This window comes from Dipodomys merriami, unplaced genomic scaffold (genome assembly GCF_024711535.1).
Source record: "Dipodomys merriami isolate MVZ:Mamm:240054 unplaced genomic scaffold, mDipMer1.0.p SCAF_50, whole genome shotgun sequence".
Lineage (NCBI taxonomy): Eukaryota > Metazoa > Chordata > Mammalia > Rodentia > Heteromyidae > Dipodomys > Dipodomys merriami.
In genome coordinates this window covers 530,127-588,986 of record NW_027206069.1, presented here as the reverse complement: position 1 = coordinate 588,986, position 58,860 = coordinate 530,127, and the positions used below count along the sequence as shown (strand labels likewise).

Below are 58,860 nucleotides of genomic sequence, written 5' to 3'. Positions count from 1 at the left end.
CTCCCCGCAAGGCCCGAGGCGGGCCCGCGAGGCCTGGCTCGGGCAGGCGGGCTGCGGGGGGCCTGGGTTAGCGGGAGCACGGCCGGCTCCGTGGGCACCCGCGGCCCGGGCCCGAGGAACCCCGGCCACACTGGGGCAGGAGAGGGAAGGGCGCTGCACCGCGTCCAGCGTACCCCGATTTGAGAACCAGGAAGAAACCAGCCGAGGAACGTCACCAAGGGGCCGAACACACGGCGAGTCTAGACCCCGCTGCCCTGGGGCCCCGCCCCCTCCCTAGCCCCGACCTATCCCGAGCCGCGCACCGTACGAGCCCCGCCGCCAACCTGGCCTTCAGCCTATCAGGCACCAGGCAAAAGCCCCGCCCCTTCGCGGAGTTTCCCGACCCCGGACCATCCCTAGGCATTTCCCGCGCCGTAGAGTCCCACCCCCAGCTTGGACCCAAGCCTATCTCGTGCCGCGCCTGGAATTTTGCCCGCCTCCTACCTCCACCCAGCCAATCCCGCGCCGCGCTCCTCCCTCGCCCCGCCCGCCCTCTCCCTGTGGTTGGCGCGCGACTGTGACGTCACGCCCACCGAGGCGCGCGGCCGTCCGCGTCCAGCAGCCCCGCGGCCCCGCGGCCATGCCCAAGCGGGGCTGCCCGTTCACGGACGCCGCCCCGCTGCAGCTCAAGGTCCGCGTGGGCCAGAAGGAACTGAGCCGCGGCGTGTGCGCCGAGCGCTTCTCGCGCGAGGTCTTCGGTGAGTGCGGGCGGCCGCTGGGCGGGGACCCCCTTCGGGCCGAGCCGAAGCCTGACCCCCGGCCCCGGCCGGGACCGAGGCCTTGCTCCGCGCGTGCGCCGCCCTGGCCGGGCGGGGCCGGGTCCTGCAGGCCGGGGGGCCGCGGGGCGTCGGGCCTCACTCGGGACGGCCGCCCCGGGGAGGTGCAGAGCCGCTCCGCGTGACCGTTGGCAGTGGCGCGGGGCACAGCCACCCCGCGGACACGGGGATATTGGTTTGAGGCCAGCCTCAGCCAGAAAGCTGAGTGAGCCCCCTCCCGACCAGAAACGGTTGTTGAGTGTGCTGGCCCAGGCCTGACTTCCCAGCTCCCCGAAAACCGCGAGCAGAAGAATTGAGGTGCTGGTTGGCCTGGGCAAAAATCAAGACCCTGTTTGAAAATGAAAAGGATGGGAGTATGGCTCAAGCAGTAAAGGGCCCAGGAAGCCCAGGCCCTGGGTTCAAACCCCAGTGCCGCCAAGATGGAAGTTAGGAGGAAGGAGGAGAAAGAATTCATCCAGCTCTATCCTCTCTCTTGAGCATCCTTGTTGTAGAACACTTGCAGGGAAGGGGTGCAGGGCTCCAAGATTCCCTGGTTAGTGTACACACACACACCCCGAGCCAGCCAGGTCTCCCCTAGGACAAGATCAGCCTCGACATGCCATTCTCCCTGTGGCTCCCACTAGGGAAAGCCACTAACGTGGAATTTTACACAGCTGCTGCTACCACCAATGTCAGAGCACCCCAGCATCTGAGCGGGTCCCTAAGCCTCTCCTTGTAGGCTGACTGGAAGCTACTGCCCTTGATGCCCCAGCCACAGAAGTGTGTGTGTGTGCACACGTGCACGTGCACGTGCGTGCGTGCTCTTGAATAATCGTGTATGAGATCATGGGGCCTCCCTCCTCAGGCTCTCTTGGATGGATCGTGTCTGAGGTCACAGGCTCCCTCCTCAGGTTCTCTGAGGCTCTGTGTGTCTGAGGGTCACAGGCTTCTTCCATGAGCCTGCTCTGGCCTCTTGGGTGAGCCAAGTGCACATCCACTGGTCTGAGGCCAAAGGTGTAGCCCTGAGCCTCTGGCTGCTTCTAGGTCCTTGGCACCCCACACTTGAGAGGTAATGCCGTCATGGGGGGGCGGGGCTTCCTCTGCCAGCTTGCAGGAGGGATGAGCTGGGCAGAAGGGGAAGGGATCAGTGAGATGAGACCAGCCGTGGTGCTGAAAACGAAGGCTGATGGAAGGAGGCCATGTCCCACACGGTGGGGCTGCAGGCCCAGAGCCTCCTGGAGGAGGCGGCCAGCGAGCTGGGGGAGAAGGGTCCCCAAGAGCACACAGGATAAGGCAGAGGAGGCTCCGTGTGGCAGGAGCAGCACTGTGCCTGTGATGGCTGCGGCATGCACTCACCAATGGCCTCTCTCCCCAGAGAAGACCAAGCAGCTCCTTTTCCGCGGGGCCCAGGCCTGCAGGGGCCAGACATGGGGCGAAGGCTGTGCCATCGTCCACCTGCCAGAGTCGCCCCAGCCCGGCCCCACGGGGCCCCCTCGGCCTACAAGAGGACAGATGCTGATTGGACCTGACGGCAGGCTGATGAGGTGCTGTGCCCAGGCCTCCGACGCCGGTGAGTGGCGGCCGTAGCCCTGCCTGGCTGTGGGGCTGAGGGTGGGTGGTAGGGAGCAAGACAGGCTTCTGCCTGAGGGAGCAGAAGTTCTGCTGGAGGCCCGCCAGCTCTCATGGCATTACCGGTGTGGAGAGGTTCAAAGACTGTTGCCTGTTGGCTGGTCAAAAGTAGCCCCCTGCCGCACCCCTGCGTCTGGCCCTGAAGGAGCCTCGGAACCTCCTGGTTAGTCAGTGAGGCAGTGCCATGCAGGCTGCGCGGCACAACCCTGCACAACAGAGATGCGCAATGTGAACACTGCAGGTGACAGAGACGCGCAGTGTGAACACCATGACAGGAATGCGCAGTGTGAACACTGCATGTGACAGAGACACGGCGCAATGTGAACACCATGACAGGAATGCGCAGTGTGAACACTGCATGTGACAGAGACGCGCAGTGTGAACACCATGACAGGAATGCGCAGTGTGAACACTGCATGTGACAGAGACGCACAGTGTGAACACTGTGACAGGGATGCACAGTGTGAACACTACAGATGACAGACGCGCAGTGTAAACACCATGATAGGAATGCGCAGTGTGAACACTGCATGTGACAGAGACGCAGTGTGAACACCATGATAGGAATGTGCAGTGTGAACACTGCATGTGACAGAGACGCAGTGTGAACACCATGACAGGAATGTGCAGTGTGAACACCATGACAGGAATGCAGTGTGAACACTGCATGTGACAGGGATGCGCAGTGTGAACACTGACAGTGACACGCAGGGATGCACAGTGTGAACACTGCATGTGACGGATGCGCAGTGTGAACACTTGACAGGGACGTGCAGTTTGAACACTGCGCGTGACAGACATGCAGTATGAACACTGCATGTGACAGGATGCGCAGTGTGAACACTGACAGGGACGCGCAGTTTGAACATTGTAACAGGGACGCGCAGTTTGGACATTGTAACAGGGACGCGCAGTTTGAACATTGTAACAGGGATGTGCAGTTTGAACACTGCACGTGACGGACACGCAGTGTAAACACTGCATGTGACAGGGATGCGCAGTGTGAACACTGACAGGGACGCGCAGTTTGAACATTGTATGTGACAGATGCACAGTTTGAACACTGACAGACACAGTTTGAATACTGCATGACAGGGACGTGCATTTTGAACACTGGCAGGGATGCAGTTTGAACGTTGTATGTGAAAAGGTCATGCAGTTTTGTGTAACAGGGACATGGTTTGAATACTGTGTAACAGGAACACGCAGTTTGAACACTCACAGGGACACATTTTGAACACTGAGACAGGGACACAGTTTGAACACTGCGTGTGACAGGGACACTCAGTTTGAATACTGTGCATGACAGGGACACTCAGTTTGAACACTGTGTGATGAGGACACGTAGTGTGAACACAGTGTGTGATGAGGACACGGGGTTTGGACACGGCGTGTGACAAGGAACGTGGTTTGAACATGGTGTGTGACGAGGACACACAGTTTGAACAAGACGTGTGACAAGGACACACGGTTTGAACGCAGCATGTGACAAGGACACACAGTTTGAACACGGCGCATGATGAGGACACACGGTTTGAACACAGCATGTGACGACGAAACGTGGTTTGAACACGACGTGTGATGAGGACACGCAGTTTGAACAAGGCGTGTAACAAGGACACACGGTTTGAACACGGCGTGTGACAAGGACACGGTTTGAACACGGCGTGTGACAAGGACACGGTTTGAAACGGCGTGTGACGAGGACACACGGTTTGAACACGGCGTGTGATGAGGACACGCGGTTTGAACACGGCGTGTGATGAGGACACGCGGTTTGAACACTGATGAGGACGCGCGGTGTGAACACGGCGTGAGACGAGGACACGCGGTTTGAATGCTGCGTGGTCAGAGGAGAGCTGGTGGCTCTGGACACCAGCAGCAGCGCTGACCTGGAGTCCAGTCTGGTGCCACCAGGGCCCGTGTTGCTGGATCTCTGGTGCTGAGCTTGGCTGGTAGTTAAAAGCATTCTGGGGTACACGGGGCGGGGGGGGGGAAGGGTGGTCTCCCAGCCCCTGGGCTCTTGTCACCTTTTCCGGGCTGATGGCCTGTGTCTCCTTACAGACTTGTCCGGAACAGCACCCACCGCCTGTGCCTCGTGTGTGAGAGCCGTGGACGGGAAGGCCGTGTGCAGCCAGTGCGCGCGGGCCGTGTGCAGCCAGTGCGCGCGGGCCTGCTGGGGGTGTGGCGCTGTGGCCTGTGCCCTGTGCGGCCTCACAGAGTGAGTGGATCCCGCCGCCCTGTCCCGCTGGGGCGGACGCGCCGACAGACAGCACCTGACGGTGGCCAGCGCGCTCCTTTGCTCCCTGAGGATCCCACGCGCGCAGGCGCACACACACACACACACGCTACAGATCCCACTGCCACGGAGGACGGCTCCTGCCTGAGCACTCTGTGCCTCGGTCCTCTTCCGCCGGGCCAGCCCCTAGCCCCCGGTCCCCGGCCCCCAGCCCCCTCCTAGGAAAGCTGCTGCGCCTCTGCGTGGTGCCCACTGCGGGACCTGCGTGGGCTGGGAGTGCGGGGAGCCTCGGCGCCAGCGTGGGCGGGGCAGTCCCCACCCCCTGTGCGTGCAGAGCCCCCCCCCCCCCCCCGCTGTAAGGAAGACCCGGAGTCCCATGCGGAACCAGCACTGTCACCCCAAACAAGCTCAGGCCCAGCGGCTTCTAGAACCCTGTGACACTGAGGACACAGATCATTTGACACGGCCTTTCCCTGGGGAGGCCAGGAATGCCCTGGAATGGTCTCTGTCCCCATGGCGGGCGTGTGACACCACTGCCGGGTTTAGGCTTGAGTGCTGGATCAGGCACGCAGTGTGGCACCGTTTCCACGGTCCTGTACCTTCTCGGGGCGGGGGGAGGGGCGCCAGGACCTCACCCCCCCCACGCCCGGCCTCACCCTCCAAAGCCTCCTTCCTGCCTATCTACCTCCTCTGCTTCCTGCCTGACACCACAGACCACACCAAGACACCACCTGGGCCGCCAGCCCCGCGGTGGCGTGCTTGGCCGCCCGGGCCCAGCCCAGCAGTTAGCACCAGCCAGGAATGAGGCGGCTCTCCGCTGCTTACACCAGCCTGGCGCTGTGAACCAGGACAGCAGCGGAAAATCTAGGTTCCCTTGGCATGGCTCAGATTCTACTGAAGTGAGACTGAGGGCCCCCTGCGCAAGTGGCCCCCTGCCACCCACCCCCGCCGCGGGCAGCTGCTCTGTCGCAGGTCACGTGAGACACCTGGCCTGGGCCTGGCCTCCATTTCCAGCTGTGTCTGGTGTCCCAGCAGCTTCTCCTGGGCCCTTGGCCCACTGTGGTGCAGGGAGCTCCAGAGGCGCGCCTGGGCAGCGTCTGGGGAGAATTCTCTGTGAGATGGGCTGGGCTGTGGCCAGGCAGGAGCCAGAGATGGCTTCAGCAGCGGGACTGGCTTGCAGGCTGGGGCTGGAGGTGCGAGGTCCAAGCGCTGGCTCACCTGGGAGGGAGGCTGCCCTCCCCCGCCCCGCGGCACGCATGCGGGCAGCCCAGGCTCTTCTCCAGAGCAACCTCGTCCTCCCTGGGCATCGGCCTGTCCAGCAAGGCAGTGAGGTGGGCTGAGGGCCGGGCGCGACCCCGGCCGGCCCAGGACTACCCCCCGAGATGCCCTAGCAGGAGCCCGCGTCCTGGGGTGAGGACTCCAGCAGACCTGGGGAGGCACTGGTGGGCCCTAACGTAGTTTTCGTCTCTTCCCTGGGTGCAGCTCCAGCGACGTCTGCGAGGAGACGCTGTGCACCAGCTGTGCCATGTTTGATGTGTGAGGCGGCTGGGAAGGCAGCTCCACCAGAGGGCGCCCCGGCGCCTGCCCAAGAGGCCCGCGCGGCTTTTCCATGTGTTTTGTAGCTCTGAAGACAGAAGGGAGTAAACCTTCCTATTTGCACGGTCGAGCCCCGTCTGTTGACTGAGAGTCAGGGCTAGGGCTGGAGCGGAGCGCTGCCCTGGGAAGGCCTGCAGAGCTTCTGCCCGGCCTCTGCGTGCACGAGGAGAGGCAGGGCTCAGGCAGAGCAGGCGCCGCTCCTTCCCGACCAGCCCCAGAAAGCCCCTGGTAAGACAAGAGCGAAAATGTCTCCAGTAAAAACAAACTGCAGCCGGGCACAGTGACGCACGTCTGTCATCCTGGCTACGGGGAGGTAGCCCTCCACAGGACCTGGTGTGAAACCCCTTACCAACCAATGAAAAGCCAGGATAGTGGCACAGGCCTGCAGCTCAGCCCTGGTGGGAAGCAGAAATGGAAGAGCTGCAGCCCGAGCCATCCCAGACATAGGTAGAAAAATAAAACAAAGGACTGGAGGTGCATCCCAACGGTAGAGTGCCCGCCCGGCAAGCCAAGGCCCCAGGTTCAAACGAAGAAATGGGGAAGTATACCCTACTGTGGGAAGCAGCAGAAACAGCTCCAGAAGTGGCAGGTGGCTGAATATTCCAAGCAGACAAGGGCAGCAAAATGGCTGCTGTTCTTTTTTTAAATACAATTTTGATACTAAGGTTGTACAGAGGGTTACCATTCCTTAAGCCACGTGATGAGTGTCACCCCTTTCTTCACTTTCCCCCAGTTACCCTCTCATCCCTTCCCACAAATTAAATTCATTCTTTATGCTCAGAAAAAGACAGGAACTACCAGACAGCCACCAGTGCGGGTGGCTCACACCTGTGATCCTAGCGACTGGGGAAGCTGAGATCTGAGACTCCAGCCCAGACCAATCCTTAAGCCTCCCAGCTAACCAGCAAAACACTGCAGTGGAGGTATGCATGGCTTAAGTGGTAATACACCACCCATGAGAAAAGCCAAGGGACAGCCTAGAGTTCAAACCCTGGTGCCAACACACCCACGCAGGCAAGCGCTGGATTCTTGGGGAGCTCATACAGGGTCTCAGGTGGGAAGTGTACTGGGTGGGACTAAAGCAGGGGGCAGGCCGCGCAGGCGAGTGGGAGCAAGCATAGCTGGAAACGCTTAGCAAGCCTGGGCAGCAACAGGAAGGAGACGGGAACTTCAGTCAGGTTTCTCAAATGCTGCCGGAGGGGGACCAGGAGAGGGACGAGGACGTGAAGCCGCAGCGTGGTGGCTCGAGCCGGCAGGCAGCCAGTGTGGAAGACAGCCCAGAAAAGGCCAGGCCGGCCACGAGCTCTCAAACCAAGAGTTTTTGTGAGCTGGAGTTCATGGAACTCCTGGGGAACTGTCCCGGGCCTCCGCTTTGCCCTCCCTGCGGCCGCGGCCGCCTGCTGCCCGCGGGACTAAGAAGGCCCAGCTGGGCTGTGCCGCCTGCTCTCACACCAACCACCTGTTACTCCTTGGGAATCAGTGACGGCCGAAACTAATTTTTTTTAAGTTGGAAAAAGAGAAACTTGGGCACGGTGGCTCTACAGTCCCAACACTGCAGACAGTCAGGAGGGTCTTGAGTTCGAAGCCGCCCTGCTCTGCCCAGGGTGGCGGCGGGGACGCGTCGTGTCTCCTCCATGTGTCATGGGATGTGGCCCTCGTGGGGAGCGGGGTGGAGGGGGCGGGGCTCTGGGCTCCAGCACACACACAGCTGAGGCCACTGAAGGAAAGCCTGACAGCGTTTCAGGCCAAAGGAAAACGAAGCAGACTGGAATGAACCTGCAGAGACCCTGCCCGCTGCGAACGAGCCCACGCGGGAAGCGCAGGAACCATCTTCTACTAAGAACCTGTATACACAGCATGGTTCAGAAAGGGGACAGGGACTCGAATGGACCTTGATTCAGGAAGCCACACCACGACCTTGGGAAATGTGGACGAAACACCAATGGGCACGCATAGCACGCTGGCCGCCCAAGCAAAGCAGCGCAGGTACAGGGGGACTGGACCCCACCCCACCCATGCCCGTGGGACGGACAGTGGAGTGGCCACTGCACGGCAGGAGGTAGGTCCTTGGAGCACTGGGGGTGTCCGCAAAGGATAGTGGGGCTTGGTCAGTCACCCAAAGATTGAAGCACAACCACCACCCAGGCGCCAGTGGCTCATACCTGCATCCCTGGACTGACAGCCGAGGCTGGGATCTGAGGATTATAGTTAGAGGCCAGCCTGGGCAGGAGTGTTTGTAAGACTCTTAGCACCAATTAAGCACCAAAAGAGCCAGAGGTACAGCTGTAGATCAAATGGTAGAGTGCTAGCCTTTAGCCCAAAAGCCAAGAGACAGCATGCCGGCCCTGAGTTCAAGTTCCAAGACAGCACATGCAAAAAAGAAGAGAGTCTCTGTGCTGTAATTCTATGCCAGTGTTTATAGCAGTTCTGGCAGTTCCCAATAACCAAGAAGTGGAAATGACCTAAATATCTGCTAGGGGGATAAATGGATAGATAGAAATGTGCTATAGGGCTAGCAAGGTGGCTCAGTGGTGGAGGGCTTGCTTAGCACGCATGAAGCCCTGGGTTCAGCACCTCAGCACCACATAAGCAGAAAAAAAGCAAGAAGTGGCCTGTGGCTAAACTGGTAGAGTGCTAGCCTTGAGCAAAAGAAGCTTAGGGACAGTGCCCAGACCCTGAGTTCAAGCCCCAGGATTGGACAAAAAAAAAAAAAAAACCACTATAAACATGAGATGGAATATTTTTCAACATGAGAAGAGCAGCTAGGCATGGTGGTTCACACGTGTTCTAGCAGACACGCAGGAGACAAAGGTAAAAGATCAGTCTCAGGCCAGCCGCAGGAAAAAATGCAAAACACTATCTTAGAAATTAACGCAACAAGGGCTGGACACATGGCTCAGGTGGTAGAGTTCCTGCTTAGCACGTGTGCAGCCCTGAACTCGAGTCCCAGTACCAACAAGGAGTCTGCAGCAGCAGAACGGACTGCACAGTTGCTGGGTGGTCCATGCAGGGGCCCTCCCTGGAAGAGGCATCCTGGGGCAGGACGGGCCTGGGCCTCACCCTGCGTCAGCACTGGCCACCCACGGCCTTCACCTGCTCTCGGGGAAGGCAAGTGCTAGAGCGGCTTCTGGAGCTTTCCTTCTGCCGGGAAGGCCAGAGGGTGGGTGTGGGACACTGGAAGGTTTCCCATCTGCACCGGCCTTTACAAGCCAGGCCAGGCCCACCTCATGCAGGGCACTTAGAGAGACGCCAGGCCCCCCCCCGCCCTGGGGACTGCCTGCTGGGGCAGTGCATCCAGCTGCGCAGCTGGGAAGGTCAGACAGACGACCCTTTCGGGCTCTGCCCACTTGTGATAGGCTATGGGCTAGTGCCGGTGGCTGCGAGTCCTCCCAGACGGCCCCAAGACGTGGCTCAGGAAGCAGCCTGGGCCCCACGGTGCGGACGCACACCACCACGCCCCACACTGCGTGGACACACCACCACGCCCCCACACTGCGTGGACACACCACCACGCTCCACACTGCGTGGACACACCACCACGCCCCCCGCGGTGCAGACGCACACCACCACGCCCCCCGCGGTGCGGACGCACACCACCCAGCCCCCACACTGTGTGGACATACCACCACGCCCCCCACACTGCGTGGACACACCACCACGCCCCCCGCGGTGCGGACGCACACCACCACGCCCCCACACTGCGTGGACATACCACCACGCCCCACACTGCGTGGACACACCACCACGCCCCCCGCGGTGCAGACGCACACCACCACGCCCCACACTGCGTGGACATACCACCACGCCCCCACACTGCGTGGACACACCACCACGCCCCCCGCGGTGCGGACGCACACCACCACGCCCCCACACTGCGTGGACATACCACCACACCCCCACACTGCGTGGACGCACCACCACCACGCCCCCACACTGCGTGGACGCACACCACCACGCCCCCCACGGTGCGGACGCACACCACCACGCCCCCACACTGCGTGGACATACCACCATGCCCCCACACTGCGTGGACGCACCACCACGCCCCCACACTGCGTGGACGCACCACCACCACGCCCCCACACTGCGTGGACGCACCACCACCATGCCCCCACACTGCGTGGACATACCACCACGCCCCCACACTGCGTGGACGCACCACCACGCCCCCACACTGCGTGGACATACCACCACGCCCCCACACTGCGTGGACGCACCACCACGCCCCCACACTGCGTGGACGCACCACCACCACGCCCCCACACTGCGTGGACGCACCACCACGCCCCCCGTGGTGCGGACGCACACCACCCAGCCCCCACATTGCGTGGACATACCACCACGCCCCCACACTGCATGGACGCACATCACCCCGCCCCCCGCGGTGCGGACATACACCACCCCGCCCCCACACTGCGTGGACACACACCACCACGCCCCCTATTGCGTGGATGCACACCACCCCGCCCCGTGGTGTGGACGCACACCACCCCGCCCCCACACTGCGTGGACACACACCACCCCACCCCCACTGCGTGGACGCACATCACCCCGCCCCCACTGTGTGGACACACCCCACCCCACCCCCACTGCGTGGACACACACCACCACGCCCCCACTGCGTGGACACACCCCACCCCCACACTGCGTGGACGCACACCACCACGCCCCCACTGCGTGGACACATACCACCCCGCCCCCACTGCGTGGACACACCACTACGCCCCCACTGTGTGGACACACACCACCCCGCCCCCACTGCGTGGACGCACATCACCCCGCCCCCACTGTGTGGACACACCCCACCCCGCCCCCACTGCGTGGACACACCACTACGCCCCCACTGTGTGGACACACACCACCCCGCCCCCACTGTGTGGACACACACCACCCCGCCCCCACTGCGTGGACACTCCACCCCTGCCCTGTTTGGCGGGGTGGGTTCCTGCAGCAATCCTTGCCGCACACATGTTGAGCAACGCTGTGCTCTCCAGAGCCGGTGGAGCCTGAGGGCCGTCCAGGGTCTCCGTGGCCATCGTGGAGGGGGGCTCCCCATGGGCCTTGCGCATTTCCACCTGGGCAGGGGAGGGGGGCTGTCAGACTGGTTGGTGCCTCATTTGTCCAAAATTCTGGAAATTTTCCTCGGAAGGCTTGAAGCAGGGCGGGCAATCTTCCTGCAGCCGCAGGTGCAGACCCTGGATCCCAGCACCCCAGGCTTCCCCCAGCCCCCACGGCCCTTTCTCTGTGCTCCCGACACACTGGGGCCTGGACAGGACACGCCCTCAAGGCCCTGCCCTGGGGGGCAGGCCAGGCGTGTCATCCTGCGTGGGGCTCAGGTCTGGTGCACGGTGCTGCCCCGGCGGACAGCCTGGACAGCCTCCTGTGGGTCAGGTCTAGAAGAGGCAGCCAGGACATCCCACTTTCCCCAGCCGGGTCCTGACAGAAGGACAGCCAGGAGCCAGGACAGAGGCTGGGGCCGCTGGGCTCCTGGGTGGCCCACCCACAGGCTTTGGCCCCCAAACCCACCACCACGGTGGTTAGGCGGAGGGCAGAGGGCCAGGTGTTCCTGCATGCCCTCCCCACTACAAAGCCAGCCACGCACTTGAAAAGCTATTTTTATTGAAGAATTTGGAGGGAAAGTTCATTATCGTAGTAAAAATGCTGAAGTTGAATGTTGTAAAAAACGGGATGGTGCAACAGTGGCCACAGCATCTGGCCACCAGGGGGCGCAGGCCAGGGCACAGCCAGAAGGAAAGCATCGGAGGACAGTGCTAAGACACACTGGCCTCAGGTGGAGGCCCCGGGACCTCTGGGGACGAGGCACCCAGGGCCCAGCGCGACACGGGGGAAGGGCGTTCCCGCCACTCAGAATAAAGTCCCCAAGATGCCTTCGCGCAGCTCAAGCCACAGCGACACTGAGGCCCTGCCCCTGTTGCCCAGCCCGACAGGTCTCGTGGTGGGGTGGACTCGGGGCGCGCCTTCAGAGGCCAGGCCTGAGGGTGGGCAGCCGTGCCCAGCGGAGTGGAGTGCCAGCAGCACACCACCGTGAGGTTGCTCATGGGGCTCCCGGGGACCGGGCTGTGGCGGGGACCCCTGGGGTGGAGGGCTCCGTGAGGAAGGGAGGGGACCCGTGGGGCCCCACGCTGCACATGGCGGCAGAAGTCCTTACGTGAACCTAATTGTTCCGAGGGCCGAGGCCACGTCTGGAGAACTTGGATGAAATAAATTAAGAACAAAACCCGCAGGATCATTTCCCTCCTGACCTGGCCAGGAGGCGGCACGCCGCCCTCCCTCCCTCCCTCCCTCCCTCCCAGCCCCGACGCTGGGCGAGGAGCTCCGCCGCCTGCCCGCCGCCCTCCCTCCCTCCCAGCCCCGACGCTGGGCGAGGAGCTCCGCCGGCTGTCCGGAGGCGGCGGCTGTGCAGGGCCACGGGGCCGCGTGGCTGCGTGGCCTCTCCCGGGCCTCAGGCTGTGCCGCTGGCCGAGTAGGAGAACTGGGGGAAGTGGGGTCTCCGCTCACTGTCCACACATTCCATGCTGTCATCTGTAGGCAGGAGGCGGCTCAGGCCTGGGCCCGCAGGACGCCAGCCCTTCGTGCTGGCCCACACTCACCCTCCGGCCCCCCCAGAGGGTGGCATTGTGGAGGGGAGCCCCTACCTTGGTCTGGGGGCGTGATGGTGATCATCTGGGCTGTGAACTCCTCATCAAAATACCTGGTGTCCGTCTCGGACGTGACCTGGGGCTTGAAGGGTGGGCTGAGCTGCAACAGAGGGCGGGAAGGCGCGGGCTGTTGGCCTGCTCAGCACAGCACAACACAGGTGGGCCCGGATCCTTAGGAAGGCTGTCCCCAGCCAGGCCTGACCACCCAGGAGACACGGCGGCTGGGGGCGCCCAGCAGCAGCTGCTTGGGCAGGGGGTGCGGCCTGGCTCCACGGACTTCCCCCGCTGTGTCTCCCCGCAGCAGGGATGGCCGTCTCCTTCTTCCTGGGTTTCCGTGCCCGTTTTCTCACGGGCAGGAGGGGAGAGGACGGGCAAAGGGTGCCTGCCCAGCACGCACGGCAGTCAGGCGGACAGCACAACAGATGGGAGGCGGGACCCTCAAGCCATCCCCAGGTCCAGCCTGGTGGTGTGCTGCCACTTGAGTCATGGGTGGACGGGGCCAGAGACAACAGGAAGTGGGGTAGGGACCAGGGCATCTATGCTGCAGGGAAGCTGGAGGAGGCCCAGCCCACCCGGCCTTGTGTGGCCAGCTCTGGACGTTCATGGCAGGCGACACCAGCAAAGGTAACAGCACAGAACATCAGCTTAATGATGGTTCTGCACCCAGCTGGATCCCCATCAGCCTGGGCCAGGGTTGAAATCCTGGGGTCCCACAAAGGCAAACGGTGAGTGTATCAGCACAAGGCGCATGCAGTGAGTGTCTGAGCGCGGGCGCGTGCAGTGTCTGAGCGCAGGGCGCGTGCAGTGTCTGAGCGTGGGGCGCGTGCAGTGTCTGAGCGTGGGGCGTGTGCAGTGTATGAGCGTGGGGCGTGTGCAGTGTCTGAGCGCGGGCGCGTGCACTGAGCGCGGGCGCGTGCAGTGTCTGAGCGTGGGGCGTGTGCAGTGAATGTATGAGCGTGGGGCGCGTGCAGTGAATGTATGAGCGTGGGGCGCGTGCAGTGTCTGAGCGTGGGGCGCGTGCAGTGTCTGAGCGTGGGGCGCGTGCAGTGTCTGAGCGTGGGGCGCGAGCAGTGTCTGAGCGTGGGGCGCGTGCAGTGTCTGAGCGTGGGGCGCGTGCAGTGTCTGAGCGTGGGGCGCGTGCAGTGTCTGAGTGCGGGCGCGTGCAGTGTCTGAGCGTGGGGCGCGTGCAGTGTCTGAGCGTGGGGCGCGTGCAGTGTCTGAGCGTGGGGCGCGTGCAGTGTCTGAGCGTGGGGCGCGTGCAGTGTCTGAGCGTGGGGCGCGTGCAGTGTCTGAGCGTGGGGCGCGTGCAGTGTCTGAGCGTGGGGCGTGTGCAGTGTCTGAGCGTGGGGCGTGTGCAGTGAATGTATGAGCATGGGGCGCGTGCAGTGTCTGAGCGTGGGGCGCGTGCAGTGTCTGAGCGTGGGGCGCGTGCAGTGTCTGAGCGTGGGGCGCGTGCAGTGTCTGAGCGTGGGGCGCGTGCAGTGTCTGAGCGTGGGGCGCGTGCAGTGTCTGAGCGTGGGGCGCGTGCAGTGTCTGAGCGTGGGGCGTGTGCAGTGTCTGAGCGTGGGGCGTGTGCCGTGTGCAGTGTCTGAGCGTGGGGCGTGTGCAGTGTCTGAGCGTGGGGCACGTGCAGTGTCTGAGCGCAGGGTGTGTGCAGTGTATGAGCGTGGGGCGCGTGCAGTGTCTGAGCGTGGGGCGCGTGCAGTGTCTGAGCGCGGGGCGTGTGCAGTGTCTGAGCGTGGGGCGTGTGCAGTGAATGTATGAGCGCGGGGCGTGTGCAGTGTCTGAGCGTGGGGCGTGTGCAGTGAATGTCTGAGCGTGGGGCGCCTGCAATGTCTGAGCGCGGGGCGTGTGCAGTGTCTGAGTGCGGGGCGTGTGCAGTATATGAGCGTGGGGAGTGTGCAGTGTCTGAGTGTGGGGCGTGTGCAGTGAATGTATGAGCGTGGGGCACGTGCAGTGTCTGAGCGCGGGGCGTGTGCAGTGTCTGAGCGCGGGGCGTGTGCAGTGAATGTATGAGCGTGGGCGCGTGCAGTGTCTGAGCGCGGGGCGTGTGCAGTGAATGTATGAGCATGGGGCGTGTGCAGTGTATGAGCGCTGGGCGTGTGCAGTGTCTGAGCGCGGGGTGTGTGCAGTGAATGTAGGAGCGTGGGGCGTGTGCAGTGTCTGAGCGCGGGGTGTGTGCAGTGAATGTATGAGCGTGGGGCGTGTGCAGTGTCTGAGCGCGGGGTGTGTGCAGTGAATGTATGAGCACGGGGCGTGTGCAGTGTCTGAGCGCGGGGTTTGTGCAGTGAATGTACTAGCGCGGGGCCTGTGCAGTGAGTGTATGAGTACAGGGACTTGTGTAGTGGGCAGCAGTCCCTTCCTGGTCTCCCCAAAACAGAAAAGCAGCGCTGGCCAGGGCAGGCCGTCGTTGCCCAGTACTGCGGTGGGGCGTGGAGCACGGGGTGAGGCTCCACAGAGGCACTGGGGAGGGGGTGGTACTCGGCCCTCCACAGGAGGAGGGACAGAAGGAGGCCTGGCCAGCCTTCAGGAGAGCCCTGTGTAGGACCCTTCGCACAGGGAAGACAGGCTCCAGCAAAGGCCTCTGGGAGTTGGCATCTACACCAGGCTTTGGTGTGTCGCTAAGTGCACGATAAATGTGGGTATAACAACAGACACCTGTAGCAACCCTGAGAGTGGCATAATTGCACAGAGGAGGGGAGGAGGGTCCGTGTGAGTGCACGGGGGAGGGAGGAGGGTCAATGTGAGTGCACGGGGGGGGGGGGGGGGGAGAGGAAGGTCGGTGTGAGTGTATGGGGGAGGGAGGAAGGTCGGTGTGAGCACACGGGGGAGGAGGGCCGGTGTGAGCGCACCGGGGAGGGAGGAGGGAGGGTGGGTGAGGCTAGAGCAGCAGTGCGCGCTGCACCGCAGGGTGCTGAGGGCGGCAAGGCTGTACCTTCTTCTCATACACGTCCTGCCACACGATGCTGGCAAAGAAGCGGTGCTGCATGATCTCCTTGGCGTCCTCAGAGCCTCCGCCGAGCCTGTGGCGGGAACAGTCCAGGGCTCAGCAGTGCCCCTCCTCGGGTGACAGGGTCATGGGCAGCGCCCGCGGGGCCCGGGGCTGGGCGTGGGTCTGCCTCGGGCACGTGCGGCCTCGGGCGGGCAGAGCAGCGCTGCCCGGCGCACGGCGGGGTGGCCTGGCCGGATGGTCCCAGGCCGGGAGGGAGGGGGGTTGCGGGGAGGCTGGCAGCTACAGCCCTCACCTCTGCTTGGGGTCCTTCTTGAGCAGCCCGGCCAGGAGGGACTTGGCCTCGGGCCCGAGCGTGCGTGGGAAGCGCAGCTCCTCCATGAGGATGAGCTCGAAGAGCTTCTCGTGGTCCTGGTTGTAGAAGGGCAGCCGGCCGCACATCATCTCGTACATGACCACGCCCAGCCCCCACCAGTCCACCGCCCGGCCGTAGTCATTGTCCTCCAGCACCTGTGGGGGGCTTGACATCACCACGTGCCGGACGTGGGGGGGCCCAGGCGGGACAGGGGGACGTGGGGGGGGCCCAGGCGGGACAGGGGGAAGTGGGGGGGGCCCAGGCGGGACAGGGGGACGTGGGGGGGGCCCAGGTGGGACAGGGGATGTGGGGACATGGGGGGGGGCCCAGGTGGGACAGGGGATGTGGGGGGGGCCCAGGTGGGACAGGGGGACGTGGGGGGGGCCCAGGCGGGACAGGGGGACGTGGGGGGGCCCAGGCGGGACAGGGGGATGTGGGGATGTGGGGGGGCCCAGGTGGGACAGGGGGACGTGGGGGGGCCCAGGCGGGACAGGGGGATGTGGGGGGGGCCCAGGCGGGACAGGGGGACGTGGGGATGTGGGGGGGCCCAGGCGGGACAGGGCTGATGTGGGGGGGCCCAGGCGGGACAGGGGGATGTGGGGACGTGGGGGGGGGCCCAGGCGGGACAGGGGTGATGTGGGGGGGCCCAGGCGGGACAGGGCTGATGTGGGGGGCCCAGGCGGGACAGGGGTGATGTGGGGGGCCCAGGCGGGACAGGGCTGATGTGGGGGGGCCCAGGCGGGACAGGGGGATGTGGGGGGGCCCAGGCAGGACAGGGGGATGTGGGGATGTGGGGGGGCCCAGGCGGGACAGGGGGATGTGGGGGGGGCCCAGGCGGGACAGGGGGACGTGGGGATGTGTGGGGGGGGCCCAGGCGGGACAGGGGTGATGTGGGGGGCCCAGGCGGGACCGGGGGATGTGGGGGAGGGGCGGGGGAGGGCAGCCCAGACGGCTTGCCTCAGGAGCCAGGTACTCGGGCGTCCCGCAGAAGGTCTTCATGGTGGCCCCATCCTTGATGCCCTCTTTGCACAACCCGAAGTCGGTGATCTTGATGTGCCCATCCTTGTCCAGCATGAGGTTCTCCAGCTGTGCGGGGCCTGGGTCAGTGCGACTCTGCCCTGCTCCCGGAGGCTCCGCCCCCGCCGCCCCCACCCTCTGTCCCGGCCCGGGCGCACCTTGAGGTCCCGATACACCACGTTCTTCTCCGAGTGCAGGTAGTCCAGGGCCGACACAATCTCGGCGCCATAGAAGCGGGCCCGGTCCTCAGAGAACACGCGCTCGCGGGACAGGTGGAAGAAGAGCTGCGTGCAGGAGGGAGCTTGAGGAACCGACCCAGGGAAGCCTGGGCACCCCAACTTCGTGGGAACAGTCCCCCACAAACAGAGACCCTGCGTACCACCCAGGACCCCGGCCCACCTCGCCGCCGTTGGCGTACTCCATGACGAAGCAGAGGCGGTCGTGGGTCTGGAAGGAGTACTTCAGGGCCTGAAACAGACGGACGGCTAGAGCGGCCCGGGCGGGCAGGAGCCACGCCACGTGCCACGTGGCGGTGAGGCCTGGGGAAGTGATCGGCATGGAACGGGGCCGCATGCTCAGAGAAATGGGTATCGCAAAGTTGACTGTCAGATCTGGGCACCGAAACCAGTAAGAAGTCAGCAAGGACTAAGCACCAGCACCCTGAGCTTCCCAAGTAGCCTTCCTGCCGGGACCACAAGTGTCTGCCGGAAGGGACCCCACTCCCCCCCACAGTTCCTAGTTTGCCCAAAACGCTACCCTGGGACTAAAAGTGTGTCTGGAACTCAGAACTGTGCACGGTAAACCCCTCCCGGGCCGAGCCATTCCCAAGACAGGGCCCCCTGGAAACACACCCTCCTGGGCAGAGCCCCCAGAACAGAACAGGCCCCGCCCGCCTCCCCAAGGCGCTACCTGGGACAGCCAGGGCAGCGTGTGAGAACTGGGCTGTCCAGAGCCTCAGCCGTGTGGAAAGACCAGTCTTCTGCATGCTGAGCTGGCACACACGGCCGGGCCTCCGTCAGACCCAGCTGACCTTCCCTCAGCCTCGCTGAAGTCCTCAGGGTGTTCACATGTGCCCAGAAGCCAGGACACCATGCTCCGGGGGCAGCCGTGTGCGAGCGCCCACCCCTCCCGCCTCGGCCGCGGACCCCACTCACTGTGAGGAAGGGGTGCCGAGAGTTCTGCAGGACGCGGTTCTCAGTCAGTGTGTGCGCCACCTCATCCTGGAGAACATGGCCAGTGAGCGTGTGCTGCGTGGCCCCGCCCCGCCCCGCCGTGCGTCCCGCCCCCCCCCCCCCCGCCCCAGCCACCTCCCCCCCCCGCCATGCCGTGCATCATCCCGCCCCCGCCCCCCCCCCCCGCCCCGGCCACACACACACACCCCGGCACGCCACACGCCCCTCCCCACACCTTGGCCACGATGACCTCCTTCTTCAGGATCTTCATGGCGTAGTATCTTCCCGTGGCCTTCTCCTTCACCAGGATCACCTTCCCAAAGGTGCCCTTGCCCAGCAGCTTCAGGTACTCAAATTCGTTCATGGTCTGTGGGCAGTGTGGACCGGTTAGCCCTCTGGCCACAGCCTGCTTGCCTACGCTCTGAGGACTCCCAAACCAAAGGCCCAGCTCCCCGCTGCGGCCTCTGGCTGGACACACATGCATGAGGGTGACAGGGACTTCCAGTTGCCCCAAAGAGCACTGGGGCCAGGGAAGGGCAGGGCCCACAGGCCATGGGGGGGGGGGGGCGAGGACTGAGGCTTGTGGCGGAGCCGGTCCAGGCTGGCGGCTCGCATCCCCTGACTGGTGACACCGCGGGACCCAGGAGCCTGTGGGTCCCACCACAGCCCCCCTCCCCGCCGCCCCTGGCAGAGGGGAGGGGCTGGGCTTACCACACGGTGCTTGGGTTTGGCCAGGGACACCTCCATCTCCTCGGCCCCCGAGTTGTCACTGGGTGAGCCTGACCGGAAGTCCATGGTCTCCTCCTGTCTGTTGAGTCCATCAGCCACAGTCTGGATGGCGGTTGTCCACTCCTCCCTGTGGGAGCCGGGGAGGCCGTGGCTTGTCTTTCACGGATACCCACTCACCCCAAGCACGCGGGGGGGGGAGGGGGCACCCCTGCCCCAGTGCAGCCCACACTGAGGAGCACTCAGGAGCCCTCCGGAACACCGGAGCACCACGGTCCCACCCCTCTCCTCAGCGCTCCACCTAGCGACAAGGCCTCCCTCTCCCCCTCTCCCCGCAGCTTCTGCTCCCCACCCACACCCACACGAGGACAGGGCGGAGGGCCTGGGCACTGGGAGCAGAGTTCACGCCCGCCGCCCGGAACCCATCGCGCGAGGCCCTGGGCAGCCCCCATACCGCTCCTCAGGCGTCTCCACGTGGAAGGTGCGCTCAATGACCGTGGTCCACTGCAGGCAGCGGATGATGAAGGTGTTGGGCCTGGGCCGCTCGGTCTTCATCAGCTGGCATTCTGGGAGAGCCGGGACAGCTGTCTGTGCAAGCCCCTCCCGTCCCTACAAGCCTCCAGTCCTGGCCCCTGGCATGTGTCCCTGGACCCCCCACCAGCACGGAATGAGTTCATCCCCTCCCCAAGCCTATCTTCTTATCAAACAAGACAAAACCCCCATTCCATCTGGGAAGCTCTGCTCTGGACCCAAGAGGCACCCAAGGAGCACTGGCCTGGCACGCCACCATCAGCAACCCCAGCGCCTTTCTTCCTTGTCTCTAACCCACATCTGGGGGGGCTAACACACCCGGAAAGCACGCACACCAGGACAGTGCACACACCAGGAGAGCACGCACACCAGGAGAGCGCGCACACCAGGAGAGCGCGCACACGAGGAGAGCGCGCACACGAGGAGAGCGCGCACACGAGGAGAGCGCGCACACGAGGAGAGCGCGCACACGAGGAGAGCGCGCACACCAGGCGAGCGCGCACACCAGGCGAGCGCGCACACCAGGCGAGCGCGCACACCAGGCGAGCGCGCACCAGGAGAGCGCGCACACCAGGAGAGCGCGCACACCAGGAGAGCGCGCACCAGGAGAGCGCGCACACCAGGAGAGCGCACACACACCAGGAGAGCGCGCACACCAGGAGGGCGCGCACACCAGGAGGGCGCGCACACCAGGAGGGCGCGCACACCAGGAGGGCGCACACACCAGGAGAGCACACACCAGGAGAGCGCACACCAGGAGAGCGCACACCAGGAGAGCGCACACACCAGGAGAGCGCACACACCAGGAGAGCGCACACACCAGGAGAGCACACACCAGGAGAGCGCGCACACCAGGAGAGCGCGCACACCAGGAGAGCGCGCACACCAGGAGAGCACGCACACCAGGAGAGCACGCACACCAGGAGAGCACGCACACCAGGAGAGCACGCACACCAGGAGAGCGCGCACACCAGGAGAGCGCGCACACCAGGAGAGCGCGCACACCAGGAGAGCGCGCACACCAGGAGAGCGTGCACACCAGGAGAGCGCGCACACCAGGAGAGCGCACACACCAGGAGAGCACACACACCAGGAGAGCACACACCAGGAGAGCACACACACCAGGAGAGCGCGCACACCAGGAGAGCACACACACCAGGAGAGCGCACACACCGGGAGAGCGCACACACCAGGAGAGCACACACACCAGGAGAGCACACACAAGGTGAAAGTACACACCACGAGGGCGCGCACACCACAAATGCCAGAGGCAGCCACGGGGCCAGAACAGGCCGTGCGGGGAGTGGGCAGCTGGTGTGTAACAGGAGGCCTCTCAGCAGGACTGAGGCAGGTGGAACTTGGGGCCAGCAGAGGGGCCCTAGCAGTGAGGTCCGGCTGGGTCCTACTGAGTGGGCAGAGGGCAGCCTGCCAGGCCAGCAGGAGGGGCTAGCCTCAGGGGAAGGCCCATGTCGACAGAGGGCAGGGGAGGGCGGACACCAGGCCTGCCCCCTGAGCCTGTCAGAGGCCACCAAGTGGGACGCCAGCCTCCAAGGACACGGTAAGGCAGGCACAGCTCCCCACCCGCGCTGGCTCTTTGCTGGATGCAAGCTATCAGTGACTTGTTTCAAGGCCCAACGTTGCCGCTGTGGGGCGGCTGCCTCTCCCTTCCCTCTGCTCTGCCGCTGCGCCTGGGCTGGCTGCCACCCCGCCAGGCCCCGCCCTGGCGTACACAGAGGCACACAGCCCCTCCACCTCCAAGGCCCCGACCGCCAGACACCCTGGCTCCACCAAGCCGGGGCCGGGGGAGCACACGCAGGAAAGCTCACCGGGGAAGCACCTCAGCCAGGCGCTGCGGCAGGGTCCCCGGCCCTGGCATGAGCAAGGCGCCGCGGCAGAGGTCTCACCCCAGACCCACCCGCAGCAGGGCCAGGTCTGGGGACCTGTGACAGAGCAGACAAGTCTCTGCTTGTAGACACTGAGGATAGAGGTCCTGCCTCCGTCTAGGAGCTACGCCCCACGGCAGGGGACATAAAGAGAGACACTGGGGTGACCCCAGGACCACAGCTTGACAGGGCAGAGCCTACTGCTGGCACTCCCTACCACGCACTGATTTCCCACAACCAAACCCTACTAGCCACTGGGCCACACAGCACGCCCAGCATCCCCTCGGCCGGCCCTGGCAGAGCTGGACACGGGGCGATGGCCTGAGAGCAGACTGGCGGAGGAGCCGCCCTCTCCAGCACCCCGCGACGCAGCCCTGGTAGGCAGAAAGCTGCGGGATGCCCCGCCGCTGCCTCCCCTGCCTGAGCCCTGCGGCCCATCCCGAGGCGGGCGCCGCCCACCCTGCCCGCCCCTGGGGAGGACACACAGAAGCTGCAGCGATCCACCACAGGCCTGGCTAGAGCACACACCAGGAACGGAACGGCTGGCCACGCCCCACCGCCAGCAGAGGCCAGGGCAGGGCAGCCTGCCCGGGAGGGAGCCTGACGGGACTCAGCGGGGAGCCACCCCCACCAGGGGGGGCGGGCTAGGGGACACTTACGTGCCACGGAGAAGTTGTTGAGGGGGGACTCCCGCTGGTCCACATCCTGCGGCCGCTCCTTATAGCCGATGAAGGTGCCGTCGCTCTTGAGGAGGAAGTAGCGTGGCCGCCAGGTTTTGATATATTCGCCTGCGGCGGGAGACAGCGGGTGCGGCGGTGAGCGGACTCCTGCCGGCCACGGCCTGCTGCAGAGCCCCTGCCACATGCTGAGACGCCAGGCAGGGACAGAGCCCGTGAAGACCACCGCTGGACATGGCAGCGGGCAGGGAAGAGGTCCGGGCCGCCACGTGGCCTTCCCAGAAGGTCCTGAGACAAGGGACCATCCCTGGGCCCCAGGGTGCCGCCCTGCTCCACCCGTGGCCAAGTCCCAGGAGGTCCCACGGCTGGGCCCTGGGCACTCAGCTGAGGCCTGCGCTGCGGCGGCCACGGCCTGCCCGGGCCACCCAGGTACACGAGGACATTTCCCCTCACGTTTTGCAACATCAGCCCGAAACGGGCTCGCACGGAGGAATCGGAGCAGATGTCCCTGTGATCTTCTGGAGACTGTCATTTTTCATACTGACACCCGGAAAAAATGTTTCATTTACATTTTGCCGAGCAAGGAGTCTGAACAACAGGGGACTGATTAGGCAACTTTGTCATCTGAGGGGACACTGGGCCAAGAAGCTGGGGTCCTTGAGCCTGGGGGCTGGGTCCTCCGGTCACACTGGAGCCTGGACAGTACGCCTGTCACCACACTCGGTCCCGTCTGCACGGCGAGGGCGGAGGCCTCAGCCCCCCGGGGAAACAGAGCCACAAGGCCAGGCGCTCAGGTGCTGCCTTACCAGCCCAGGGTCCAGGAGTAAATCACTGTTTCCCGGGGCCCGTGGGCATGGAGGCTGGGCCTCTCCCCGAAGCCCCGGCCACCTGCCAGCCCTCCTCTACACTCAGCCTTCCCACAGAACACGCCAGACCTCAGCATTCCAGAGCAAGCCAAGGCCCAGGCTTGGCGGGGGTGGGACCTGCACACTGTCAGGTGCACAGCCTGCCCCTGCACGTAAGTCAGGCCCCTCCGGTCAGTGTGGGCAGCAGGGACTCCAGGTCCCAGCACATCTGAGGGGTACACTGATGACCCTCCCCTCCCCCCACCACCCAACATCCTGGGAGCAGCCTCCTAAGCCCAGCCTCCTACAGGTGGGTCCAGGGGAAGCGGGGAGGACCTGAGCCCTGGTCAGGGGGAAAAAGAAGCAAAAGGCTTCCCACCCAGCCAGATGCATCAACCCTAGTGAGGCAGGGCCCCTCCCAGGGGAAGGTGGGACCGTGCTGCATCTCCCTGGCCCATAGTGCACACAAGGTCAGCAGCACCCCGGGACGCACCCCACCTCCCGTCCCCACACACTTCCCCTGGCCCGTGCCAACCCTCCAGGAGGCGGCTGAGCCCCAGCAATTCGGCCCCATGCCCTGGGAACATGGAACAGGGTCGTCACTCATGAGTCCCTGGAGCCACGGGCAACCTGGGGCGGGGAGGGTATGGGTGGGAGAGAACAGCTCAGGCGGGGGGGGGAGAGAGGCACGTACAGCCCAGCCCACCCCGTCCCCAGCCGCCCACCATGCATGCCACCCGCCGATGCCAGTCTGGAGCTGTCGGCCCCTGATGGAGTGCCTCCCATCCCGCCAGCTGCTGCTCCCCAGGAAGCCGGCTGCGCGGGGGGCTGACGAGCACGGCAGCGTGCCCCAAAATCCATCTCCATCCGCCACCTGCTGCCTCTGCCCGGCGCCCCACCCCGGACCTCACCCTCGGTCCACTCCACCGCCAGCAGCCCGGCCCCAGACTGCCTCACCAGCTCTTACCTAGAAGCCAGCGGAGGCCAGGGCTGCGCAGGAGCTGCGACCCAGGACAGGGCGGGCCCGTGGCCGCTCTTGGCAGGGCTGAGGGGTGCCGAGCCCCAGGGCCCGTGAGGACCTCCCACGCCCTTCCCTCCCATCCCCACGGGAGAGTCTACGGAGCCCAGGAGACACAACTAGCAAGGGAGCAGCGAGGGCTTCCCCAGTCTTCGCCCGCTGGACCAGCACAGAAATCCTGGCGAGGAGGGGGCCCTGGGCGACCGACACCAGGCCCCACCTCATCTCCCGCTCAAGTCCAGCCAGCCACTGGCCGCCCTGAGCCAGCGTCGGCTGAGTTCAGCCCAGACGCTCACTCACAGGTGGCCAGCTCAGACCATGCCCCCAAGGCCCCAGCCCTGGGGGCTAATGGCACAGGATGGACAGTGGCCCATCCTGGACACGGGATGCAGGCGGGGGCCAGCTGCTGGCTCCTGGGCCCTGCCGTGGGGGAGGGGAGACGGCAGTCAGTGGCAGCCCAAGCTCTCCCTCCACCAGCCTCTTACCAAACCCCACCCCAACGGAGAGAGACAGCCCCTCAGGGTCCCCAACCTCAACATCCACAGAGGCGCTCCATCTGAGCACATGTGAGAATTCCAGCTGGGGAGCAGTGCCCGCCACCACGGGTACAGCCCAGAGGGCAGACCCACGTCCCGCAGACCCACATCCCGGGCCATGCCCGCCACCCGTACAGCCCACAGGGAGACCCACGACCCGCAGACCCACATCCCACAGACCCACATCCGGGGCCATGCCCGCCACCTGCACAGCCCACAAGGAGACCCATGTCCTGGGCCATGCCCGCCACTCATACCCATAGGGAGACCCATGTCCTGGGCCATGCCCGCCACTCATACCCATAGGGAGACCCATGTCCTGGGCCATGCCCGCCACTCATACCCATAGGGAGACCCATGTCCTGGGCCATGCCCGCCACTCATACCCATAGGGAGACCCATGTCCCGGGCCATGCCCGCCACCCACACAGCCCACAGGGAGACCCACATCCTGGGCCATGCCCGCCACCCACACAGCCCACAAGGCAGACCCATGTCCCGCAGACCCACGTCCTGGGCCATGCACCCTGGCCTCCAGATGAAGCCTTGTGGATCTGTATGCCAGCAGACAAGCAAGGCCAAATCTGCCTTTCAGGAAAATCCAGGCTGAGGCTGGGCCAGCTCCCACTCCAACAGTGCCAAGTCCGGTGTCCAGCCTGAGCCCATCTGTGTCCACACCGACGCTGGGACCTCCGGGCCTCGGACCCTCACTCGGTGAGCGTGGCTTCCTCCATGCGCCTGCCAGGTCCGGCCACTGGCCAGGAGGTGGCCTGCTCGGGCCTCTGCTCCCACTTGTCCCGGCAGGAAAGCGGCCCTGGAGGGGGTTCGGGGGGCTTTGCCGCCCCGCCTGGCCCCCAGCAGCACAGCACAGGGGCTGTGCCCGCCCGTATCCCGTGGCCTCCGGGCCCGTCCCGGGAACTGCTGGGTAGGCACTTTGCTTCGATGGCGGCAGGGGCAGGCGGCAGCTGGCAGGGCGCCAGGCGGCACCGAGCTGTTTCTCCACAGCAAAGTGAGCCCCAGCAGGCCCGGAGCGGGTGCCAGCTGACAGCGGCGACCGCACGGTCCCCCGCCGCCCACACATCCATCCCACCGACAGCTGCCGGCTACCCATTTACCTTCTCCAGCACATTGAGCAAGCGGCCCGCTGACGGCCACCCAGGGCCCACACACACCCGGCCCTCGCCGCCTGCTGGGAGCGGGCAGCACGGTCATCTCCAAGGCTCTGCTTGGACCCACAGTCCTGACGGTTCACTCAGACCTGCAGGGTGCCACACGGATGGGCCTGGCGACCAGAGCCAGGCTGGGCGAGGAGGAGCGCCCGCACTCGGCCCAGGGAGGGCTCCTGCGCTGCTGAGCCCTCGGGGCCTTTCTCCAGCAGGAGCCCACCCCACACTCAGGAAAGCAGAGAGGGCAGGGCCACTGTGCCACTCGCTCCTTGGGGAAACCAGGGCTTAGCGAAAGGGACCCCTGGGGTCACAGGCCTGCTGGGAGCTCTTCCCATGGCTGTGGGCCAGCAACAGATCAGCTGAGGGAAAGGGGTCTGCGGCACAGCCCCTCCCCACATACACACCAGCACAGTCACCTGGCTGGAGCGCCCCAGCCCCTTAGCTCCTTCCTGCCACTCCAGGTCACCTTCTGAGCCCCGCACCACCACCCACCTCCCTCATGCGCTGCCTGAGGGGACCAGCCTGGACCTTCCACTCAGGCCCAGCCACAGCAGCCGCCAGCAGGCCTGCTCCCTCAGCAGCAGTGTCTCTGAAATGCAGTCATTTCTTTTCTCTCTCTCTCTCTCTCTCTCTCTCTCTCTCTCTCTCTCTCTCTTTTTCTTTCTTTGCTGGCCCCAGGGTTTGAATTCATGACCTGGGTGTTATCCCTAAATTTTTTTGCTCATACTACCACTTGAGCCATAGCTCCACTTCTGTGGCGTTTTTGTTTTGTTTTGGTAAGTCACAGGGCTTGTACCCAGGGCCTGGGCGCTGTCCCTGAGCCACAGCACCACTTCTGGTTTTCTGGTTGTTAACTGGAGATAAGAGTCTCAGGGACTTTTTCCCAGGCTGGCTTTGAACCACAAGCCTCAGATCTCGGCCTCCCGAATAGCTAGGATTACAAGCGGGAGCCAGCAGTGCGTGGCTTTGTTGGTTTTTACTTTTAGTTTTTTGGTGGTTAATTGAAAATAAAAGTCTCACCAACTTGGGCTGGGAAGGTGGCTCAGTGGTAGAGCGCTTGCCTTGCATGCATGAGGCCCTGGGTTCGATTCCTCAGCACCACATAAGCAAAAAGAAAAAAGCCGGAAGTGGCACTGTGGCTCAAATGAGCTGAAGAGCTGAGGAACAGCACCCAGACCCAGAGTTCAGGCCCACGACTGGACCCAAAAAAAAAAAACAAAAACAGAAAGTCTCACCAACTTTCCTGTCTGGGCTGGCTTCAAACTGAGATCCACAGATCTCAGCTTCCTGAGTAGCTGGGATTAGAGGCGTGAGCCACAGGTGCCCAGATATTTCTTAAGGTTTAAAAAATGCATCTGTGGGAAGAAAGAAAGAATGGTCCATCCCACTGGGCACTGGGTGTGGCTGCAGACACAGGGCCCTCCCCCAGCCTGACAGCAGGGGGCGCAGGCTTGGGCTGGGAGCTGCCTAGAAAGAGCACTGAAAGAGCAGAGCCTGACGTGGTCTGTGCCCCTGGAAAGTGGCTCTCGCTAGGAACAGCACAGGACCAGCGCTGGCCCCAAGCCTGGCCTGGGTGTGCCAGGCAGAGGGGACACCAGCCCAGCCAGGCCAGTTCCCTCCACCTGTTCCCAGGACACTACTAGGTCCCAGCCTGATGCCAGGCGGCTGGCCGGGGCAGGGGGCAGCAGGCAGGTCTGGGAACTGTCTGTGCACACAATAGTGCTACCTCTCTCCAGACCTCCATGAACCTCAGGGGGAGGCGCTCCAGCTCCACCACCACCACCACCCCAGGGCCAGTGGGGCCAGGAGGCAGCACCAGGGCCCGGGTGACTCTGTGAGCTCCACCAACTCCCAAGGACACCCTGTCCCAAAGGGCCAGAGAAGGGAGCGTCGCCAGTGTTGTGCACTGGGTCCAGACTAGGCTGCATCGACCCTCGCTCCCCATTTCAAGGCCTCCCAGCTTCCTCTTCTGTTGTTTGTTTTGAAGAGAGAACTCAGTATGCTCACAAAACAGGAAGCCAGCACAGACCAAGTCTTGTCACAGCCACACAGCCGTGCTCTGCAGCCACCAGCCCACACCTGTCCCCTCCGCCAGCAGCCAGCGTCTAGCCGTCCTGTGCGCCCCGTCCCCTTGCAGCCTCCCCGCACCCTCTCCCAGGCTGGGCCACGCCTCAGCAGCGCGGCTGTCAGGTGCGGACCTGCACACCAGGCATTCAGGCACATGAGCCTGCCCCATGACCACTGCAGGGCCACTGGACACAGCCAATTCATCCAACAGCCCAAGGGAGGGCCCAGGAGGTTCTGTGGCCCCACCCACAGGTGCCAACACACAGCCTCACCCAGCTGTGCTCGGGGTGGCGCGGCCCAGCCCCACAAGCCCCTCCCCCTGTGCCCTGCTCCACAGAGTGGGGCCTCCTGGGATGGGGGGGGGCGCACGGGGCAGGGCCATGGCGCTAGGGAAGGCTAGTGCCAGGGCCTGGGCTGCGTGGGGCAGAGGGGAGAGGAGCAGGAGTTGGATGCGGAGGGTCTGTGCCAGGAACAGACACAGCACCACACACAACGCCGGGCCTACTGGTGCAGCCACACACCTCCCTGCACGCGGGCGACTGCTCCAGGCAGGGATCCCGCCCTCGGCAGGCCACCCAGGCCTCCCCCCAGCTGCCTCACAGTGCAGCCAGGCTGCTCCCCGCCCCTTCTACTCACAGCCCAGCCCCTCCGCCCCAGCCGCACACCTAGGCCTCCCTCTGGTCCCTCCTGGCTGGCTGGCCGGGCCACCTCCTGTGGGCCCAGGGACAGGCCGAGTGGACAAGAATGGGGCCCCAGCAGCAGGCTCGGCCAGGGCCCCTCTCACAGGGATAGGATGGCCCACACCTGGCAGGCCACAGGGCAGGTGAGCAGGGCCGGGCCAGACTTCAGGATGACCTCACCCCAAAGCAGTGCGCACGCGCCTAGGCCCCAGCACAGTCGTCCGCCATCCGAAAACTGAAGCTGGAGATGTGGTCAGCCAGAGATGACCCCGAGCTGGCTCCCAGGCCTTGCCTGAGCGCCTGTGACCAGACGTCCTAAGGTGGACTGCCCAAGCAGCACCACCAAGCCCTGTCCCCCCCGTCCACCAAGCCCTGTCCCCACTGTCCACCAAGCCCTGTCCCCTCTGTTCACCAAGCCCGGTCTTCTTTGTCCACCTATCTGCCACTTGGCAGGCTACCTCTACTTAGCTCCAGCCTCACAGTTTGAGGCTCACAGCCCCACGCCCAATGGAGCAGAAGAGGACACGAAGGTCCAGTGGGCTCGCCCAGTCCAGTTGCAGGTCCATGCCCTGCTGACTTGCTTCTGGTCCAGACCCTCAGACTGGGGACCTGTGTTCCTGTAGCACTCTGGCCAAGTTCACCAATGGTCTAGACACTGGGATCACTCCCCAGAGCTGATGTCCTTCCAATGGGGTCCAGGAAGCCTGGGCTGGGAGCTGCAGAGATGGCCAATGACCCTGAGGAGGACACACCCCCCCGCCCACCGGGCAGGGAAGGCCCACAACAGCCGTGCGAGCCGCTGGCAGGAAACGCGCATGGGCTTCAGCCGCGGGGGCTGTGGGCCCGCACCACGCCCGCTGAGACAAGGGGACCCCCTCCCCTGGCTGTCACCCACCTCCAGCACTGCACAAACGGAGGCTGAGGCCTGAGAAGAGTAGGACAGCCATCCTGACGTCCTCGCCCCAGTCAGACCCTTCAGAAGCCACAGCCCTGAGGGGCAGCCGGGCCTTCCCCGGGCCCAGAGGGGCGCTTGGCCCGGCCTGCTCATCACCGAGGACCAGGAACAAGACTCACAACTTCTCGGTCAGTTCTAAATCTTAGGTCGTTCAACAAACACATGCCAAAAAAGTGGAGAGGGGTCCCGGGGCAGAGGAGAGGAGGGGAGGGTCCCCCAGGTCAGAGGGGGGAGGGGCCCCCAGGTCAGAGGGGGAGGGGCCCCAGGTCAGAGGGGGAGGGGCCCCAGGTCAGAGGGGGAAGGGTCCCCAGGTCAGAGGGGGAGGGGCCCCGGGTCAGAGGGGGAGGGGCCCCAGGTCAGAGGCTGGAGAGGTGCAAGCACAGACCTGGGAGGGCTAGGCAGCAGGACTCCCTTCCGGGGAACAAGGGGAACAGAAGGCAGGTGGCAGGCCCCCCTGCCCATCGCCCATCAGGAGGGGAAGCGGCACCCCACGGACCTCAGGCTGACAGCCCCTCCAGGCTACTGGCAGAGCCTGTGTACTGTTCTCCCTGTGAGCTCCGATGCACCGCCAACCACATCCTCAATCCCGGCTCAAGCCCCAAGGGCCCCATGTCTCACCACCACGGCCCTCCACACTCAGCCTCCTCTCCCTGCTCCTGCAGCTCCCAGGAGCCCCTCTGCAGCCTGTAAAACCCAGTCTCACAATACCCACTTCTGCCCCACCTCTTTGATGGGCTTGCCCACCCCACTGTTCCCTCCCCCACCATGTGCGGGAGGGGATGGGGGGGGCGAGGGGCACTGAGCTGAGGGCAGGGAATGAAGAGGCCTGCAGGAGAGGAAGTCTGGAGAGGCTGGCCACGGCTGTCCTGGGCCAGGTGCTGGCATCTACAGCAGGTCTCCACCACCCCCCCAGCTGGACGGCAAGGACGGTGCAGAGCCCAGCCCTCACAGCCCCCGCATGAGCCGGCCCCTTCCCAGGCTCCTGGCGGTGAGGAAGGAGGCCCTGAGCTGGGGAATCCGGGCTGAGCGGACAGGCGGCTGCTCTCAGGAGCGGGCCTGCAGGCCCTGGGCCTGCCCGCGTCTTCCACCCCTTCCAGGAAAGCCAGGGAGGCCGGAGAGGTGCCCACGGTCCAGCAGCCCCACAGCCGCTCCTGCCAGGTCTCCCAAAAGACCACAGCCCCCCCACTGCACCAGTCTGTCCTGGGGCACCAAGGACAGCAGCCCCTGGGGTCAGCATGCTCAGACCACATTACCAAAGCCCCCCTTGAAGGAGGGAGGCCCCTGGGAGACCCAGCCGCCCCCCCAGGCCCACACCCCACGGGGCTCACCTCGTTTGTGCAGCCAGCCCTCCTTCACAATGGCCCCGTCGTTCATGGTGCCCGTGTCCCCGCAAGCCGGGGACCCCAGGGTGCTCAGGTCCTCTCAGCAGGCCGCGCCCAGGCCTCTGGAAGAAGCAGCAGAGAAACCCCGGTGAGGCCGTGTCTGGCTGGGATCTGCTCCGGGGTGCCTCGAGGCCGTGTCTGGCCTGGGATCCGCTCCCGGGTGCCACGGCGGGGCTTCTGCCTGTGGATCCCCTCCGGCCCCCCCGGGCCACATCCTCCCCCCTCCCCGCTGACTGGTCAGACAGGCCGCAGCCGCTGAGAGCCAACCTTCAAGGCTGCCACACGCGCTGCCCTCCCGGTCTCAGACCTGCCACCCGCTCACGCCAGGCTCCTGGCCTTGTGGCACACCACCCCCATCTCCAGGAGGCCCCCAACCAGACCGGCCGCCCCGCTGCTGGGCTGCCTCCTCCATGCAGCTCTCCGGCGGCTCCGGTCCACTACGGTAGTGAGCGCCTCCCCTCTGCACTACCCGCCTGTGGTTTCCACCCCTCGGCTGGGACCCCCAAGCAGGCCCGGGCTCCCTGCTCCCACAGGGAGAGCAACACTCCACACGAAGACAGGGATGAGCTAGCTGCCACAGAGCAGAGCACAGAGCCCCTCGGTCGACCCCAGGCCCCACCAAAACCACAGTCCCTGCCCCTCTGAATCTGGCTTATTCATTCAGCCAACGTGTACCGGGCATCCCTGGTCCCTGGTTCTGCCAGGTTCTATACCAGGCACCAGGGACAAAGACACGTTCAGACAGCTTGCCGGTGATGAGCAGCCAGTGCAGGGCGGTTACAGAGCCACAATTACAGCGTTGAGGAGCCCGCAAATGGGCAGGCCCCATAGGAGCCCAGGCCCTGCCGTGGCCCACCAGCTCACCCTAGCCAAAGCATGCTTTGTGGATGCTACAAGTCCTCCCCCATTGCTCTTCCACTGGAAGAACTCCTGGGCATCCCTCAAGACCCAGTTCCCATATCACCAAGGTGGGGCCTTCTGAGGAAGAGCACTTGGACACTTCCACCAGCAGGCCTGGGCTACCCCCAGATGGCCCCTCGCTGGAGAGAGGGCCAGGCAAGACCACTGCAGACAGGACGCGACACTCCCACCAGGACACCTCTCTGGTCTCCTGGGCACAGGCTAAACACCCAGACTGTCCCTGTCACCGGCAGAAGAGCAGAAAGGCCCCACTACCAAGACAGGGAAGACTGCATCTGGCCCGGGGAAAACCAGAGTGCAGGAAGTCAGGCCCAGCAGGGCTCAGAGACACCCAGGTGACACCCAGGGAGCCAGGCCTGGAGGCAGAGGCTGGACGGGAGACCTCGCGGTCCCTGCCCCCACCCCAGGATGAGGCCTGCCACCCAGTCAGACAGCTGTCCAGAGCTGTGTGTAAAAATACCCTGCGCACAGCCAGTGTGTGCACGCCACTGTGTGTACATCCAGTGTGCGCAGCCAGTGTGCACGCCACTGTGTGTACATCCAGTGTGCGCAGCCAGTGTGTGCACGCCACTGTGTGTACATCCAGTGTGCGCAGCCAGTGTGCACGCCACTGTGTGTACATCCAGTGTGCGCAGCCAGTGTGTGCACGCCACTGTGTGTACATCCAGTGTGCGCAGCCAGTGTGCACCGCCAGGGGCAGGGCTGCCCTGTACCCGAGGCCTTCCCAGGCCCGCAGGTTGATTACCCGGGAACTCTGTGGAGACCCCACCCCTGAGGCACTGGCCGCCCCACGGTGCCCACCCTTCACTTTGGCTGGTCAAGACTGGTGGGGGGAGGGTATGGGGGGGTCTCTGACCACAGAGCCCAGGCCTAGCCCCTCAGGGCCCCATCATCCCACCCCGGTGGAACTTAGAAGCCAGCCGGCATCACTGACCAAATCCACCATGGGTCTAAGGTCCCCAATCTGGGGTGGGGTGGGCAGCTCCTCAGGCCCCGGCTCTGGGGTGGGGTGGGGTGGGCAGCTCCTCAGGCCCTGGTGGGGTGGGGTGGGCAGCTCCTCAGGCCCTGGTGGGGTGGGGTGGGGTGGGCAGCTCCTCAGGCCCCGGCTCTGGGGTGGGGTGGGGTGGGCAGCTCCTCAGGCCCCGGCTCTGGGGTGGGGTGGGGTGGGCAGCTCCTCAAGCCCTGGTGGGGTGGGGTGGGGTGGGGTGGGCAGCTCCTCAGGCCCCGGCTCTGGGGTGGGGTGGGGTGGGCAGCTCCTCAAGCCCTGGTGGGGTGGGGTGGGGTGGGGTGGGGTGGGGTGGGCAGCTCCTCAGGCCCCGGCTCTGGGGTGGGGTGGGGTGGGGTGGGCAGCTCCTCAGGCCCTGGCTCTGGGGTGGGGTGGGATGGGGTGGGCAGCTCCTCAGACCCCAGTGGGGTGGGGTGGGGTGGGCAGCTCCTCAGGCCCCAGTGGGGTGGGGTGGGGTGGGCAGCTCCTCAGGCCCTGGCTCTGGGGTGGGGTGGGGTGGGCAGCTCCTCAGGCCCTGGTGGGGTGGGGTGGGGTGGGCAGCTCCTCAGGCCCTGGCTCTGGGGTGGGGTGGGGTGGGCAGCTCCTCAGGCCCCGGCTCTGGGGTGGGGTGGGGTGGGGTGGGCAGCTCCTCAGGCCCCGGATCCCACCCCGTGCGGGCAGGCGGCTTCCAGCCGGGACGGCTCGGCCTTTGTGGGCCAGCCGGGCGCCCCGCCACGGCGCCCCGTCCACGGGAAGTGAGGTCCCCGGCCCGGCCCGCCCGCCGCGCCCGGCCCGCCGCTCCCCCCGCCGCGGCGCCCCTCTCCCGGCCGGGCCCGGGCGCGGCGGCCGCCAAGGTCACCAGGAGGCCGGGCCCGGGCCCCGCGCCGGCGGGGCCTCCGCGGCCGCCGCGCCGCCCCACGCCCAGGCCGCGCTCGGCCACTTCCTGCTGCGCTCGGCGTCCGCGGCCGCGGCCGGGAACAAAGCGACGGCGGGGCGGCGGCGCGGGGGGCGCGCGGGGCGCGCGGGGCGGGCGCGGGCACTCACCGGGCCGCCGCGTGCGGACGGGCGACGGGGCCTAGCCGGGCCGCGGCCTCCGGCGCCCGCCGCTCCGCATCCCGCGGGCGGCGCTGGGCGGGGCGGGCTGGAGGCCGCGGCGGGCGCGGGGCGGGCGCGCGGCGCGGCGGGCGGGACTCGGGGCCACGCCGGGGGGCCCCCGCTGCGCGCTGCTCGGTCCCGGGGTCGGGGATGCGGCGCCGCTGCGCTGGGCCGGCCGCCCGCCGCCTCGCTCGGAGCCGCCGCCGCCGCCGCCGCCGGCCCGCCCTCTCCCCGCCCCGCGCCCGCCCCGCGCCCGCGCCGCCCGCCCACATCCGCCTCCGCCGCCCCGGGCGCCCCCGGCGTGGCCCGCGGCCAGGGCCCGGCCGCCCGCGAGCCGGCGGACGCTGCCCTCGGGGGGCGCGGCGCCCGGGCCCGCGGCTAACGGGGCCTGCTCGCCCCGGGCCTCAGTTTCTCCCCCGCCGCTCCCCGGCCCGGGCCGGCCCCGCCGGACGGGGCGAGGCGCCGTGGGTCGCGCGTCCGGAGCCCCCGCGTACCCGGCCGGTGCCTGGGGCGCGGAGGGAGCGGCGCCGGGATGCGGCCGATCATCCCCGGAGCCCGGGACGAAGACGCGCCCGGCCTGGGTGTCGGTCGCGGGTTCGAGCCCCGCAGCCCCCTGCTGCGCGCTCTCCGGGGTCGGGGCGGCCAGCGCGGCCAGAGGACCCCGAGGCCCCGCGGCTCCCCCCGCAGGCCACCGCGATGCTGACCTCTTGTGCAAGGACTCCCGCGAGCCTCCGCGGCCGGCCTGTTTTTGGGAGAGGGGTCAGCTCTGTTTTTCACCCAGCGCTCACCTGAGGGAAAAAGGGTGTAAACAGAGTCAGGTTACGCCCAACTGAGCACTGGGGAAGGAGTCAGCGGCTGGACGTGGCGCTCCCTCACCTGGGCTGACCAAGAGAAAGGCTCCCGGCTCCCCCTCGGGGGTCTCCGTTCTGCTCCCTCCCCCCAGCGCAGCCGTCCAAGCTCAGACTGCGGGGTCCAGGCTGGAGCCCCGGCCCACACTGACCACCAGAGGCTAGCTCTGGGGGCATCAGACCTGTGTCCATCACTCAGCACTCCCCACACCCCCCCCCGTCCCCAGGACGGCGTGGGCCAGGGTGACCACAGTGACCACTGGGAGCCAGCAGGGTGCCCTCTTGTGGGAGATGCCTGGGATCCTCACCCCAGGCGCCTCTGCCCACGTTGTCTGCGCCCTGTGCGGCCAGAATCCATACCAGTGCGTCCAGTCCCGTCTACCGGGGGCATCTGCCCTCCCCAACCTCTCAGTGGCCCCCTCTTCCATGGCCCCTCTCCAGGAAGTCCCTGCTTCAAGAACACTCCCTCCTGCCCCACCAGACAAAGCAACTTCAGGGCGCAGCCCGGCTACTGCCAGAACTACTGCCGAATTCCACAGCCAGATGTTTCTAGCAAAAAACTGCTGCCTCTGCCCTGGTGGACCGGTGCCTCCCTCCCCAAGCACTGGGGACATCCTGTCACCTTCTACAGCTGCTGGCATTCAACAGGGCTTGAGGGCCAGTGTCCCCAGCCACAAGGTCTGGGCAGCTGCTACAGGGCAGAGCCTTGGCCGCTCCCAGGCCAGATGGTCGCCCTGAGTCTGGACACGCTCTGCCCAAACCACGGCCAACCTAACTGGGCTCCGTGGCCGCCTCCTGTTGTGCACCTGAACCACACTGGCCAGCCCAGAGGTGCTGGAGCCAGGGGCTCCTCAGGCTCCGTGCACCAACTCAGCAGCCGGGGTCTGCCCCTCCTCCTGGAGTGGGCATGCAGGAGGAACCTGAACTCAGATTTTCCAAGCGGAGAGACACAAGGGCTTGTTTCCCACTGTCCCCTCTCCCACCCCCGGCCTGTCCCCGGCTGGACAGACCTCCTGGGTCCTGCAGGAAGTGTGGACCAGCTCTGCATTCCAGCAGCCAGATAGGACAGGCAAGGGGCCCCACTGGGGAGGATTAGCACATCGCCAACCCACCCAGGCATTTGTGGAACATTCATTCTGTGACTGGCCAAAGACACAACAGTGCGCAACACAGCAGCCACAGTCCTGACAGCAGGGAACACACCTGGCCTGACCACTGGCCAGACTCCCTGCAAGCCAGACAGGCAAAGAGACTGGGTCACGGGATGGGGTGGCGGTTCAGGGAGACCACCCTAGCTAAGGAGGTGGCCCTCGGATGGGGACAGGAATGAAGAGGAGACAGTGGGAGGCTCTTTGGGGAACATTGCAGAATGTATATGACTGATAATAACGAGGGCCCTAGACACTGGTGTGTACCAGGCCCCACTTTGAATGTTCACGAAGTCTCAGGATTTTCTCAGAGTCCATTTTCCTCATCTGGGCCTGCTCAGCAAGGGACAGACCTGAGGCCCCAGGTCATGCCCAGGGCTGACAGGGGCAGGGGCAGACAGGGCTCCATGCCACACAGGCTCAGAGGAGGCATCAGGCCACCATCTAGAACTCTCTGGGCATCTGAAATAGAGAGGACTCATATGAGAGCAGGTCCCAGCTGCCTCTTGGCTGTCTTAGTGGCTGAGTGCCACATGACTCTAGGTACTGAGCTCCAGTGGTCAGATTTAGGATAAGCACACAAACATCCAGTCAACTTTGCATTTCAGATAAACAAGGAATCTTTTTCAGTATGACAGTGTGTTTTTCCTTCTGTAGACTCTTCCTCCTCCCCTCCCCATACCTCCAACCTCCTCCCCTCCCCATAACTCCAACCTCCTCCCCTCCCCATACCTCCAACCCTACTTTTTTTGTTGTTGTTCTTTTTTTTTTTTTTTTTTACTTTTTTTTTTTTTTTTGTCACTTGTTGGGGCTTGAACTAAGAGCCTGGGTGCTGTCCCTGAGCGCTTTTGCCACTTTGAGATATAGCTCCACTTCGGTTTTGAAGTGATTAATTGGACATAAGAATCTCACGAGGACTTTTCTGCCCGGGCTGGCTTCAAAGCATGATCCACAGATCTCCTCCTGAGTGCCTAGGATTATAGGCCTGAGCCACTGGCTCCTGGCTCAATCCTGCTTTTTTGCTGATTCTGGAGATGCTATCAAGCAAACTTTTCTGCCTGGCCTAGTCTCAAATCAGGATCCTCGAGGTGTCAGTCTCCTGAGTAGCTACGGTTACAGGCCTGAGCATCAGTACCCAAGGTCCTCCTGTAATCTTTACAGCCAGGGTGAGCGCCAGGTCTTGGCAGCGGCTCAGGCTTGCACACAGGACCCCTGAGGTCTGTCTTGTGCCACAGGAGTTCCCCACCTGGCAACTGAACGTCCCCAGTACCCGAGGAGCAAGGCTCCGGGCCCTGCCCTCTGCTTTCCCAGATTCCGTTCTGCCCGTTCACCTAGATACCTGTCCTTGCCTCCAGCCCTGTCCCACCCTGCCACCCTGCTCTGGCCTCCTCCGCCCAGCAGTTTTGGCTGTGCAGGTCTCCGTGTCCTGCATCCATGCCCGAGGAAAGCCAGAATGGAAACCTGACTGGGGGGGGGGGGGCTGCCTGTTGCGTGACCCCTTGACCCTGGCCATCTTACCTCCCCTCCCTCACCAAAAGGTATGAAAATGAGAGTGCCTGTGGGGGGGGGCTGACTTCAGCCCACTGCTCTGCTGTGGTCTGGGGGTTTCCTTCCTCCAGAAAAGCTGAGTCCTCTCAGCCCTCAGGACGGCCCTGGCCTGTGTCCCCATGCCCAGGTGCCTGCCCCGGCCTCTCTAGGGCGCCCAGGCCGCCCGGGTGCCCTCCGCGGCCCAGCGGGGTCCCCGGTGCGGGAGTCGCCGAGCTCCAGGGCGGGAAGCGGGCCCCAGCGAGCCGGGCGGGCGTCGGGGAAGCCGGGCGCCTTCCTCCCGAGGCCCGCCCCGCCCCGGGCGCCGCGCCCGGCCCGGGCCCGTCCGCCTTCCAGGCGGTCCCGACGGCGCCCTCCTCGGGACGGCCCGGGGCCGGCGGTAAGCGCGAGCCGCGAGCGGAGTCCGGCCGGCGCCGCGGGGACCCCGGGGGCGCGGGGCCCCGGGGGGGGGGGGCGGGCGACAAGTATCGCGAGAGCCCCCACCCTGTCCCCGGACCGGCAGGGGCGGCGGGGTGACCTCAGCGGATCCGCGCTCCGGGACGCGGCCCGGGCCCGCCCCCTCCGGGGCGCGATCGGGGCGGGGCGAGCGGCGGCCCGGCCGGCGACTTCCAGCGCGCCCCGCCCGACGCCGTCCGGGTCGCCGCGCCTCCCGCCGGGCCGCGCCTCCGGCAGCCGAGCGCGCGGGGCCGGCCCGGGAGGGCGCGCGGCGCGGGGCGCGGAGGTGAGCGCGGGGCGCCGGGGAGGGAGCGGGGGCGGCGGGGGCGGGGAGGCGGCGGGGACGAGCGCGGGGGGCGGCGCGGGGGGCGGACTCCCGGCTCCGCCCGCCCCGCCAGCCGCTCCCCGCGGCCGCGCCGCCTTAAATGGGGCCGGCGGCGGGCGGCGGCGGGCGGGCGTCGGGGGGCGCGCGGGCGCCCGGAGCCGAGGTCCGCGGGCCGGCCGGGCCTCCGGCGTCTCCGCCCCCCGGGCCCCGCCCCCGGCGGCGCGGCTCTGTTTACTTTCGGTCGAGTTTTTCCTGCCGGGGCGGCAGGTGCCGGGCGGGCGGCGCGCGGCTCCGCGTCCGCCCCGGCCGGGCTGACCCGCCGGTTGTGCCCAGGTGATGCGGCGCGCGGCGGCATGGAGGTCCCGGGGCACGGGCGGCGGCTGCTGGCGCGGCTGAGGCGGCAGCGCGCCCTGGGCCTGCTGTGCGACTGCTCCGTGCTGGTGGGCGCCGCGCGCTTCCCCGCGCACCGCGCCGTGCTGGCCGCCTGCAGCGTCTACTTCCACCTCTGCTACCGCCACCGGCCCGGCCGCCGCACCGTGCGGCTCGACGGCCACATCGTCACGGCGCCCGCCTTCGGCCGCCTGCTGGACTTCATGTACGAGGGCCGGCTGGACCTGCGCGGCCTGCCGCTGGAGGACGTGCTGGCCGCCGCCAGCTACCTGCACATGTACGACGTCGTCCGGGTCTGCAAGGGCCGGCTCCGGGAGGACGCCCGGGGCCCCGCCGCGCGGGCCCCGCCGCCCGCGCCGCCCGGCCGGCCCGCCGCCCCCTGCCCGGCCGCCCGCAAAGCCGAGCTCCCGCCCGCAGGGGTCCGGGCCGCCCTGGCTCTGCGGGCCTCGGGGCCTCCTCCGTGGCAGAGCCCGGGAGAGTCGTCCGGGGCCCTGGACCTGTCCCTGAAGCCCGGCCCTAGACCAGAGCCCGGCAACCCGGCCCGCCCGGGACCGGAGGCCGTCCGCAGCCGGGGGCAGCCAGGGGCCCCGCCGCCAATGAAAGAGGAGCCAGACTCGACGTCTGAACGGGAGGATAACGGCAGCCCCCGGGGCCCCCCAGTCCGTGCCCCTGCCGAGCGGGCCGCGGACGCCGAGCCGCTGCCCGTCTGTGAAGCTGGCAGCCAGCAGCTGGGGCTGGACGCGGAGCCTGCGGCGGGCGTGGAGGAGGTGGGTCCCCGCGGGCACCTCTGCATCTGCCCGCTGTGCTGCAAGCTGTTTCCCAGCGCCCACGCCCTGCAGCTGCATCTCAGTGCCCACTTCCGAGAACGGGACGGGGCCCGGGCCCGGCCGGCTCCCGATGGCACCGTGCCCACGTGCCCCCTCTGCAGCAAGACCTTCTCCTGCACGTACACGCTGAAGAGGCACGAGCGGACGCACTCGGGGGAGAAGCCCTACACGTGTGTGCAGTGCGGCAAGGCCTTCCAGTACTCGCACAACCTGAGCCGGCACGCCGTGGTGCACACGCGGGAGAAGCCGCACGCCTGCCGCTGGTGCGAGCGCCGGTTCACGCAGTCCGGGGACCTGTACCGCCACGTCCGCAAGTTCCACTACAGCCTGGTCAAGTCCCTGCTGCTTTGATGGTCCCCTGCATGGCTGGGGCTGGGCTGGGGGAGGGAAGGCAGGCCCTCATGGTGGAACCGTGCATGGAAGAGGAAGTTTGGGTAGACAGAAGCCCCCAAGGCTGGATGGCTCCAAGTCTCCACCTGAAAATTCCTGCTGCTGCTGCTGCTGCTGCTGCTTGGGATGAGCCCAAACTGGTGACTTCTCTGCCCCTCCTGTGCCAGGTTGTGCCCTGCCTAGGCTAGAAGAACACTTCCTCAGTGTCCCTTCCTGCCAAGTCCCCGGGGTGTGTGTGAGTGTGTGTGTGTGTGTGTATGCATGCACTTGGATTCAGGCGTCCTCCGTGTGAGGTGGGACTTTCCCGGCTGCCCCTTTGATGCGCTTGGCGTCTTTATGAGTTCGGTGTCACCACAGGACAGTTGTCGGTGAGCAGCCAACAAGGTGTTGTGAAGGAGTGTCTCAGCGGGTGGCAGCTGGAAGCCTGCTCAGGAGGACTGGGGCGCCAGAAGCCCCAGCAGGGGTCCAGGAGGCATGGCTGGCATCACGGGTCACAGCTAGCAGGACCCCAGGGCAGCATGAAGATGACTGGCTAGAGCCAGTGGCCCTGGAGTTTATTGGTGGGTGGAAAGTGGATCTTGATGCACTAACTTTGTACAGAAGATTGAGACCTGGGAACCAAGTTCTCTTCAAAGACCTCGGAGGTTGGCAGGTGACTGTGTGGATGGATGACAGACCTGATTACGACATCCAGGGTGCTTCTAAGGAGGCAAAAAAATGAGTCGCTGCTATGAGCTGAACTCTGGGTGCGGGAGTCTGCCGGACCCCTGCGGGTACCCCAGGGGCTCCAGGGCCATCTGAACAGTGCTGAGAATAAGACCAGGTGAGTCAGGGCCTCGCTAAGCAGGGCAGCCTCTGGCCTCCGGCGTCGGGCATGGCTTGTGGAAGTGGCGGGGGGGGGGGGGGGAGACCACCCAGGCCAGAGCCACGGCTCCCGCCTTCCTCTGCAGCCTCGGGCGGCACGGGAAGGACACGCCTCTACCTTGGCAGTGGACCGCTCACCCACTCTCTAAGCAAGTCTTGCTACGGAAGTTCAGCGGTTGGGGGGAAGCATGGGGAGCCCCAGCCCCCTGGAGAGTTGCCTGGACACCCGTGGTCCCCAGACCTTGCCCAAGTGGCACTGAGGGTGGAGTCCAGCCAGATCTAAGTCGTTGCCCCTCCTGATAAGCTTGATGTGTTCATCTCACCTGCCCGGCTTGGAGGAAGTGGCCGCTGGCCTCTCCCTGCTCTGGCCAGATCCCGGGTCACCTCCCTGCAGGCTCTGGCCTCTGCTGTTGGGTCTGTAGCTAGCCTGGGAAGCCAGTTCCTCTCAGTGGTGCTTGGAGGCTGCAGGCCAGAGAGCGGAGGACGGGGGGTGGGGGGAACTCCTGCTTCTGAGTGTCCAGTTCCTGATCTCAGGACCAGAGTTTGCACTCTGAGCCATGTGCTCCCGGAGCAGAGGCATTTGTCTGTCTGTCAGTCTGTCTGTCTGTCTCCTGGCCCGTGATTGGGCCTGCAGCCCAGCAGGTTAGCAACTCCAGCACTGCCCACAGGGGGCCCAGTGCTACTGCGTCTCTGGTTTCCCCTGGGTACTTGAGGCAGACACCAAACCTGGATACCATGAACACTGGACTCCTTGTCTTCTGGGTTGTCACTGTGAAGCTAATGTAAAGAGACGCAATCAGCTTTAACATTGTGCCCGGCACAGTTCAGGTGAAATGCACACAGCTATGTCTGAGACACTGTCTGTGGGAGAGCAGAGGAAGGGGTACGAGCCCGGGTCCAGGTGTGGCTGCTGCATAGGTCTCCAGGGCCCCTGCTTCTCTGCCCCAGGAAGGGGACTCAGGCGGGAGAGGGCTCTTCCTGCCTGGCGCGTGGCTGGAAATTCGTTTGCATGGCCAGCCTGTGCCACCCTTAGCAATGTGTGCTGTCTTCCTGTCTCCACACTGGCTGCATGATGGCAGAGTAATAAAGCCAGCACAGGTGGACACGGCTATGGTTATTCTGGGCACAGGAGGGGCAGGAAGGGGAGCCCTGCAGGCAGGGCGACGGAGGTGGCATGGTGCACTCGGCTCTGCCCTGCACGAAGTGCTCCTGCTCCGTGGGAGGGTGTACCCCCTTTCCCCGGTCTGGGGGGGGGAGTGTCAGGGAGGCTGGGCTAGGTGGGGGAGGTGGCCTGGGTGAGGGAGAGTTCTGTCCTGCATCTGCGGTCTGTCCACCCTTTCCCGTCCTTGTCTTTGGTCTCCTCCCACCTCACTGAGACCTCCCACAGATTGGACTGGGTCCCGGAGGCTGGCCCCCAGTGGAGAGCCAAGTGCCGCACTGCCCTCTGTGTGTCCCCCCCCAGTGGAGAGCCGAGTGCCGCACTGCCCTCTTGGGGGTTAGGTGGGAGGCAGAGTTTCCTAGAGCCGTGGTGAGCCCTCTCGGGGACAGGCCCTGGGTGACGGCCTCGGTGTCTGCCATCAGCCAGCCATCTACCCAGGCCAGATGTCCACTCCACTGGAGAGAAGCCGGGGCGATGCTGGACCTCGAGGTTAGACAGCTGGTACCAGAAGGCCCTGCCAGTGCCCGGGCCAGTGGGTCCCCAGCCTTCCTCCCACCAAGCCTGGCCTGTCCTGCAGGAGGCCCTGTCATGTTCCCAGTTGGGCCCATGAGTCACCAGGGCCTTCCCGGCCTGGCAGGAGGAGGCTGTTACCATGACAACACAAAAGAAGGCCCGCCTCAGGTCCCCTTGGAGAGGGGCCTTCCCGGGACCCCTCCAGCCTCCTTCTTGGGCAGCACGGCCTTCCCGGCCCTCACTGGAGCCCACCTAGCTTGTCCTGCTTATGCCTCTGGCGTAAGCCGTTGGCGGCCAGTTGGGAACTTCTTTTCCTGCTGTTTGCACACTGGGACCCAGAGTCAGGGGCCTCAGGCCACCTTGCGAGAGCGGCTGTGCGGGCAGCAAGGACAAAGAGAGGTCCAGAGAGCTCGGCAACGCAGCATAGATGGCGCCAGGCCATGAGGCCTCACGGTGAGCACTGGGGCGGGGCTCTGGACGGGGTGAGGTGAGTGGATGTGGGCCTGAGCAAGCTGCCAGGCGGGCGCCAGGAGAGACCAGACGACCAGACTCCCCCGACCCCCTTCCCAGCCCTGGCCACGGAGCTGCCCAGTTGAATAGCCTTCCCAGACCAGAATATTTTGAAAGATTCCCCCAAAGAACTTAGGACAGATGGTGCAGGTGTGTCTCACACCTGAACCTCCCAAGTATTGCTCCATAACTGATCTTCCATAGCTTCTCTCTTCCCAACTTTAAGCCCAAATTCTTTTAGCCACACAAACTACATCGTCACAGCCATGGTCTTCAGTACAAAGACCCCAACATCCACCCCATCACCTGAATAACTACCTCCACTACCTGTCCCTCCACACGTCCATCTGTCCTGAAAACCACGTCCATCACTTCCTCTACCTCCATCACCACTTCCGCCTCCAACACTACTTCCATCTCCCATCACTACCTCCACCTCTGTCATCGCCTCCACCCATCTCTATACCTCATCTCTATACCTCCACCCATCTCTACCTCCACCTGCATCACCATCTCCGCCCCCATCACCTCCTCACTTCCACCACCTCCGCCATGACCACTTCTAACTCCTTCAGTCTCGTCGCTGCCTCCATCACCACCCTCCCACAATCCCTATCCCCTTCTGTAGCGACCATTGCCTCGGCCACCTTTCCTGCCACGCCTCCTTGCTTCTATGGGCAACTCCTGACTCTGGGGCGGCTTCTAGGGTAAGGAGGTGCTTGAATGGTTAGCATGCTGAGAATTGCCCAGACCAAGGGCTCCACTCTCCTCCCAGTATCTGTACTTCCTTCTTCTGCCTTCCAGCTTTCAGTTCCTCCATCTTGCTCCTCCTCTACCACCACTCCTGGCACAGAAGACAGCAGATCTGTAGGGTCCTATTACAGGCCTGTGCCTCTCCTAAGCATGTTCCATGGAGAGAGGCTCTCTCAGCCTCCCATGGCGTAGGCCCTGCTGATCCTGCCCACCAGCCACCTGTCCTGTCCCGTCTCAGGACGCCTTATTGCTTCCTCCCCTCTACTGCAGTGTTCACACATCTCAGATGAAATGAAGATTCCCACCCCTGGAAGGGTGAGTGCTGGGATGCCCGTGAGCAGAGACCTGGGCCTTCACTGCTTCTCAGCCAGGCTCTGTTCCTTGAGCCCTTGTTATGTGCCAACTTCACCAAACCAAAGCTCTGAATGCATGCCATCACGTGCGGCCCCCTCCCCATACTACATACAGTAAAGAAGGGCAAGACCAGTCCACGTGCAGAGGCTGTGATGCCAGGGCGGTGTGGTTGGACTGGGCTCCCTGGATAGCCATGAGGAGCAGAGATAAATTCTGGGGAAAGAGGCATGCTTTAAAGTGATGAGGAAGAGGCACTGAGGTGATGAGGAAGAGGCACTGAGCGGGCAAGAGCCGGCAGCCAGGGGGCCAGCCGGAGGAGATCGCAGCATTGGCCGGTGTTGATGTGGGCTCAGAGAGCACTGTGTGCCCACTCCCTTGCCAGATGTCCCCGGCAGAGCTTCCCATGCTGCCGCCTGGCCTTCTGCAGCGTAACAGATCAAGCTGTTGGTGCCAGTCACCTTTTAGAGGCACGGAGCTGAGACTCTTCAGGTCTGAACAGCCCTGTAAACCCTGAGGATGCCCCTGTAGAAAAGCGCGGAACCCATCCAGAGGAAACACAGGAGCAGGGTGGCAGCATGGCCCACGCGGCAGCACGGCTTCCTAGCAAGCGGGAGGCCCAGAGACCCAAAGCCAGGACTACCAAGTAAACCACAGGAACTTCATTCAACAGGAGGTGAGAGGAAAGCGCGCGCGTGCACGCTCACACACACACACGGCACAGCCTCCTGCCCACATCCCACCATGCCTCCATGCCTCCTTAGAGCCTAGACTGTGACCGTGTTCCCCACCCTCCCAGGGCAGCCCTTGAATGCATCTGCTTTCCCTCCCAGGCAGCCCTGCTCGGGGGGCCGCAGCAGCTCTGTGGAGGGCTGGACACTGGTCAGCGTGCTGTGAAGCGTGGCACACGGCGCGGAGATGACATGACATCATGCTCTGCTGGGTGATGTGCGCTGTTCTGTAACACTCGGCGTTTGATGCGCGCAGCAAGGCCGGGCGGGGCCCTGGCCCTGGCATTACCGTGAGGAACGGATGCTAGCATTTTCTTGTGCTTGTTTCCTTTTGTGGGTTTTTTTTTCTTTTTTTTTGAGACTGGGTCATTTCATGTAGCGTGGGCTGGTCTGGAACAAGAGATCCTCTCTGCCTGACCCTCCACGTCCTGGGATTGCAGATGTACACACCAGGACCAGCAATTTCTAACAAACTTAAATATGTACCTGTTATTGGACAATTCCATTGATGGGCATTACACAAGAAATAAAATGTGCACCCACAAAGACTCCCCGCCAAGCGCGTGGTAGCTTTAGCTGTTGCTGTCAACGAGCGGATCTCCACTCAAGTGCATGGCTGCAGGAGAATGGTACCCTAACTGTAGAGGGGTCACATAGTGGAAAGTTGTGCAGCCGCGAGAGCAGCTGGCCACACGGAGCAGGGGAGCCCTCCCCGCAGCGGGGAAGTGGCCCTGTGGACAATGTGACTGTGCTGTTGGTTCTGTCAGGCACTACACAGGGGGCTGGACAGTGGGGACCACAGGTCTCAGGGTCAAGTATGAGCCCCCTCGGTAGGAGAGAGCGACTCTTGGGTTGATGGACATTTTTAGATTTTTATAGGAGTGACATAAGTCGACCATTTGTCCATTTTTCTAGTTTCTACATTTCAGCCACGTGCTGGTGGCTCATGCCTGTCATCTTAGCTACTGAGGAGGCTGAGATCGGAGGATTACGGTTCGGAGCCAGCCTGGGCAGAAAAATCCCTGTGAGATTTTTATCTTGAATTAACCACTCAAAAACTGGAAGCAGTGCTGTGGCTCAAAGTGGTAGAGAGCTAGCCTTGAGCACAGGAGCTCAAGGACAGTGCCCAGGCCCTCGTTCAAGCCTCACAACCACCCAACACAAAAACCCAAACAAAACCACCTCTAAAAGTAGTCATGATGAGGGCTGGGCGCAGCTCTACACACACACAGCTCCGAGGGACAGAAGCTTCTCAAGTCAGTGATAGGGTGGGGAGCTTACTGCACTCAAAACTTTTTGGTAAAATGTGAAGTTTTCCGTCACAAAATATTTAGAGGAAAAAGCACACAGATGTTCTTTTGTATCAGACTGGCAAAGATAAATCTCTGTCTTGGTTAGATTGTCTGGTATAACAAAATCCCACAGACTGGAGGATAGAAAGCCTAGGACCTGGGAACCATGGCTTCAGCTTCTGGAGCTGGGACTTGGCAACTCCATAGAGCAGGGAGCAAGTCATGAGGCTTGAACTTGGGGCCTGGGCACTGGATTGAGCCACAACACCACTTCTGGTTTTCTGGTGGTTTATTGGAGATAAGAATCTCACGGGGGCTGGGAAGGTGGCTCAGTGGTAAAGCGCTTGCCTTGCATGCATGAGGCCCTGGGTTCGATTCCTCAGCACCACATAAGCAAAAAGAAAAAAGCCAGAAGTGGTGCTGTGGCTCAAGTGGTAGAGTGCTAGCCTTGAGTTGAAGAGCTGAGGGACAGCGCCCAGGCCCAGAGTTCAGGCCCATGACTGGACCCTCCCCCCCCCCCCCAAAAAAAAAGAATCTCACAGACTTTCCTGCCTGGGCTGGCATTGAACCGAGATCCTCAGATCTCAGCCACCTGAGTAGCTAGGATTACAGGTGTGAGCCACCACACACTTTCTCTCTTTTTCCTTCTTTCAGGGCCTTGTGCATACTAAGGGTGCACTCTACCACTGCACCACACCCCAGCCATTTTCTCATTAACATAGGGTCTCTCTATGCAGCTTGTGCTGATATAGAACTCATGTCCTGTCTCTGTCTCCTGAGCTGGGATTACAGGTGTGCAGCACCACATCTGGCTTCTTTCTTCTAAGGACATCAATTCCACTGTAAGTACTCCATCCACATGACCTCATCTAAATCTACCACATCCCCCAGAGCCCCTTCTCCAATCACCACCATGTTGGGGGTTAGATATCACATGTATTCGGGGGAACACAAACATCCTGACCCCAACTTTGAAGCATACTTTATTAGCAAGGCTTTGGGACTTTGTGCTCTCTTACTGGTAATGTCTATGATTGGGACACCTCTAGCCAGGAGCTTGGTCACTGCTATCCACAGTACAGGTGCACAAACATTTTGACGCAGCAGTTGTAGGAATTGGACCTATAAACACACACACAAGTATGAAGAGTATGTGAGAGCACACTGTTCAAAACAGCAAAACACCGAAAGGGGCTCAACTGTCCCCTAGTGAAGAACTCTATATAAATCAAGGCCCAGCTGAGGAATGAATGAATACCCCACTGCCACTAGAAGGGAAGGGTCCTCTGCTTGGTGTGGGATGCTTTCCAAAAACACTGAGTTGCAACATGGAAAATGCTATTGTATACTATTCTCCCTTAATGTGAAAACGATGCAAATCCTATGTTGATGTGTGTATAAAATACCTGTGGGCAGGTACCAAGGACATTTTGGTCACTACAGGGAGGGCAGTGGTGACTCAAAGACACAGAAAAAAAGGCAGCTTGTTCACTTCTGCACCAGGTTACCAAGAATCACCAATTCAGTGGACTAGATTAAAATTTAGAACAAAGTCCTATAACCCTTACATCTTTCACTTTTCGGGTTTTTGTTTTGCCAGTCCTGAGGCTTAGACTCAAGGCCTGGGCTCTGTTCCTAAGCCACTCTGTGCTCAAGGCTAGCGCTCTACCACTTGAGCCACAGCACCACTTCTGGCTTTTCTGTTTACGTGGTGCTGAGGAATCAAACCCAGGGCTTCATGCATGCTAGGCAGCAAGCACTCTACCACTGAGCCACCTTCCCAGCCCTACTTTTCAGTTCTTGCCAGCAAGACTTCTCATAAGGCTGGCCACTTCTGTGTGCTTCAGATTTCCTCTTTCCTTGATGATTATAACCTTTACTTTTTATGATCAGAAGACAGACATGGAGCTAGTATCAGCTCTCTCTCCTCAACACAGGGGTACAGAAATGAACAGTTTCCCCAAGCGGTGTTCCTTGCTTGGCGTGCACCCCCACTCTGAAGCCCTGCCTTCAGGTGACCACTACAACCAGTCTCTTGTGTTCCCCAATGGTTTTTCTTTTTTGCAAATACAAGCAATGGCCGCCTACTTGTTTTCACCCCCAAAGCAGCATGCCAGACCTGCTGCCTGCACCTTCCTCTTCTCACTTCAAGGCGGTTGTGCCTCTCCAGGTGAGTGCACCCACACCCCTGCACCCCTGTACTGCTGCTTCACAGAGGGGTGGCACTTCCTGGGATGATTCGGGCTGCATGCCTCCGCAGTTCTGGTACTGAAACCATTGTAGCAAGGAGCACTGAACACTACCATGTACACACAAGTATTCAGGCAGCAGGGGTAGGGCTGTGGGACCCACAGCTGACTGGCCCCTCGTGAGGGGCTGAACCACCTCGAGTCCCTATTCCAGCTCCACATCTTAGTATCTGGTTCCTTGCCATCTTACCCGTTACCAAACTTACAAGTTTTTCAACATCCAATGGGTGACAAAACAGAATCTTGGTCTAACTTCAGTTCATGTTTTTCTGATTAAGAGGTTCTGCCTCTTTCTGGTTTGTGGTTGTTTTTATTATGCTCAGGCTGACTATGTCTGTCCTTTGCCCATTTCCTATGGAACAGACCACTCTGATGTTAAAAGAATTCAACTTCGCCGGGCGCCAGTGGCTCACGCCTGTCATCCTAGCTACTCAGGAGGCTGAGATCTGAGGATCGCGGTTCAAAGCCAGCCTGGGCAGGAAAGTCGTGAGCCTCTTATCTCCAATAAACCACTAGGAAACCGGAAGTGGCGCTGTGGCTCAAGTGGTAGAGTGCTGGCCTTGAGCTGAAGAGCTGAGGGACAGCGCCCAGGCCCAGAGTTCAGGCCCCATGACCGGACCCCAAAAAAAAGAATTCAACTGCTCTTAGCGGGGCTGAGATAGGGAGGATTTCAGTTTGAGGCCAACAGGGCAAAAACATTCAAAAGACACCCCTTCTCAACCAGTAGCTGGATGAGGCGGCCCTCGTCTGACATAGGGAACTAGACCCTAGGTCCAACGTAACCGCTACATAAAAGGGCCGGAAAGAGGAGCACCGGCTTCGCCAACAAGGTGAGCTCGAGCCCCAGAGCCACCAAAGAGAGAGACCCAACGTGCGCGCTCGCGCTCGTGTGTGCGCGCGCTTCTTTTCCATTCGCATCTCATCCCTTCCGCGCAGTGCAGAGGCCCGGTCGGCTGAGCAGCCCGCGGGCGGCCGGTCCCTCCGCGGCCCCCCTGCGCCGCGGCGCCCGGCCAGGCTGGACACGCTCTCCGCCCGGCTTCGTGGCCGTGGCTGCCGTCGGCCTCCAGGGGCCCTCTGCCCGCGCTGCCCGCCACGGCTGCCCTGCCCCGCTCCGCTCCCCCGGCCTCCAGCGGCGCGCGCCGGGTGCGGGCGGCCCGCCTCGGGTGGCTGGGCACACGGCCGGACCACGGGGCGGCCGCGCGCGCGCGCGCACGCACGCACGCGCACGCGCCTCCTGCCTGCGCTGACAACCCGCTCTCCCGCTGGCCCAACTGGGGTCTCTCGGCACGGCACCCCCGTCCGGCCCGCCCTTCTCCGCTGCCACCGCCCCGACCGGCCGGCCGCGCCGCGGGACCTCCCCGGTCGGGACCGCCGGAAGCCGAGTCGGCGACGCCCCCGGAGCCGGAAGGCCGCGCGCGCCCGGCTGCGCGTGCGCAGTCCCTTGGCGCAGGCGCCCGCGCGCCGCAGTCACGTGGGAGCCTGGGCGGTGTCGCGTCAGGAGGCGCCGGGCGGAAGCGCGAGCCTCCCGGAAGTGAGGTTCCGCTCGGGCTTCCTCCCGGCAGCCGCGCCCCACGTGGACGAAACTGTGGGGATCTGTTCCTCCTTTTTCCTTTCGGACGTCGCGAGGGTTTGAGCCGCAGGCCTCGCGCTTGGTAGCGGGGGTGGGGGAAAGGGCGCCCCTCATCGACCACGCGGCCCCATCCCAGCGCTTCGTGCGCGCGCGCGCCTGCGCCCTGAACGGCGGGCCTGGCGCGGTCCCCAGCGTCTCGGGCCCAGGCGAGCCGCAGCGCCACTTCCGGTTTTCTGGTGGTTCTTTGGAGTGAGAGTCTCCCGGAGTGTGCTGCCCGGCTGGCTCCGAAGCGCGATCCTCAGCTCTCAGCCTCCGGAGGAGCCGGGATGACAGGCGGGAGCCCCGGCGGCGGCCAAAATGATTCCAAATGAGGACAGGCGCCCGGAAGTTGGCCTGTAAACCTTTATTTACTGCTCGCCCCCTCTTGTTTGTTTTGCGGGCGCTGGGGCCCGGGCCGCCCCTGTGACGGCAGAACTGAGGCACCGCCGGCAGCTGCGGGCGGCTGGCCTGGGGGTGGAAGCAGAAGATGCTTTAGGCGAGCCTCACCCCCCGCCGGCTGCGCGCCGCCTCCCCTCACACCGCCTGGTGAGCGCTGGCCACGTGGTCTGGTGCTTGCTCAACTTGCGCTTGCAGGATGGGGTGCTCTGGGACTGACCCTCAGCACTGCCCAGAGCAGCCTGCTTTAGAGCACTTTCAAGCCCAGGTCTAGAGAGAGAACCCTGCCATCAGCCACCCTGGAACCACCTTGGAAAAGTGATTTTTTTGTTGTTTTTGCCAGTCCTGGAGCTTGAACTCAGGAGCTGGGTACTGTCCCCGAGCTTCTTTTGCTTTTCTGTGTATGTGGTACTGAGGACTCGAACCCAGGGCTTCATGCATGCTAGGCAAGCACTCTACCACTAAGCCACATTCCCAGCCCCCAGTACATTTTTTTTTTAAAAGAGCATTGTTGTGTCCTCACTGGGAGTGTTTTAGTATACATTGGGGAATCCTCCCAACATTCGTTCTCTAATCCACTGCCAACATGAAAAACTTCCTACAGGTTGACTTTTCCATCCCATAGCTGCTTGCCAGCTTGTCCCTAGGCCTTCTCTTTTCCTCCAGTCATTCTAAAAAGCAAGTTAAATCACGTCATTTGTTCGCTTAAAACCTCTTCTGAGCTGGTACTGTAGGTTAAGTGGTAGCATATGCCTAGCAAAATTAAAGCTCTGGATCCAATATCCAAAACAGTTAAATAAATAAAAGCTACAAAAAAATCTGTGAAAGGATAGATGGATGAGTAAATGGATGGAGTCTTAAGTGTATGAATGGTTGGGTGAATGGGTAGATGGATGGATTGGTAAGTGGATGAATGGGAAGGTGGATGGTTGGATAGATGAATGGATAGGTACATGGATGGGTAGATGGTGAATGGGTAGATGGATGGATGAATGGATAGGTAGGTAGATGGATGGGTAGATGGATGAGTGGTTGGGTGGATGGATGGATAGATAGGTAGATGGATGAATGGGTCGAGTGGGTAGGTGGGTGGGTGGGTGGATGGTAAGATGGGTGGGTGAATGGATTCTGAAAGAATAATATATCAATTAGAAGCACTTTGGGCTTCATATAGCAGAAACTCCCAACAGCTCCATCTGTGGCTGGTGGTAGCTTGGCACCTTTCCTGTGGCTTTTCCCTCATTGTCAAGAGAGAGATGTCACAGTTCCTGTGGTCGTGTCTTGTTTAGGCTGGAAGGGGGAAATGATGGCGACAGAGGTCTGCCTGTCCAATGGAAACAAACTTCCCAGTGGTTCCTCAGCAGGCTTTCACGCACTGCACACCAGCCAGAGCTAAGTCAATGCATGTGTGATGGCAGAGGCCACCACCCAGCGAGGCCATGATGATTCACACCAGAGTTCTGGTCCCCTCCTCCTGGCTCAGCCGACCAGACATGCAGGTTTTCTATTGCTGTTGGAACAACCACTGATACCTGGCCACACAGCCTGCCCGCGCTGCCCAGTTCTGACGGCTGAGAGGGAAAGGCTGCAGGGGGAAATGGTGGGGGGAATTTCAGGAGGCCCTTGGATCCCACGACTTCTGTCCTCTGCGGCTGCCCAGTGCCCTTTGCTCTGACCCTCCCATTCCCTTTAGCCGGTCCCTCCTCTCCCTCCTGGCTGCCCATCCTCCAGCCTGTCTTCCCTGTGTGTGTGCTTCCTGACCTCTGTGAGGTGAACAGCCGTGCCGTGCCGCCTGCTCCCTCCATGGTGCTCTGCCTCACCACAGACCCAACTGGCCAGGGCCCGAGGGTCTCTAAAACCATGAGCTAAAATAAACTTAAGGTGATTATCTCAAGTATCTTGTTGGAATAACAGGAGACTAATATGACTCCCATTAGACCAAACCAGACAGTCAGTGGCTGTCCTGGGTGCCCAGCTGGTCCTGACCACAGCGGTCAGCCTCCCAGGGCATAGAGTAGCCTAGAGACTGCAGGAGAGCCTGCAGCCATTTGATATTCAGTGGTGGCCAGGAAGTAGGCCCAGGCGGTGGTCAGACCCGTGGAGGACAGTGGTATCAGGAGTCAAAGCTATGGCTGCTGCAGCTCTGGGTGATATATACAGCTGTCCCGTGTGGGGTCTCAAGATGGGAGCTGACTTCCACACTGAGGTAACCATGGCCTCCACTCCCCAGGCCATAAAACCCCAGGGAAGGAGGGCAGGCCGCAGAGCTGGGCAGAGCGGGGCTGGGAAGAGCAGCCCCCACTGTGACAACTCCAACCTTCTGCTCACCGCAGCCTGGGAAGGCTGTGGTGGCTCAGGAGCAGGCCTTGCGCTGTCCCGTTCAGGGTGCCCGGGGATGGTGGACCTCCTCCCTGTTTGGATCCACTCAGTCACTAGGGTGGCAGCCGGGATTGGAGGGACGGGGATTTAAAAATAGTTGGACTGAGCCAGGTGCGGTGGTTCACGCCTGTCATCCTAGCTACTCATGAGGCTGCGACCTGAGGATCGAGGTTCAAAGCCAGCCCGGGCAGGAAAGTCCGTGAGACTCTGATCTTCAATAAACCACTAGAAAACCGGAAGTGGCGCTGCGGCTCAAGTGGTAGAGCGCTCGCCTTGAACTGAAGAGCTGAGGGACAGCGCCCAGGCCCAGAGTTCAAGCCCCATGACCAACCAAAACAGAAAACAGAGCCAGCTGGACCGTTGGGATACGTGCACGTTCTGGATCCAGGCCACGGTCCCTCACAGGTGGACGGGGACTGGGCAGTGCGCGGCGCTCACCCCGGGCAGGACAGGCGGCGCCGACCATGGGGGCTGCAGGAAGGGCATTTCCACGTCCACGCTGAGAGGAAGGGGCCCGCGGGGGCTCGGGTGGCAGGTGGTCTGTGGCGTCCACGGACAGCACGCACGCATGCGCGCGGTGGGCGCGCCCTCGCCAGCAGGCTGCGGTGCGGGCTCGCCCCTCCCGGCCCTGCGTGCAGGAAAAGCGGGGCCGTCGGTGCGCCTGGAGTTCGGAGGGGCCTGGGTCAGCCGGGTCAGGGCTAGGAACACCCCACACGCAGCCCCCCTGGGCCCGGCTGGTCCGGGATGCCTGCGCCCCAGTGGCCCGCGGGTCTCCCCTTGCCCACCGTGACTCCACCGTGACCCCGCCTGGTGGTGCCCGTCCACTAAGCCCCGCCCCGAGGCCCGCCCACCCGGCAGCCCCGCCCCCAGGCCCTCCTCCCCGGCAGCACCGAGGGATCGGATATGCCGTCCAGTCCCCGCTTCCCGGCATCTCCCTGCTCTCCCTGGGAGCGTAAGTGCACTCCATCGTGTCACCCTCCCCTGCGGGCTCTGAGGAGGACGCGCGCTGCCCGCCCGGGCTCTGAGGAGGACGCGCGCTGCCCGCCCGGGCTCTGAGGAGGACGCGCGCTGCCCGCCGCCCGGGCTCTGAGGAGGACGCGCGCTGCTCACCCGGGCTCTGAGGAGGACGCGCGCTGCTCACCCGCCGGGGCTCTGAGGAGGACGCGCGCTGCCCGCCGCCCGGGCTCTGAGGAGGACGCGCGCTGCTCACCCGGGCTCTGAGGAGGACGCGCGCTGCCCACCCGGGCTCTGAGGAGGACGCGCGCTGCCCTCCGCCCAGGCTCTGAGGAGGACGCGCGCTGCCCGCCCGGGCTCTGAGGAGGACGCGCGCTGCCCGCCCGGGCTCTGAGGAGGACGCCCGCTGCTCACCCGCCCGGGCTCTGAGGAGGACGCGCGCTGCTCACCCGGGCTCTGAGGAGGACGCGCGCTGCCCGCCCGGGCTCTGAGGAGGACGCGGGCTGTCCCCATGTGACACCTCTTCTCTGGACCTGGATCAGCTGCTGCCGTGTCCGCAGAGCTGTGGAGATGCAGACTCCTCGGAGTGGACCTGGCCGTCTGTTGAGCACCCGGCCTCCTCTGAGCTCTACCCTACCCGGTGGGGGCCGTCCTGCCCGCGTCCCCACGGAGGTGTGGGAGAGTCAGCCGTGGTCAACAGAGGTGGACGCTTTCCATCCCTGCCCTGCACTGCACCCTCCAGAGAGTGAATGTTCGGTGGAGCCCAGCTGGCCCCTGCTGAGGCCGTCCTAGAATTGCCAGAGACTGTCTTGGAAGAGCTGAGGGGTTCTCACAGGGAGCCCGCCTAGCCTGTGGCTGAGCGGTCCCTCCGGTGGAAGTCTGGCCCGCAGGCGTGTCTGTGCATGTATGTACACGTGCAAGTATACATGTGTGTGTGTACATACCACACACATACGTGCACATGCATGTTGTCAGGCACCGTGGTGGTCAGGGTGGTGGTAGGCATAGACAGGAGGGTCTTCCCAGAATGTGGAGGAAACCCTTAGGCAAGAGACGCCCCGCCTGCCATGTGACAGCAGGATTTTTCTTGACTTTCAGGCACTCAGAAATTCTGTACCTACCTGTTGCATGTTTTCTGGGCATGCGTGCTCGGTGGGCATGGGGTAGACTCTACTACTTCAATCCTGTCCCCAAGCTTCCAGCCTTCTTGCCTGGGCTTACCCTCGACAGTGCTGTGCCGGTTCACAATAGATTCATAACAGACTCAAAAATAAGAAAATTCGGGCTGGGAAGGTGGCTCAGTGGTAGAGCACTTGCCTTGCATGCATGAGGCCCTGGGTTCGATTCCTCAGCACCACATGAGCAAAAAGAAAAAAGCTGGAAGTGGCGCTGTGGCTCTAGTGGTAGAGCTCTAGCCTTAAGCTGAAGAGCTGAGGGACAGCGCCCAGGCCCAGAGTTCAGGCCCCACGACCGGACCCCCCCAAAAAAATTCCTGGCTGTTAATCAAGGAAGTGAAAGACTCCTGCAATAAAAACTATAAAACCGTAAAGAAAAAAAATTTAAATGAGATGAATAGAAAGACCTTCCATCCTCATAGATGGGCAGAACTAATAACAGGAAAATGGCCACAATGCCAAAAGCAGTCTACAGGTCTAACAGAATACACATCAAAGTCTCAAAGTCATTCTTCCGAAAAATAGAAAAAAAATATGGAATTCTGAGATTCTGTGGAATTTTATAAATTCTACAGAAGAATAGAATTCATGCTAGCAAAAGCAATTCTAGGTACACAGAGCACTTCTGGAGATATCACAATACCAGACTTCAAATTATACTACAGAGCTACAGTAACAAAACAGCATGGTACTGCTGCAGAAAAAAAACAGACCCAGACCAATGGAACTGTATAGAAGACTCAGGAATAAAGCCATACAGCTAGGCCAGCTAATTTCTTTCTTTCTTTTTTCTTTTTTTTTTTTTTTAACTGCGAAAATACTGTACAGAGGGGTTACAGGGGTTACAATTACATGGGCAAGATGAGTACATTTCTTTTTTGGGGAGGGGGGTCTGGTCGTGGGGCCTGAACTCTGGGCCTGGGCACTGTCCCTCAGCTCTTCAGCTCAAGGATAGCACTCTACCACTTGAACCACAGCAACACTTCCGGCTTTTTTCTTTTTGCTTATGTGGTGCTGAGGAATCGAACCCAGGGCCTCAGGCATGCAAAGCAAGCACTCTACCACTGAGCCACCTCCCCAGCCCATGAGTACATTTCTTATCAAGCATTGTAGCCTCCTCCTTTGTTTCCCCTTCCCATCCCTTCCCATTCTCTCTCTGTCCCCCTACCCAATCCTCCCCCTCCCCCCCAGGCCAGCTAATTTCAACAAAAGAGCCAAACACATATATAGCCAATTCAATCGACAGCGGGTGCTAGGAAAACTGGTTATCCACATGTAGAACACTGAAATTTAAATTTTCTCTCACCTTGTGAAAAAATCAACTCTACATGGATCATAGAAATCAAAATCAAGTCCTGAAACTTTAAATCTGCTGTAGGAAAGCTCAAGGAAATCACTGAACATTAAAGGGTAATTTTTTTCTGAATAAGACCCCAATTGCCAATCCCCCCAAGAATATGAAAACACACACACATACATAACCCAACCAAACAAAAACAATTATACAACCAAGAGACAACCCATAGAATGGGATATTTTCAACAGCTATTCAACAGATAGAGGATTAATATCAAGCATGTACAAAGAACTCAAAATACTAAATAATAATAAGCAAATTAATTAATAAATTGGCAAGCAAACTGAACTGACAGTTCTCAGAAGAAATGCAAATGACTAAGAGATATATGAGGAAATGTTCAACATCCTTAGCCATAAAGGAAATGCAAGTCAAAACTACATTAGGATTCTATCACACCCCAGTCAGAATGGCATTCATCACGAAAGCCAGCAATAGTAAATGCTGGTGAGGATGTGTGTGTGGGAACTCATGCAGCTGCTGGTGTCAATATAAACTACTACAATCCTTATGCATATCATATGGAGATTCCTCAAAATACTAAAAAGGAAGCTGAGCACTGGTGGCTCACACATATAATCCTAGCTACTCAAGAGGCTGAGATCTAAGGATTGCGGTTCAAAGCCAGCTTGGGTAGGAAAGTCTATGGTACCTTATTTCTCCAATTAATCAGGAAAAAGCCAGAAGTAGAGCTCTGTCTTAAGTGGTAGAGTGCCAGTCTTGAGCAAAAAAGCTTAGGTACAGCACCCAGGCCCTGAGGACAAAAAACAAACAACAAAATAAACAACAAAAAGACTAAAGGAGGCAGGCACTGGTAGCTCATGCTTAATACTTAGGAAGTTGAGATCTGAGGATTGCAATGTGAAGCCAGCCTAGGGAGGAAAGTCTGTGGGACTCTTCTAATTAACCACCAAAAAGCTTGAAGTGGAGCAGTGGCTTAAGTAGTCAAGCATCAGCTTGAGTGAAAAAGCTTAAGTGACAATGCCAGGCCCTGAGTTCAAGCCCTAATATTGGCACAGACATGCATGCACATGCATGTATATGCATGTGAGTGTGTACACACACATGCACACACACAAACCAACCCTACCATACTACCTACCATAGGGCATACAGCCAAAGAAGTGTAAATCAATATACAGGAAAGACATGGCTCATGCTTATTGAATACTATTCACAATAGCCTGACTGTGGAGTCAGCCAAGATACCCAAAAACAGATGAATAGATAAAGAAAACATGGAATTGTAAAACCATGGACTATTACACAGCCATAAAGGAAAGTGAAATCATGTCATCTGCAGAAATATGGATGGAATTGGAGAGTATCATGTTGAGCAAGATAAGCCAAACTCAAAAACCCAAATACCATATGTTTTTGCTCAGACTTGGAAGCTAGAGCTCCAAGAAACACCTATCCATAATATATGTCAGGTATATGTGAAAACAGCATGAAGAGTCTCAGTGAGCAAGACTTCACCTCAACCAACGGATGAACATGGTGGCACACGGCTGTGATCCCAGCCTGGGGGTGGGGTGGGGTGGGGTGGGTATTGAGTGCCTGTGGACAGTAGTGAATGCCTGTAATACCCAGGGACAAGAAAGATACAAACAGGAGAATCTCAGAACAGGCTGGCCTCATAAGGCAAGATCCTATCTGCAAATTAACCAACCTATAAAGGGACTGGCTAAGTGATCCAAGTGTTAAGAGCACCTGCCTGACCAGCAAGAGACCCAGAGTTCAGACCCCAATATGAAAAATAAAGAAGGCCACACATACCACTTACAGTCATCTATCTGCAGACATCAGGCCACATCCAACTTTTGGTTAGCATGAGTTGTGCTGCTGAGAACTGGACCAGGGGAAAATGCACAGAAATCCTGCAGCTTCTCTTGCTCTTATGTGACTCAAAGATCGGCAATGCTGGCATCTATGCAGCTGGCCACACGTGATCCATTCCCTCCTATCTGTGCTATGGACAGGACTCTGACTGGTAACAGGCACCCAGGTTATGTTTCAGGGATCTGAGGTTGATTTGTTTGGCCTGCGGGTGTTGGACGAGCGATAGCAACATCATCAACTTTTGGATCAAGAACAATTCAGCCTTGCATGAAGACATACTGGTTGTGGGTTAAAACTGGTCTTCTGTGTACACGCTCTCCATAGGGGGGGCGGCTTCTTCTGTACCTCATTCTCCTGAACACCGGGTGTCTGGTGAGATGTGGAACCCACATACCAATGAAGGCCTGCTCCCCTCTGTTCAGGGAGCAGCCTGGTCTCCTGGGGCTGGTTCCCTCCAGGCCCAGCCAACACCTTGTCCAAATCCCTCACAACCAGCTCAGCTGCACGCCTGCTGCTGCTGTGACAAAAGACCGCAAGTCTACAGATGGATGCACAAACTCCTATGTAACTGTTTTCAATTATTTTTGGAATATTGATCATATGGTAATTTTTTTGTACTACTAGGGTTTGAATTCAGAGCCTCATAATTGCTCTATAGCTGAGCCATGCCTCCAGCTATTTTTCACTTTTTTTTTTTTGCTGGTCCTAGGCACCATTCCTGAGCTTCTTTGCTCAAGGTTGGCACTATATCACTGAGCCACAGTTCCACTTCCAGCTTTTAGTGGGTAATTAGAGATAGAGTCTCACAGACTTTTCTGTCTGGGCTGGCTTTGAACCACGATCCTCAGATTTCAGCCGCCTGAGTAGCTAGGGCTTTAGGCATAAACCACCAGTGCCCAGCTTCACTGGTTACTTTTTAAAGATAAGAGTGTCATTGCCT

General features: G+C 62.3%; 3 protein-coding genes across 7 annotated transcripts; 2 read left to right on the top strand and 1 right to left on the bottom strand.

Annotated features, from left to right (window-relative positions):
* Nucleotides 1-586: 586 nt before the first annotated feature.
* Siva1 (SIVA1 apoptosis inducing factor) lies at nucleotides 587-6,321 on the top strand. Its single transcript, XM_069997444.1, has 4 exons — nucleotides 587-737; nucleotides 2,170-2,364; nucleotides 4,488-4,644; nucleotides 6,145-6,321. The coding sequence occupies exons 1-4, from the start codon at nucleotides 620-622 to the stop codon at nucleotides 6,200-6,202; spliced, it is 528 nt and encodes a 175-aa protein (XP_069853545.1). The 5' UTR covers nucleotides 587-619; the 3' UTR covers nucleotides 6,203-6,321.
* A 6,285-nt stretch (nucleotides 6,322-12,606) lies between these two features.
* Nucleotides 12,607-33,916, bottom strand: Akt1 (AKT serine/threonine kinase 1). Its single transcript, XM_069997443.1, has 14 exons — nucleotides 33,828-33,916; nucleotides 30,824-30,939; nucleotides 22,211-22,339; nucleotides 19,592-19,703; nucleotides 19,123-19,267; nucleotides 18,647-18,778; nucleotides 18,394-18,459; nucleotides 17,639-17,707; nucleotides 17,398-17,523; nucleotides 17,180-17,308; nucleotides 16,163-16,377; nucleotides 15,853-15,940; nucleotides 12,915-13,017; nucleotides 12,607-12,801 (listed from the first exon to the last, which is right to left on the bottom strand). Exons 2-14 carry the CDS (start codon nucleotides 30,867-30,869, stop codon nucleotides 12,722-12,724), a joined length of 1,440 nt encoding a protein of 479 aa, XP_069853544.1. The 5' UTR covers nucleotides 30,870-30,939; nucleotides 33,828-33,916; the 3' UTR covers nucleotides 12,607-12,721.
* A 4,512-nt stretch (nucleotides 33,917-38,428) lies between these two features.
* On the top strand, nucleotides 38,429-44,763 carry Zbtb42 (zinc finger and BTB domain containing 42). 5 transcript variants are annotated; one of them, XR_011367117.1, is made up of 4 exons: nucleotides 38,429-39,336; nucleotides 39,498-40,609; nucleotides 43,856-43,900; nucleotides 44,322-44,763. XR_011367117.1 is itself a non-coding variant. In XM_069997438.1 (2 exons), the coding sequence occupies exons 1-2, from the start codon at nucleotides 38,533-38,535 to the stop codon at nucleotides 39,972-39,974; spliced, it is 1,281 nt and encodes a 426-aa protein (XP_069853539.1). In that variant the 5' UTR covers nucleotides 38,429-38,532; the 3' UTR covers nucleotides 39,975-41,751. The 5 variants fall into 5 exon arrangements, 2 of the variants coding, with proteins under 2 accessions (XP_069853539.1, XP_069853540.1); XR_011367116.1 differs by having other exon boundaries at nucleotides 43,856-44,763; XR_011367118.1 differs by lacking the exons at nucleotides 43,856-43,900; nucleotides 44,322-44,763 and adding an exon at nucleotides 40,737-41,751.
* The last annotated feature ends 14,097 nt before the right edge of the window (nucleotides 44,764-58,860 follow it).

Coding starts and splice junctions, on each gene's coding strand:
- Siva1 (XM_069997444.1), top strand. CDS start 620: ATGCCCAAGCGGGGCTGCCCGTTCACGGACGCCGCCCCGCTGCAGCTC. Junction 2,365..4,487: donor TGCCCAGGCCTCCGACGCCG/GTGAGTGGCGGC, acceptor GTCTCCTTACAG/ACTTGTCCGGAACAGCACCC. Junction 4,645..6,144: donor GCCCTGTGCGGCCTCACAGA/GTGAGTGGATCC, acceptor CCCTGGGTGCAG/CTCCAGCGACGTCTGCGAGG.
- Akt1 (XM_069997443.1), bottom strand. CDS start 30,869: ATGAACGACGGGGCCATTGTGAAGGAGGGCTGGCTGCACAAACGAG. Junction 22,340..30,823: donor GGGCTGGCTGCACAAACGAG/GTGAGCCCCGTG, acceptor CTCCCGCCGCAG/GCGAATATATCAAAACCTGG. Junction 18,779..19,122: donor CCAAACCCAAGCACCGTGTG/GTAAGCCCAGCC, acceptor CACTGCCCACAG/ACCATGAACGAATTTGAGTA.
- Zbtb42 (XM_069997438.1), top strand. CDS start 38,533: ATGGAGGTCCCGGGGCACGGGCGGCGGCTGCTGGCGCGGCTGAGGCGG. Junction 39,337..39,497: donor CTGCGGCGGGCGTGGAGGAG/GTGGGTCCCCGC, acceptor CCCCCTCTGCAG/CAAGACCTTCTCCTGCACGT.